The sequence below is a fragment of the Silene latifolia genome, chromosome Y (assembly GCF_048544455.1).
Source record: "Silene latifolia isolate original U9 population chromosome Y, ASM4854445v1, whole genome shotgun sequence".
Classification (NCBI taxonomy): Eukaryota; Viridiplantae; Streptophyta; class Magnoliopsida; order Caryophyllales; family Caryophyllaceae; genus Silene; species Silene latifolia.
Genome location: NC_133538.1, coordinates 472451931 through 472524019, shown reverse-complemented (window position 1 = coordinate 472524019; position 72089 = coordinate 472451931). Strand labels below are relative to the sequence as shown.

At 40.4% G+C, this 72089-nt stretch overlaps 1 non-coding gene across 1 annotated transcript; it reads right to left on the bottom strand.

Annotated features, from left to right (window-relative positions):
* Positions 1-62113: 62113 nt before the first annotated feature.
* On the bottom strand, positions 62114-62219 carry LOC141636369 (small nucleolar RNA R71). Its single transcript, XR_012540987.1, has one exon. It is a non-coding gene; the product is annotated as a small nucleolar RNA R71 (small nucleolar RNA).
* Positions 62220-72089: the final 9870 nt, after the last annotated feature.

Here is a 72089-nt window from a genome sequence, read left to right as displayed (position 1 = left end):
ATAAATAGGAGTCACATCACCTTGGGCACGCATAATACATAGATATAGTAAAACAAGCCGAGACCCTTTGGAAAACACAACATTGGACAATAATGCCAGATTACCGGGAGAGTGTCATATGAGACTTATAGCAAACTTTGGGATGAAGTTCTGTTTTAGGGGGAGTGAATGTAAAAACTCAGAAATTTAGAAAAAGGAAGAGTACGATATGTGGGAAAGTATTGAGAATGAAAAAAGAAACTTAGGATAGATGAGATATACATGTGTAACAATAAGAGTGATGATGGCAAGAGAGAGAACAATAAATGAGAATGAAAGCTTGAGAGAAGACCGAGGAATAATTGGGAAAGAGGGTGAGTGGCGAACTTCGGGGACGAAGTTCATTTTTAAGGAGGGAAGATTTTAATCCTCGGATAATTTGGGACCCATAAAGACCTAGGGACACGTGACAGAACCCACATGTACTCGGTAGTAAAGGATGACCCCTCCCACGATACCAAGTAAGACCTAAACTAAACCTGGAAGACTTCAAGTGGACCGAGTAGAACTCTAGGTGGACCAAGTGAGCTGGAACTCGGCTGAGTAAGGGTATACTCGACTGAGTGGGTGCTACTCGGTCGAGTGGTGCTGAGCTATACCCGAGGAAGAATATTTCGGAATTTCATTCTATCCCAACCCTATCCCCTTCATTTTTCTTCTTCTCCTTTCTTACTCAAAAACACTCTCCCTTCTCTCTAAAATGCCCCCAATGCCCTCCCCTTAGCCTTCAAGCTTGGATTAATGGTGGAACAACTCTCCTTTTTCCCGATCTACCTTTGCAAGTAGAAATATCACCTTTTCCTCTTTGTCTTATGAGTAATTTCGAGTTAGAGTTTACTGAGAGAGGTTAATTAGTATTTAGTTATGAAAAATGAGTAATTAGTGACTAATAACAAGGGATTTTATGTTATAATATAGTATAGAGTGTTTTGTTATAGTTATTACATGATTTATGTAAGATGAGACGATTTTATGAGATGGATACTTGGTGATTTCGATTAGCCTATGGATTATGCTAAAAGGTAGGTTATCCTACTTGGTTTCAATATTGTGTATGCATATTTGGCTGTCTTTCCTCACTAGTACATTCATGAGTCGGTTATTATGTATGTGGCATATAATTCATGAATTTGGTCATACGTTAAGTGTTGTTCTTCTATTTGTCATGTATGGTTGTGATTGTGTTGTGTTGGATGTCTTTGGTGGTGGTACTTGATTGTTGAGGAGACGTAAGACGGTTGGGAAACCGTCTTGCGCTTGAGTCGCCCCTTTGAGCTTCCCACTCCAAGGGGGATGTGCACATTAATGACTTAAGTCACGGAGGGACTCGTGTGTTTAAGGCACGATGTCTAGTAGGGGATCCGGTTAGCTTCTGGGCTCGGTACGTCGGGGCGTGTCCTTGGTACCTTTGTATGAGATATGTTGTCGTAGGCGTGCCTCTGGCACCAGTGGTTGTGGGTACGACTAGGAGTGTCTCGGTACCGGTATGGTGATTGTATAGTCGAGTCTCCTTCACATGATTATGTCGCGTCTACACTTATCGAGTCGTGTTGTATGTTTGTGTATTGAAACTGGCGTTTGTTGTGTCCGTGTAAATGTCACCTATTTCCGGGGTTGCTTGTGTTCATCCATATGATATTTCCGATCATATGGGGAGCAGTTGTTTACAGGTTAGCTTTGGTAGCATGCCGGAGATGGGATGACCCGTGATGACATTCTAGTCAAGCATAGTTGATTAGATTAGTTTAGTAGTCATGAGTTGTATCATTCATTTAATTTATTCACTTATGCACATGTAATCCATTAAATACTCTTTTATATTAATTGTTTCTCAATTGGGACTCCGATTTCACTACCTCGGGTAACCGAGAAGGTAAAATCTCCCAATTACCTTGGTCGGGTAAGAAAGTGGTGCTATAGATCTAACCTATGTTTACTCCCCTAATCCGCCATTAACCCTAGCGAAGAGAGTACTCATACATTATCATGGAAATCATGTCATTAACAGTGTCAAACATCTTAACAAGTATTAACATGATGATTATGTATTGTAATTAACAAAAGCTTAAATGAATGATTAAGTAAAGAGTAAAGAAATTATCCCAAATTAAGCCATGAGAGAGAAATCTAGAGAGACAAAAGCTCTATTTTCTTAAAAAACCAAAAAAAAAAAAACAGTACAACAATGATGCCACTAAAACACACGCAAAATCGATTTTCACCATTGAATTCAGTTACTAAATCTGCATTAATTTCTACCCAAGCTTTTATCTTATGTTCATCTGATGAGAATACCTCTGAAGATGGTGACTTGGTTTCTTCCTCGTCTGATACAGAAAAAACAAAATCGATTAATTCTATTCAAGGTATTCCTGTGTTGAATCTTAGTGAAGGAGAACCGGTTGTGACTGATGGATGGTGTTAGAAATCTATATCTCATTACTTAACATATTCATATATGTGATGATTTAATTTAGTCATAAAATTAAACATTGATCTTATGCATGCAAACAATAATAAAAATAAGGAAGAAATCATCAACCCTTACATTGATATTTCGGATTTTTGGGCACAAGTGAGTTGTCCTACTCACTTGTTCTTGAGCTCTCCAAATATTGGATGAACAAGGATTCAAGTGTAGAATCCCTCCCAAGGATTAATACCCAAGGTAATCTCTTAATAAAATTAATATTATTATTACTAGAACAATATTAGTTTAAATAAAAATGACCCAAAAATATTTATTTGGTTCTCTTAATTTCGGCTAAGAGAAGAAGAAGGAAGAAGAATTTTTATCTCTCTAAAAACTCTATTTTTGATTGTTTAATGAATGAATAATACATTAGTATTCAAGTAGTGTATATTAGGTAAAAATTAGAGGAAAAACCCATGGTTTTTCTCTTCACAAAACCGGGTAGAGGGAGGGGTTTTTAGGGCCAATGCATGAGCAAGGTGCTCTTCACAAGAGGCACTAGGTTTGCATGGCTAGGTTTAGGCAAAAATGATTATGTTTACCACTAAGTTAATTAACATAATACTTTCCTAATACTCCTACTAATTTCGGTCCATATTAAGATAAAATGGATTCCATTTTATCTTTGTCAATTTGTCAATTTGTCACATGTCACATGTCATGTAAAATTGTTATGTATTTTTAACATATTAAAAATCAACGCATTAATAAAAATACGTCATATACAAAATTGACTAAGTAATTCATAATTACTTGTACCAAAATATTTTACCAATTATAAATCACAACATCTTGTATTTACAATAAATTATTCATTGAAATGCAATTGTTTCCTTAAACAATAATTTCATCTAAGTAATAAAACAATTCGATCACTTAGACCGTATCTTATTTAATCAAATTATAATGAGATACGTAAATATTACTTCCAAAATCGTCCGTCAATTTTAAGTAATTTAATCAACCCGTATCGTCATACGATCAATTAAATAATCAATTAAGAGTGTTACCCTTTAGGTATGACCTAAGGGGATCAACTGATCACCACCGTCGCACGACAGTAATGTCAAACTCTAGTCAGCCAATCATTACCGATATGTGTGGACCAGTTGAAAGTAAAATACTACTTCCCAATTGTATTCTTTTGAATGAGACTTAAACATGTGATCATCATGATCAACAGTTGTGATCGCATTATTGTCGGAGGACACATATTCCAACAATCTCCTACTTGTCCTCGATAAGTGTGCGTCACCAATTCTCTTGTCCTATTACTATCTCCCACTCAATGCAAGGTGTCTTTCAGGTCGTACTTGCGAGTGATCATATCGAGAGTGGTTTCCTCGATCTGGAGAATAACTTATTGACCGGATTTATCTACCATAGATATCTTCCGAGCGTGGCCACACATTTCCAGTTCATTACTCCTCGAGTGGCCCTGAGATATTGTTATAACCCTGACTAGGGGTGGACAATTCCTATCGCACTCATTACCTTCGACTAGCCACAACCATCATAACCCAAAATATGCCCATTTGACCCCATTTACGAAGGTCGTAGTAACACAAATCAAAGTTAATCTGAAACTGTGCCATCTTAGGCGAATAGTCTTTAGTCAAAAGAATCGACTCATTAGAATACTATGGTAGCTCTCGCCATGACCAGGCTATATAAATTTGCCAGAACTCTATAATCAGTCATAAGGCCCGACAAAGTGTTCCTAACAGTCTGCCTATGTGATCGACTAGTCATTCTCATATGACTCCATGGCACTTGAACTGGCCATCATTCGCATCACATTCTAGTAACTTCGAGACGTCATCTCATGTAAGTAACTATGGGCGAATACAATGCCAATCCGTGTTCACTTTAACGGGGTTCAATTGTCTCTACAACCCGTTTGGATGTAACAAAGTATACGGTGAGTTAATAATAACTCAAACGACAAATGTGGACATCACATTCGGGTAGTCAATACCGTATTACAACCTTGTGATGCATATCGTAAGTGTGTAAACACCAGACGATTGCAATGGAAGTTTAACATATCATGTGTCCATGTGTTCAAACTTCTTTAATCGCATTTTCCTTTACATTCATGTTATCTCTCATAGCATGAACCTTACCAAGTACACATATAGGTTCCCAACCTCGGTTTGGGTTCTTTATCTTGAAAGAACTTCCTGGTTGTTTATCACACAACCAATGGATTTTTGTGGTGGATGATTTGACTTGCACTGGTCAAGTACTCCACCCACTCACAATGCACTAGGTATATGTTTTGTAGAGTCTTGCAAAAATTGTCAAGATGATTAGCCTAGCACTTCTCAGAAGTTCTAGCATATTAGGAGATATTAGTTTTGAGTAACCTCTTACTTCAACTAAGTATCTTTCCAAACTTCTTATTTCTCCTTTTAGCTTGCAAAGCTTAGGATTTTCATAAATCCTTACGCGTGTTCGAACTTTAATATGTGCAACCTCTTGACATATAACAGAGTGTTCTATCCAACACTGAAATCGCTCATCGGTTCTTCTCGAGAATCCATGACGATTCTTCTATGGCTCGCCAATGAATCATCATGCTCTTATGCATATGATTCATTATTGGACATGTGCATGATTATTCTAATGACGGAAACATTAGTAACTTTTTAATCATGACATCAACCATTCTTAGGTTCAATGAATGACCATGACTGCTAATGGCAATTCCATTTTCATTAAAATGAATAACCTACGTTTCTCGTTGATTCGATGTGTATATCTCAATACTAATCCAACATCTAATGATGTGATTGGATTCATCATAGTCCATTTTCATCCAGAATTGAAAACTCAAATACTTCTTTGTGAAAGAATAGTATTAGCTCGTCATTCTCAATGAGTTATAAAATTTTACAAGATGATTGCTCCCGCTAAATTCCATGTCTTCACATGATAATTTCCAACTCCCACTTAATTCCACATGTTTCGCAATTGACTACTCAATCGAAACATTTCAAGAATTGAAATATATTTTGCTTTGCCAAGTTATTAAGATAAACCATATATGTTCCCATCATATCCTTTCAAAATACTTATTTTGAAGAGGTTTCATCTTAACCTTATGGAAAGAGATTTTATTCTCTAACTCATTCATTTTATAATGATGCGTATCAATGTCATTATTTAAATGTGAATTATATCTAATACACGTCCTTCTCAAAATACCCTTTTCGGAAAGAGGTTTAACCATTTCATTATCATAATGAGGTTAAGTAATGGCATTAGCGTGGTTAATACTTAACTCAGCTCTTGTGGATATTGGCATATCAATATTTGCAACTTTTAGTCATAAATCTCATTTATTTTCTAGGATGCAACTTTGATTCATTTAGGCTCTTGAGTAAATATCAATATTGAAATTATTGGTCAAAAATATCATAAACTAGTCAATTTAGACTTTACATTAGTCATTCTTCTTCCAAAACTTTCTTTTGGTCTCCTCGTGTAGTTATCTTGAGAACATATTCTTTTGATTACTTCACTTGGTCTCTTTTGTCATGTAGATCTATTCTAGACCATAGATCTCATCTATTCGTGTATACTATATAAATAGGTATACCTTTATTCAAATCATTCTCCCTTGCGTAGATCTCATTTACACAAGTAGACAAATTTTTCTTGGTGTTCTTTGTGTCTTCATTTTTCTCCCACTCTATCTTTAGAATAAATATACTAGAGATTCAAAGATAGTTTATGAGACACAAATAATGATTTTGAAGTATAAGGAGGACTATCTCATAGGTTGACTAATTGTTTTAAATTTGATAAGTGTACTTGGTGATTGACATTCCTTTAGGAGAGTTCATCAACTCAATATCACTTTATAGTTGATCATACACAAGCCTTAAGCTTGTGGACATATAATGAATCCCATCATTATAGTTGTCTATTAAATCACTTTAAGTGAATGATCATATGTTTCTATGAGCAAGCGGATAAAGACGAATTTTAGAACAAGGATTAAAGGGTGACTTGGGTTGCAAACCAAGCCACCAATATCCAAAATACAACCATTATCCAAAATTCATTTCCATGTCGAACACGGAAATCAAAAGGTTCTAAAATCCGAAACATAAATTAAAATAAGACAATAAAAAGCCAAGCTTCATGGAAGCTACTCCTAGCTTCCATTTGTTATGAGAAATAAAAGGGTGACTTGGCGTGGCGTTGGTGTTTGGAGTGGCCATTTGTTATGAGAAATAAAAGCGGTCTACAATACAAAATAGAAGGAATAAAACATATGTCGTTTTCATAATAATAACACTCGTAAAAATTTAATTTAAACAAGTTTTATTGCATTTATCTAGTGACCTCTACCCAACTTGATAAATGATTCCAAGACCCAAATTCATATTAATTTAGGCATCGGTAAAGCCGAAACGCAACCCTTATCAATATAACTCAGTGGATTAACCTTTTAATCGATTCTACTTTTAGAACTCTTGGTCGATAAATTTACATTAAAATTTATCTTTAGCCCGAAACACATCTGGCAACCGTCGAGAATACTTTCGTTGAGTTCAACCCAAATTTCGAATAAATGTGTCCATGATCCAAATTTACATCAACTTGGGCATCGGTAAAGCCGAAAACAACCCTCATCTTTATAAACTCGGTGCGTAGACATTTATCACCCATCACTTCCCCTACGTAACAAGGTTTGTACCCCGGTAAAGCCGAGTGCACTCCCTCACGAAATAGGTTTTCATGGTTTCTACTTTTTGGTAAGGCTATGTCTCACTTGATTATTTTAGCGAGAGGTCATGTCAATTTATTATGTATCACGTTTTAAGTGAATTAAAGCGGTAAACTACGATAATTATAATTGACACGGTCGATAAACTCGATTAAAATGATGATGCATGTTTTAGTTATGGCGATTTAGCGATGCATGCAACATATAAATAAAATGCAAAGCATAAAATAAATCCTAGTATTGCCTTCATAAAATAGAAAATCTAATTAACTATTACATAATCGGAAACCAACTCCATTGGTCCCTTGAACTTCGGTTTTGGCACGTGGTCGTGTTCCCTCGTGGGGTTTAGTTTTCAGTACTTGTCGTTAGGAGCACCTAGACCAAAACACAATTTATAACTTCACCAACAACTCTACAATTAGTAAAGAGGCAAGTAAAGGTCGGATCCCAAGGGACGGGAATTGAGATGAGATTTCTATTGCAACTAGTGGTGTCTAAGGGTGTCACAATTGGGGTTTGAAGTAGAAGATCACTAAACTAAATAGCAATGAAAGCAAACAAGCAAGATGGATTAAAAGGGATGTAAACAATTGATAAAAGGCACTAGGGTGTCATGGGGTCATAGGGGATTCATGGGAATTGATCATACAAACATATTCTCAAGTTATAAGCAAGCAATTATTATTGTGATGGATCGAGTTGGTTTATATCTTACAACCCTAGGAAAGTTTGGGTCCTGGAGCCGAATCGATTAGATTGTACAACACCTACAAGTCGACTTAATCTTCCCTACTCAACAATATGCATGGTCTAATGAGACTCGAGTTGGTTTATGTCTTACAAGTCTCATTGAAAAGATAGGTGATGGGTAAAAATGCAAGGATTCATAGGCTCACATTTCATCAAACATAACATGTGCATAAGTTGAGATCACAACAAGCAAGAAAATAAACTATGAAAGCATATTAATTTAAGCATGAATCATTCCCCATGTTGGTTTCCCCTAAATACCCATTAACCCTAGTGTTAGGCCCAAATTAGCCTGGTCTGAATCTAACTTGGCCTGACCTTACTAGGCTGGTTAAGACAACCAGAGTCCGGACAAATCTAACTATTATTTGGCAGATGAAGAATACCATAAGATAAGCAAGCTACTAAGTCCTAGAAGAAAAGCCTGATGGAAAGTACAGAATAGCCTGGCAGGACATTCAAACAGGCTGGATTAAGAAGATAAACAAGAAATGCAGTTGTATGATCTAATAATCACGTCCTATTCTCAAGGAAGACCAAGTCTAACTACAAGACCAAATCACTCCCATGAATCAAGACGTGTAAAAGAAGAAGAGCTAAAGATTGGTTAAGAGTAGAACGAGTCAACCGGATTAATAGGGAGTGTGCCCTATTAATCTGGTAATAACTCCGACAATGGAGAGGGACGTTGAGATCAATACAACGTTAGTATTTGTAGAACTATAAATATTGTAATCTGGCATTTGTAAATTCATTCGTTATTCACATTTATCCCTCATCCTTTCCTAAGTATTCAGTCATATACACGAATTTGTACTTAGGATTTTAAAGTAATACGAGCAATATTCATATACATAATTCTTTCTTATCATTTATATTATTATTCTAAACCTATTGAACTAGATACCCTTATTACTCAATAATCAAGCCGGATCCCTTTCAGGGAAAATCCTGCTAAAACAATTGGCGCCAACCGTGGGGCATCTAGTTCTTTAATAAAAAAATTCCTTTTACCATTCTCCATTTAATATTCACATACAAAAATGGTGGAACTCACCTCAGAACAACAATTAGCGGCTGCCCAGGCCAAGATCAAAGAATTGGAGACAATTCAAGAGAAGGCACCAATGCGAAAAACCGCAGGGTCAAGGAATCCGAGTCTAACCGAGGAAAAATTGGAAAATCGGGGCTTGGGCTCCAAGACCAGATTCGAACCAGGAACCCCATTCTCATCCATTATCAAAAACATTGACTTTTCCAATTTTGGAACTCCGGAGAAGGATGCATTATCCGTACCCAAATCATTTCCAATGATGAAACAAACAAAAACCGGCGTGATAATAATGATGGCTATGCTTCAGAAATCCAAAAACTCCACAAAAAAATAGAAAATATACAGAGTACCGGACCACATGTGGGTGAAGTAGAAGTTGACAGCTTTGCATTCACCCTTTGCGGATGAAATTTCAAAGAATGATCTCCCAAGAAATTTACCGTCCCATCCATGAGAACTTATGATGGGACCTCTGATTCACAAAATCACGTTGCCATATTCAAACAAAAGATGTTAGCCGCCTCAATACCCAAAGTGAACTCGGGCGGTCCGCATGTGTAAAGGCTTTGGTACAACCCTGACCGGAGCAAAGATTACGGTGGTTCATCAATCTCCCAAATGGAGGTATCAAGAATTTTGCGAATCGATCAATGCCTTCAATCAACAATTCGCAAGCGAAGAGACATGGCCAAGAGACCCAAGAACTGCCTTCGGGTAAAGCAACTCCCTCGAAGAATCTCTCAAAGAATTCCCGGCAAGATTTGTCAAAGAGAAGGTGACCATTCCCAGTGTGACGAAGAAACAACAAAGTAGAACCCTTCGAGCAAGGAGTCCTTCTTGACAAGAATATCTATGCGATTTTAACCAAAAAAAAGTCGCCCACTTTTGCCACCGTTCAATCCATCACCTTAGAACATGTCAGATTGGAGGAAGATCTCAACTTCAGAACAAACTCGTCGGAGGAAAGCAAGGATATGGACACACTAACAGGAAAAGCTCCTACCAGAAAGGAGGCAACCCCAGATCAACACCCTATTCCAGGCCTGAACGATCCGAAGTCAACATGGCACAAGAACACAAAGGTAACCTTTCTAGCCTACCAACTATTCCTGAATATAACTTCTCTATAAATACTGTAGGATTAATCAAACGCCTGGAAAGCTTAGGAGATACGGTCAGATGGCCCAAAAAATCCGACAACCCCAGGAAAGATCCAACGAGATGGTGTGACTTCCATCAGGACATCGGGCACACCACAGAAGAGTGCATCCAACTCAGGAAACAAGTGGCATACCTCCTAAAGAAAGGCTATCTGAAGGACTTAATCTAGCAGCCAAAGAACAAAGATGAAGGACAAAGCAAGAGAGATTCAGGGAACGGCAGAGATCCTCCTCCTCCGCCCCCCATCTATGAAGTCAAGTTCATAAATGGAGGAACAATCGTGGTCCACTCAAATTTCTACGCCAAAAGAATATCCAGGGAGTCTAGACTTCAGCCCCCTCTTAGATCTAAGTCAATGCCTGCTAATACTTTTGATGACTCAGACGTGCATGGAATATCAGATCTACACCATGACAGCTTGGTAATTACCATGCAAATTGGCACAACTTAGGTATCAAGAATCCTGATAGACGGAGGCAGTTCAATCAATTTGGTGATGCTTGACGTCCTCAAAGCTATGAAGATAGATGAAGGAAAGATCATCTTGAAATCCAGCGTATTGGTTGGGTTCAGCGGAGACACAAAGAACACCGTGGGAGAAATTAGCCTGCCAACCTATGTGGAAGGCGTGGCTTCATATGAAAGATTCGGGGTAATGGATTGCCTACCCTCATATAACGTAATCCTGGGCAGACCATGGATCCACAACGTCAAAGCAATCCCATCAACATACCATCAATGTGTGAAAATACCAACCGAATGGGGGATAACCACCATCAGGGGAGAACAAAGGACGGCTCTGGAATGCTACACTCTTGCTTTGAAACCCTCAAAGTCAGGTAAGTCCCTTGCATAGCAATTAAAGTCACCTGTCAGGGAAGAATATATTGCACAATCACAGATGGAAACAGGAGAGATCATTTTGGACCCGCAATTCCTTGACAGAAGGTACTTGTAGGGTCGGATGCACCCCGACTCGGTCGGACCCAATCTGGTCGACTTTCTCAAAACTAAAATTTCCTGTTTTGCTTGGTCACATTTTGATATGACTGGTATAGTTGCTGATATTATAACCCATAAGTTAAATATTGACAAATCATTTAAGCCTGTACAGCAAAAGAGAAGAAAATTTGCTGCAGAGAGGCATGAAATCATCAACCAAGAAGTTGACAAGCTATTGGACATGGGAATGATTAAGGAAGTAATGTACCCTGACTGGCTTGCAAATGTAATAGTCGTCCAAAAGAATAACGGCAAATGGAGAGTCTGTGTAGACTACACCGACCTAAACAAGGCCTGCCCCAAAGATCCATTTCCCCTGCCCCACATCGATGCAATGGTGGATGCCACTACAGGCCACGAGATCTTAAAATTCATGGATGCCTCTCTAGTGGATTCAACCAAATAAAGATGCACCCCGGATCGGAAAGTACACTTTCATCACCGAAAGAGGAATATCTTTATATCTTGTATGCCCTTTGGATTAAAGAATGCAGGTGCAACCTATCAAAAGTTAGTCAACATAATGTTCAAAGACCAAATAGGAGATACCATGGAAGTCTACATAGATGACATGGTAGTCAAGTCAAAAAAGGCAGAAGACCACGTCAAAGACACGGAAGTAGCCTTCCAAATTTTGGAGAAATTCAATATGAAGCTCAATCCACAAAAATGCCATTTTGGAGTCTCATCGGGCAAATTCTTGGGCTATATGGTGAAAAAAGAGAGAATAGAAGCCACCCAACAGATCAAAGCTATCCTGGAGCTAGAACCACCAAAGTCGATCAAAGACATACAAAAGTCGATTTGGAAGAATAGCGGCCCTGAACAGGTTTATTTCAAGATCGTCAGAGAGGTGCAAATCATTCTATAATCTGCTAAGGAAGAACAAAGACTTTCAATGGACCCACGATCATCAGCGCCTTTGAGGACCGAAAACATATCTATCCTCTCCTCCCTTGCTTTGGCAAAACCAGTCAAAGATGAACCCCGACAAGATACATACCGATCCACAAAACTTCTTTGTCGGTGCGAGTCTTGGTCAAAGAAGCGACGGACAATAACACCACCCCCTATTACGTAAGTAAAAGTCTCTTTGGATGCGAGAGATCGGTATGGTCCGCTTGAAAAATATGTTTTAGCTTTAATTATGAGTTGCACAAAATTAAGACCATACTTTGAAAGCCACCCTATAATAGTCGAACCAATCTTCCTATCAAGTCCATACGTAGGAAGCCGTAATTGTCCTGACGAATGTGCAAATGGCCATCCAAATAAGCACATACAACATAACATTTGAGCCAAGGACAACAATTAAGTCACAAGCGAGTAGAGACTTTGTGGTGATTTTAGTCCACCCTAGAACCCGACCTAATAAAAGAAGTAAATAAACCGACCGGCGACTAGACAGGACCTAGAATGGACCCTATTTGTCGATGGTGCAGCCAACATGAGGGTACAGGCACAGGGGGTAGTACTAAAATCGCCACGGGGGATAAGATAGTACAAGCTATAAGCTGTGCATTTGAAGCTACCAACAATGAGGCAGAATATGAAGCCCTAATAGCTGGATTAAAGGTATGTATTGACCTTGGTGTGCAAAACCTAAAGGTACGTACTGATTCCCTTCTTATTTCAAACCAAGTAAATGGATATTGCAAAAGACTCAAAAATGATGCTTTATTTAGAAGCCGTCCAGAATTTAAAATCAAAATTCCGCAATTTTAATATTGACCAAATTCCCAGGGACTTGAATACCCAGGCCGATGCCTTAGCCGGCCTAGGATCCAACTTCAGTCCCCTCGACTTTGACAAAATACCCATCGTACATTTATTAGAACCTGCAATAAATAAGCAAGATGAAAGTTTCCCAATATATGTTGCCAATTCTTGGACAAAACCTTACTACGATTGGCTACAACAGGGAATCCTTCCCCTAAATAAGCAAGATGCTAGGGCACTAAAAATAAAAGCTGTTTTATATACTATTATTAACAACGTGCTTTTTATGAAATCGCAGGCAGGGCCATACCTCAGATGCCTGGAACCACAAGAAGCTGAACAGATATTATCAGAAATACATGAAGGATACTGTGGAAACCATAAAGGCGGAAGGAGCCTGGCAAGCAAGGTACTCAGAATAGGTTATTATTGGCCCACCTTGAGGGCCGATTGCCTGGAATTCAGCTCTAAATGCGAAGCTTGCCAGATTCATGGACCATATATCCATCAGCCATCTGAGGAACTACATTCCATATCCGCACCCTGGCCATTTATGAAGTGGGGCATGGATATAGTAGGGAAACTACCTCAAGCACCCTGGACAAAAGTTTTCATGCTAGCAATGACTACTTCTCCAAGTGGATAGAAGGTGATTCATTCATACAGTAAGTCAAAGAAAAGGATGTCATATCATTCATCAAACACAACATCATATGTAGATATGGCATCCCCTCGAAATAGTATGCGACAATGGCACGCACGTGGGAAAAAGAATAGCGACCTTTTCCGTGCTCAATGGAACATCAACCTGGTAACCTCCACACCAGGATATCCAAAAGCTAACGGCCAGGCGAGAATCCAAAGAATAACAAAGTAATAATCACCGCATAAAGAAGAAGTTAGAAAGAAGGAAAGGTAGATGGGCTGAATAGCTCCCCTTGGTCCTCCTGGCCGATGTGAACCACGCCTAAAACATCCACAGGCCAAACCCCTACTCCTTGGTATATGGATGTGAAGCGGTAATCCCAGTGAGGTCGTCATTCCATCACCGGATGCGATCTAACACAATAACGAGCAATATACCTCTAATGGAGGACAACTTGGACTTAACGGAAGAGCTAAGAGATGCAGCATTGACATTAGATTGGCAAAGATATCAAAAAAGAGTTGCAAAAATCTACAACAAGACCGTCAAAGCTAGAGTATTTAGGGTAGGAGACCTTGTTCTCTGGAAAGTCTTTCAAAACACAAAAGAGAAGAATGCTGGCAAATTGGCCCCAACCTGGGAAGGTCCCAACCTGATTGACTCAATAGTCGGCCAGGGAGCTTATAGATTACAAACCCTGGACGGCGAAATGATCCCAAGAGCTTGGAATATTGCACACTTAAAACTATTTCACATATAAAATATATCTCCCGGTCCAGGTATAATTTTCATCTTCACATTTCTTGCCTGACCTGATATGAAACTAAATGTATGATACTTGCCATTATATGAATAAATGCCTTATATAATTTCTTCTATTATGTGCCCAAGTACTTGTCAATATTCTCATAGTTCCTTTTACCTAATAGAATCTTCAATATTTGTTTTACATACTGCACTTTACTTAAAACAAATCTTAAAGATTGGGGGCCACCCCACTTATATCCAACTGATACCCAACTTTCAGTTGCAAAAAGAGGCCTTAAAATATCGAGCTCAATTTAATATACAAATCTGGAAAACCTTTTCCTGGCTTGTATAACATAGATGGGTCATAAGCCCTCCAGACAGGCAGGGGACATAAGCCCTCCAGACGCATGTGCAATAACCCCACCCATAACACAATGAATCGCGATCCAAGCCACAAAATCGGCGATCCAGTTGAATAACTGGCCAGATCCAGTACACATCCAACATTACAAATATACCTTATCAAAACACAAAAAGAAACCAACAAAGACAAAATATTTATTCATCCAAAATAGCCGGCCTTACCATATACCTAACAAATATTCATTCCAGGAACACCCCCCCTGGATGGGCCAAAACGAAAAAGAAAAACATAAATCTAAGCAGGTTTCGAGCCAGTAACCGACTCACGACCATCCACCATTTCCTGATCACCATATTTTTCTTTGGAAGGAGGAGAATCCACTTCTTCTTCTTGACCCATATTGGCCAAATCAGGATACTGGGTATCCAGAGCTGTCTCATCCCGGTCCGGATCCCAATTAGCCCGGTCAGATTTCGGATCCCTCATAGCATCAACCCGGCCTTTTCCAAAGAAGTACTGAGTAGCATCAACAAGCCGCTCCTCCACTAGCTCCTTTTCAGCACCAAGCTCTTCATTTTTCCTCACCGATCTGCATTGCTCGCTTCTCGCGACCGCTCTTCCTTGACATCTTGACTCCTCCCTTACCTTGAACTCTTGCCGACAACCTTGTCGGCGTTTTTGCAGCCACCTCACAAACTATAGCAGCCCTGGATTCCTCTCTAGCCGTCCCAAGTGAGATTGAAGTACTACCTCATTACCCCCGGATGTGAGCAAACTCACGGTTAACTTTATCCAATTTCTCTTCTAAGCTAGAAACCCTAGCCTGGCATCCCCCGAGCCGACAAGCGTGTGGCCAACCCGGCATCCAATCCCTACAAGAAATAAAAGAAAATCAATCAGCCAAATATCAAGCAACACAAAGAACACATAACAATTAAAATATCCCTTTACAACTAACCTCCTTAGCACGAGAAGCAAGTTCAAAGAACCTTTGTCACAAGAGAAGACAAGATAGAAACCACTTTAGTAGAAGACTCAAGGTTATTAGCAGACAAAAGTCGGCCACTCATACTAGCGAAAAATTCATTTATCCGCGTGCTCCGGCAAAGATCCATATCGTCCATCCTAGCGGATACTTGCCTCGACACTCCTGATTGGTTGAGCCTAAATAGGCTCTTTCTCTCCCCTTCCTCTTCAGAATAACATCTTCCCTCCTCCTTTTGGAAGCTCGAACAACCTCCGTGATACTAGCGTGGGTGGATCCTGGGGAGGCCGGACATCGAAACCAAAATGTCAAGCGTCTTGTCACTCCCACTAGCCTCCTGGCTCTTGGACTGTTCAGCAATTCTAGCCACCCCGACCTTTAAATATTTTGCGGTAAAACGGCAAACCTAGCGAAAGACACGAATCTGAATATATAAAGAATATACATAAATATCAGAAGAAAAGCGATAAGAAGACAACAATCGACATAAAGATATATAGAAGACAAACAGGAAAGAGCAGTGCAGCTAGGCTTGCCTTTGGGTACTTTGACCACACTCAGCTTGGTCTTCATATACCGGGGCAATAAGTCCCCGCCCGACTAGCGAGCCAAGCCCTCTCTTCCTCAGGAATAGAAAGGAAAGCCTCTATCCTTGAAACAGCCTCCTCGTCAAGAGGGTCGAAGTTCCAATCAGGAGCTACAAATATTACCAAAAAATGCACAGGTAAAACTTAAATATCCTAATTTCGTTTAATATAAATTGCAAAATTAAGAGTACAGGAAACCTACCACTATTCAAAGGCGGATATCTCAAGTAATCAAAGCTTGACCCCAGACTTTCAGTCCGGATAAACAGGAAAGTTTTCGCCCAGCTTTTATCATCTCCAGAGTCCAGGTTAGTAATTAATGGAGACATTTTTTACTTAATTCTCAAATTAAAACGACCAGTAGAAGGATTTTTCATATGATATACTGCCTTGATATCATTAATAGTAATTACAAGATTATGCTTAGCACATAAGTTTTTAATAGAATGAACAAGTTTCCAAACCATTGGCATGATCTGGAAAGGTGATACTTCCATAGCACGAATAGTATCAATCATCAAAGGAGTAAAAGGTAACTTACAACCTGCCTTGAACGCCCATTTATAAATACAGAACCAACCAGGTGACACCCAATTAGCTCTGACTGGACAAGACTCAAGGATCCAAACCTCAGTCGAATCAGGAATCAATTTTTTTCTCCCTTAAAACCCTATCATAGTTCGTTTTCAATAAGTTTTCTTCAGGGAAATAAGGATCCAGAGATTGAAGAGCAGAAAAAATAGAGTCTTGATATTTAAAGGCTATAGCACGAGCAGGAGGATCAATTTCAAGCACCTCCTCCTCATGGATATCTTTGGGTTCGAGCTCGGCGCGGCCTTTCAGGGAAGCAGGACGTTTTTTGGCTCCCATATCCTTCGTTGTTTTGTTTATAATGATAAATTTTATGAGAAATTATAAGATTAGCAAACTGGAGTCTCTAGGAAATAGGGAAGAATTTTAGAGAAGATTTAGAAAGGAAAGTGGAAGAAATTTGGTGAAAAATAAACTCATCACAAATACCGTATTTATAGAGGAGGAGCAACGGTGCAAAAACCCTAGAAAATGCAAAACTGTCAGCATGACATCACACAGTTAGCCGTTGCAGTGTTTAACGGTAACTAGGAGTCTAAGAGTCATTGAGCAAAGATAATTCTTTTTATTGTTTAACCCGGTAAAATTGACATCTCACCCCTGGCCTGATCCAGCACGGGTAAAATGTCAAGGGGCAATTGTTAGGCCCAAATTAGCCTGGTCTGAATATAACTTGGCCTGACCTTACTAGGCTGGTTAAGACAACCAGAGTCCGGACAAATCTAACTATTATTTGGCTGATGAAGAATACCATAAGATAAGCAAGCTACTAAGTCCTAGAAGAAAGGCCTGATGGAAAGTACAGAATAGCCTAGCAGGACATTCAAACAGGCTGGATTAAGAAGATAAACAAGAAATGCAGTTGTATGAACTAATAATCACGTCCTATTCTTAAGGAAGACCAAGTCTAACAACAAGAACATATCACTCCCATGAATCAAGACGTGTAAAAAAAGAAGAGCTAAAGATTGGTTAAGAGTAGAACGAGTCAACCGGATTAATAGGGAGTGTGCCCTATTAATCTGGTAACAACTCCGACAATGGAGAGGGACGTTGAGATCAATACAACGTTAGTATTTGTAGAACTATAAATATTGTAATCTGGCATTTGTAAATTCATTCGTTATTCATTAGTTATTCAGATTTTATCCCTCATCCTTTCCTAAGTATTCAGTCATATACACGAATTTGTACTTAGCTTTTTAAAGTAATACGAGCAATATTCCTATAATTAATTTTTTCTTATCATTTATATTATTATTCTAAACCTATTGAACTAGATACCCTTATTACTCAATAATCAAGCCGGATCCTTTTCAGGGAAAATCCTGCTAAAACACCTAGCTAAGGAGACTAGTCACTCATTATCATGTTGAACATGCTAGCAAGGTTGTCAATCATACCAACAAAGTGAAACATGATGAATAAATGAAGATAATTAACAATAATTAAAAAGGGATTAAGAGAATTATACCTACTAATGATTCCAATAATAAAGCAAAGAATAAAAGACGTACTTGATGCTTGATTGGAAGGTTGTCAATCTCCCAATAATAACCCAAATAATCTTCAATTACCCAAAATAAAGGATGAACAAGAGAGAGATTAAGGAAATAAAACTTGTATTAAAACTTGATTAAATGTTGATTACAAGATTAAAGAGAGATTTTATTGATATTAACTACACTAAAGATTGCTAGAAGAACCTCCTCTTCTAATTAGACTAATGGGGTATTTATAGTGGGGATTAGGTACATAAATTAGGGTTTACTAAGGGCTTAAATGACGATTAAGTCCTTGAGGAATCGCCGGTCTCTAGGGAGACTCCGGTCTCTTTTTCGCCGGTCTTAGAAAAAGTTGCGCATCCTTCCTTGAAGCTTGTAGAAGACGAAATGGAACTGTCTGGGAATCCGGGCGTCTTTAGCACGGGACGGGCGGATTTGGGCGTGCCTGGACGGGCGTCCAGAGTGGAAGACGGCGTCTTTGGGAGCTTTTGCCCAAGCGTCTTGTGGAGGAAGACCCTCGGGTTGTGGGTGAGGGACGGGCGTCTTTAGGGGAAGACGCAAGGATTGTCAGGCAGTTTCTTTCCTTCTTCTTTCCTTCCTTTTTCTTCATAAAATCCTTGAGGATTTCCTCGGGGATGCAAGGATCTTTTCTCATCATTGCCCGTCTACTATAGTATGTACAAAGGCCTTCTAATCTTGTCTCTCCTTGATTCTTGGTCATTGAATTCAATCAATTTAGCCTCATTTTGCCATGAAAATGCAAGGTTTGCACTCCTTTCCTACCAAGGACACAAAACCTCAAAGAATATGCAAAACAAAGAACTAAAGACAATAAATTACCCAAATATGCACTAAAAAGCATGGGAACAAGGCTAATTCGGGCACTAAATATGCTTTAATTATGGTCACATCAAATATCCCCAAACCGAACCTTTGCTCGTCCCGAGTAAAGAGGTGACAAAGACTAGGACCATTATTTAAACTAACCTAATTACATAGCCGATATGAGACAATTAGCTGGTCTCATTCCGCCTCTTGAACTCACAACAAGACAACCATGAGGTAGGATGCCTTCTTGCAAGGCAAGGTGGGTCTTGCCAAAATGGCGACACATCCAAACATTAAGCACACAAAACAAGTAATGGATGCATCTACAAAAGAATAGCCTCTTTCCTCATCTAAGTGGCGAAAATTATCTACAAGGGAAGCAATTCAAGGGTACACACTCCTTCATAGATGCAATTTCTTCAAACTAATAAGCCTAGAAGGATACCAATAAATTACCTCAAAGTTGTGTCAAGCTAGTGTACCTTTGTCCTCAATCGTTAAATGCTTTTGTCAAGAGTAGACTCCCTATGGTGTTAGAAACACTGGAGGATCGCGGAATTCCCTCTCTTGCCTAAACAGGAAGAAGGGTCGTCCCCTCTCTACCATGCACAAAAATGGATATGATGGATGAAGGGATCAATAGATATTTGAGTTTCTCTTTGGGAGTTTACTTTTTTTTTTTTCCCCCAATTTCTTGTGGCATATAACATTTGAGAACACTTTCTTTTTGCCATGTCTTTTTGATTTTTGGCATTTCAACACTTGACAACTTTCAAATTTTCTTTACATTTCTTTTGAACATTTTCAAAGTCACCCCATAGGTAGTGAGGGTGGGTTATATTTGAAGCTTTAGGAGTTCTATTTTTGCTCCTCTTTTCATTTGATGCATTTTTGCAAACTTTTCTTTAACTTTTCATTTCATTGAACTCAAATCAATTTCTTTTTGTGCCCATTCCCTTTGATGACAAAAATGTGGTAGAACATGGATGATGGATGCATGGTTTCAAGGGTCACCTTGGAATAAACGGTAGCCAAGGAGTTATCACACCACAAGGTACTCTTGACTAGGCCTTAATCCATGGGTCAAAGGATACAAGCATGACACATCCTAGGGTGTTTTACAAGTATTCTAACAAGCAAAGTCTTAAGAAGAAAAAGCATCTACTAGGGCCTATATACACTTGTCAAGCTTCCCAAGTAGACGGTTTCGCAAAAGTTTTCTAACATGCAAACTACATGCCATGATGCAACTAGCATATAAACATCCTAATGAAAATGATTCTACCAACTAATATGACATATAAACTAAATGCAAGTCCTAAGTTCACATTGTTATACCGCATCAATCAAAATAAAGCCACATAGTCATTAACATAAAGAGGAAAAAGGAGATTGGAAAGATCATACCATGCGGTCTTTAATATCCTCATGTCTCGGATGTGGCGTAGTCGATCAATGTGAACAAGGATAAAACAAACACAGTATATATAACAATACATACATGACTACACTACAAAGGAAATGAACTTCTTTTTGGATTTTCAAATTTTTCAAATTTTTGTGGTTTTTCGAATTTTTTTGATTTTTTTGATTTTTGAATAAAAGCTAAGTTAGAATTCCCCATACCCACACTAATATGGGCATTGTCCTCAATGGCCAAAATGATGGAAAATCATGCAAACATGATGCATGAATTCTACACTAAATGCAAGCTATACTAATCTACACTACATGATGCATGGGTTTTTGTTTATGACGGAGAGCGTAATTTAGATTACCTCCCGTTGCGTATGCATGTACTTCCCCAAACTGAGATAGACATTATTTCTAATGTCCTAAAGTTGGGGTAGTTCATGCACACAAGATGCAATGCATGAAACTAAACTGTCATTTTGGATTTTCAAAGGTGGGAACAATGAAATATGAACACCTCAATGGGGCCGAGGTGTTAGTCCTCTATGTTGCTAGGACTCTCCAACCATGATCAAGGTAAATAATGTACAAGTTAACAAAACATAAACTTCTTTCATGAAAATTGAAACAAAAGAGAGGAGATGAGGAAACTTCACTTAAGCTTGAGATGGGTGCCTCACGCCCGCTCCATCTAGCTATGAAGAGATCCTCTAGAGATCGTCGTCATCTCCCTCTAGATCACTATCCCATATTTCCTTGGATGCATCACTTGTATTCGGGTCCATGAACTCGTCCTCTTAATTTCCAAGCTCCACCGTGTTCCCTCCGCAAGAGTTGTTGCTCCCTTCCTCTTGTCGCCCGTTTGCCCCTTCATTTGCCTTCTCCAAATTGGGGAAGAGTAAATCCATTTGTGCCCAAGAGGGAAATTCTCCCTCCTCACTAATCTTTCCCCTTTGAATCATATCGTGGTATTGAGGATAGAGTGCATAATAATTGTCCACGGTAGCTTCATATTGTCGGAAGTGCAAATCTTGTAGAATTCCCGTTACAAAGTCATCACGGGGAAGGATAAAGGGGTTGGGATGGTTGTACGGTTGGTAAGGAAATGGGTAGGGAGGCACTTTGATTTTCTCATCTTGCGATTGTTGCTCTTGTTGTTGTTGTTGTTGGGGATTTGGAGGTGGTGGTGCTTGCCTTGCTTGGGTTGGGTTTAGAGGGATGAGGTAGGATGGGATTGGTGATAAAGGTCCTCTTCTTGGTGAGATTCTTGGTAGACCGGTCATTGGTAGGTAGATTGGATCACTTCCTTTCGTTATCCACTTGATCCTTTTATCAACCCCTTCAAGGGTTATCCAATGATTATGAATAAGAAGAAGGTCTTCATTTATCCTTGTATTTCCGGAAAGAGGAGCATACTCATTATTCTCATTGAATTTAGGATTGAAATGCTTTGCAATCTTCGTAATGAGCCCTCCATTAACAATGTGTCTCATCCCATCATCATCACCGTTCCTAAACTTTGCCCATTTTTTGAGTAGCACAAGAGGCGCATTGAAGCGATACCCACCCCTTCCTTGGATATTGAGATAAGACTCCATGAACACAAGGTCAAGTTCGTTCACTATTGCCGGATCTCGGCGAGCAAGTAGTGTGCCTGAAAGGAACCGGTAAGTGAGTCTCAAAATAGGATTTTGAATGTGGAAAGCTAGACACTCCTTGATGTACATGAAATCTCGGCCGGTCATGGCCCTCCATAGGGGTGCAACACTATATCTCTTCGGTTTTGATGTCCCGGTAGGCGAGACATCGAGACCAAGCACATTAGCAAATTCCACTAGAGTCATCATTCTTGAAACACTTTCCAACCTAAATTCTATGCATATTGTTCTATTCAAGGTTGTAATCTTCAAGAAGCTCAAAAATTCAAGCACAAGGGATCGGTAAGTTTGCTCATGCATGTGGAAAAGGGTAGAGAGACCAAACAACTCAAAAAGAGCTTCCATTTGATGATAAATCCCAAGTTTCCTTAAAGTATCATGACATAAAAACTTAGTAGGGAGAATGTTCTTACGAAGAAGCCGGTGGAAAACGAGTCTTTGCACATCATTGACGAATTCAACATTTGAGAAATCATCAAGTCTTGTAAGATCCACAATTTCTTCATGCTCCCTTCTTAATGTGTTGATATGGGAGCTAGAAGAGCTTCCTCTTACCCTTGGTCTTCTCCTATCCCTAAAGGAAGATCCCTTTGGTGGCATTGGTTGATTGTTGAGCTGGAATTTTTGATTTCTTAAAGTATAAAGATGCTCCTTGTGGATTGAATGTTGCCTTTGGAACCCTAGAAAATTGGGGCTTTTTGATTTTGTGGGGTAAAAGAGTGATTGGGATATGCTTTGGAGTCATAAGGAGGTGGGTTTTTATAATACAAGTGGAAGGAAGGGTGATGTGTCACAAATTTTGTGGTGGGGTGTAATAAAAATAGGAAAAATCGTGGTTGATTTACCGCAGGAAGACGAGCGGATTCGAGCATAAGACGCTCGGATTCCAGCATTTCGAGACGAGCGGTTTTGAGGGAAAACGCCCGGATTCTGTCACAGTTGATTCTCCAAAAATATGACGCTGCCAAGACGGGCGTCTCGAGCCCAAGACGCTCGGATTTTCTAAAAGGAGACGGGCGTCTTTTTCAAAAGACGGGCGAATTCTGAGACAGTAACCTTTCTTGTTTTTCTCTGGAAAAAAGACGGGCGTCTTTCTGCAGAGACGAGCGGGTTCTTCAGAACGAGCGTCTTCTCTACCAGGACGCTCAGATTCTTCGACAGTCCCAGAATTTCAATTTCACAGCCTAAATGGACGGACGGATTTTTTCGGGTCAGCAAGCTTTGTGCTCCAATTTTTTCGGGTCTTGTTCACAACTTTCTCAAGGATTTGCTTGATCTCTCTATTCGAATCTTCAACTTGACCGCTTGTTTGAGGATGATATCCCAAGCCGGTTCTATGTTGAACACCATATTTGGTCAAAAGAGATGCGAGTTTCTTTTCATGAAAATGCGTTCCTCCATCACTTATGATTGCTCTAGGAACTCCAAATCTTGGGAAGATTATTTTCTTGAAGAGTTTGGTGACCGTTTTTGCATTATCGTTTGGAGTGGCAATTGCCTCCACCCACTTTGAGACGTAGTCTACGGCCACAAGGATATACTTATTCCCATTGGATGTCACAAACGGACCTTGGTAGTCGATCCCCCAAACATCGAAGATATCCACCTCTAGAATGCCCCTTTGTGGCATTTCATTCCTCGAAGAGATATTCCCCGTTCTTTGACAAGCATCACAATGAATGATGAATTCCCTTGTGTCTTGAAATATTGTAGGCCAATAGAAGCCCGATTGAAGAATTTTTGCAATGGTCCTCCTTACTCCATGGTGCCCACCGCAGGGCGATGAGTGACACCCTTCCAAGATTCCTTGGACTTCCCATTGAGGGATGCATCTCCGGTAGAGCCCATCACTACACTCTTTGTAGAGGTTTAGGTCATCCCAAAAGTACCTCTTTACTTCGAATAGGAACCTCTTTCTTTGGTTGTGGTTTAAATTTGGAGGGAGTACTCTTCCAACAATATAGTTGGCATAATCGGCAAACCATGGGGTGATGTGCCTTTCAAGTTGTGTTTGAATGGCCATCAAGATATCGTCGGGAAATGAGTCATTGATCGGTGTTTCTCCTTGTTCATCATGAAACCGGATCCTTGAGAAGTGATCTGCCACTACATTTTCGGCTCCTTTCTTGTCCCTTATTTCTAGGTCAAATTCTTGAAGAAGCAAAATCCATCTCAACAACCTTGGTTTTGCCTCCTTCTTTATCAATAGATGTCGGAGAGCACGGTGATCCGAAAAGACAATCACCTTGGATCCAAGTAAATAGGAACGGAATTTGTCCAAAGCATAGACAATGGCAAGAAGCTCTTTTTTGGTGGTATCGTAGTTCACTTGGGAGGGATCAAGAGTCTTGCTTATATAATAGATGGCATGAAGAGCTCTTCCTACCCGTTGGCCAAGAACCGCTCCAATGGCGTAGTTACTAGCATCACACATAATCTCGAACGGTAGTTCCCAATTTGGAGGTTGAATGATTGGTGTTGAGATTAGTGCTTCCTTGATTCTATTAAAGGCTTCAACACACTCATCAGTGAAATGGAATTGGGCATCTTTAAGTAAGAGTTGAGTGAGGGTTTCGCTATTTTTGAAAAATCTTTTATGAAACGGTGATAGAAACCCGCGTGACCGAGAAAACTTCTCACCCCTCTAACATTCCCGGGAGGTGGGAGTTTCTCTATCACCTCAACCTTAGCTTTATCAACCTCGATGCCCTTTTCCGAAATTAAATGACTCAAAACAATTCCTTCATTGACCATGAAGTGACACTTTTCCCAATTTAAAACAAGACTAACATCTTCACATTTTTGCAATACAAGAGAAAGATTATGCAAACATGAGTCAAAGTCCTTTCCATAAACGCTAAAATCATCCATAAAAACTTCCATTATGGTCTCTAGGTAGTCGGAGAAGACACTCATCGTGCATCTTTGGAAAGTGGCGGGGGCATTACATAAGCCAAAAGGCATCCTCCTATATGCAAAAGTACCATAAGGGCATGTGAAGGTGGTCTTATGTTGGTCATCCGAGTGTATAGGTGATGCGTGTCTATAATATGATGTTTTAAATCTTTATTTCCACGCATTTAATGTCTATTATATGTAGTTTATTCTACTATTTCCCCTATTTCTGTCTACTCTCATATTTTTATGTAATATTGCAGATTATTGCGGAAATGAGTAGAAAATGAACCAAATCTTGACCCCGAAAGCTAAGCTTAGGAAGGACATGAATATTTGACTCGGACTAGAAGTTTAGAATGCATTTCAAGGCCTGGAGATAGCAAGAGCATGGGTGCGTACATGTTACAAGAATTTACCAAGCAAAGATGCACTTCACGATATTGCAGCCTGTTTCAAATAGCTATATCACGAGTTCTAGAGCTGATAATCGAGTGATTCTAATTTTAGGTGAAATCTTATCCTCTTAGCTTTCCAACGCCGCAAGAATCGCTTTATTCCAATAAGTAACGAAGAAATGGCAGCTGTTTTAAGATAGGCGCGCTGCAGAATCCGTCAGAATGCAATTCTGTACAGCGCTCTTGGTCGATCGACTGGTCCAAGTGGTCGATCGACCACTCCACGAGTCTGACGAGAATTTAAAGACGAGATTTAGCTTAAGCCCATTTGTGTAATTAGGTTTAGGAAGTGTTACGTTATTTTCCTATATAACGTAACACTTTCTCTCTGTATTAGCATTCATTATCACCTAGTTCCATTCATTCTTAGTTTAGATCTCACACATTAGTTTAGCTTCGGTACATTAGTTTCTCAATGAAGTTCTTGCTTCCGGATTCAACTCTTGCCTCCTACTTCGGTATTATTTTGCCCTTAATTTCAGTTTCTACTTTCTTTTGTCATTAGCATAGAATTAATAGATTAGAATCCCGAACCATAGCCTCTTTATTGCGTTTTATTGCTTTAATCATTCAAATTATGTTTTCCCATATCGTTTATTTCAATTTCGTTGTTGTTATCAATATTAATATGCGTAGCTAATCACCCTTTGCTAAGATGTGAGGGGATCTGTAGCGTAGACGACGTAGAATAGGTAGACCTGATACGGGTCTTGGTCGATCGACTGATGTCAATAGTTGTTCGACTGAGAACCTGGTCGATCGACTTGCCTAGCTAGTCGATCGACTGCGTCACGTAAGAATCAGCACTGTTCAATTGATTTAATTGTTTTTTTTTAGTAAAAGACCGAGAGGCTGTTTGTTAAATACTTAGGAATTGACCTACCCATTAGATCGAAAGAGAGGGGAGGGCAATGGACTACTAATTGAACGACTAAATTATACTAAGATCGTAAGATAAGTAAAATTTAGGCATTAGGAATCACTTTTCAGGGCGTGAGCTAGTATTAGTGAGACCTAGGGACTAGTAGCTTAGGCTGAGCGGCGCTACTTGTTAAGTTGGACTGAGAGGACTTCTTATTTTCCCATCTTACGTGACTATTTCAGACTTACCTAGGACTTGTGTCGTCGTAGCTACAGTGAACCGATCGTCTTAGCATCCTTTTTATTATTGATTACACCTTTTATTTAAATGCTTTAGTTGTAGCTTTTATTTTTATTGCTATTAGTTAGTTATAGACCAAATCAAACCCCCCCACTTATTCGTTTCTTTAAGACTAAAATTAAGACAACTATAAATTACATTCGCCTCTCTGTGGTTCGACCCTTACTATCACTAGCTATAGTTTTAGTTCAGATTTATAAATTTATCTTTGGTACTAAACGACGGTATCAATAGGGATTTGAAAGAATCCCGAATACCCGTCAAGGTAACAAGAGAATTTGTTGGAGGCTAACCTCTCAAGCATTTGGTCAATGAATGGTAGGGGGAAATGATCCTTTCTTGTTGCAGAATTCAATTTTCAATAGTCAATACACATACGCCAACCGGTGATCTTCCTTGTAGGTATTAGCTCATTCTTTTCATTTGTCACCACCGTGGTACCCCCTTTCTTAGGTACCACTTGAACAGGGCTAACCCACAAAGAATCCGATATGGGATATATGATTCCCACATCAAGTAATTTCTTAACCTCTCCTTTGACAACTTCTTGCATGTGGGGGTTCAATCTTCTTTGAGGTTGAATGGTAGGTCTATGGTCCTCCTCTAGATGAATTTTATGCATGCAAAAGTTGGGACTTAGCCCCTTAAGGTCATCTAGACTATAACCTATAGCCTTCTCATGTTGTTTCAACACATCAAGCAATTTTCCCAATTGGTTCTCATCAAGTCTATCATTAACAATCACGGGTTTGGTCTTTGATTCATCAAGGTAAGCATATTTCGAATTTGGGGGAAGGGGTTTTAAAGTAGGAGTTCGTACCTCACTTTCCTTCTTTGAAGGTTCACTGAGAATTTGCTCCATCTCCATTAGGCATTCCATTCTCATGGCATATTCAACTTGTTCTTCGTTCTCATCAATCTCATCACCTTTGAATTCCATGACGAATTCCTCTTGCTTTTGAGCTTGTAAGATGTCTTATAGGATGGATTGCTCATCTTCTATAGGTTGACATGCTTCCACAAGGATGTTATGCACTAATTCGGATTGTGCATGAGTAAGTTCTTTGTTAGCTAGAGCGGCCTCAAAAAGATCTACCTCCAATTCCTAATACATATTTTTAGCCTCACTTGCTTCCAAGGCTTCCAATGCTTGCATGGGATCTTTGAAGAAAGGTATACTTAAGTGGTCCTCTACAAAACAATCTATAAGGTCTATCTTGCAAAATATCAAACAACTTGAAAATAGTTAGAATAAACCTTGAGGAGTTTTACTTCCCCAAGGCAAAGAAAGACACAACTAATAACAATGTAAGAAAATCTAAATCAAGTTAACACCATCCCCGGCAACGGCGCCATTTTTGGTCGTGTTCCCTCGTGGGGTTTAGTTTTCAGTACTTGTAGTTAGGAGCACCTAGACCAAAACACAATTTATAACTTCACCAACAACTCTACAATTAGTAAAGAGGCAAGTAAAGGTCGGATCGCAAGGGACGGGAATTGAGATGAGATTTCTATTGCAACTAGTGGTGTCTAAGGGTGTCACAATTGGGGTTTGAAGTAGAAGATCACTAAAATAAATAGCAATGAAAGCAAACAAGCAAGATGGATTAAAAGGGATGTAAACAATTGATAAAAGGCACTAGGGTGTCATAGGGTCATAGGGGATTCATGGGAATTTATCATACAAACATATTCTCAAGTTATAAGCAAGCAATTATTGTTGTGATGGATCGAGTTGGTTTATATCTTACAATCCTAGGAAAGTTTGGGTCCCGGAGCCGAAACGATTAGATTGTACAACACCTACAAGTCGACTTAATCTTCCCTACTCAACAATATGCATGGTCTAATGAGACTCGAGTTGGTTTATGTCTTACAAGTCTCATTGAAATGATAGGTGATGGTTAAAAATGCAAGGATTCATAGGCTCACATTTCATCAAACATAAGATGTGCATAGGTTGAGATCACAACAAGCAAGCAAATAAACTATGAAAGCATATTAATTTAAGCATGAATCATTCCCCATGTTGGTTTCCCCTAATTACCCATTAACCTTAGCTAAGGAAACTACTCACTCATTATCATGTTGAACATGCTAGCAAGGTTGTCAATCATACCAACAAAGTGAAACATGATGAATAAATGAAGATAATTAACAATAATTATAAAGGGATTAAGAGAATTATACCTACTAATGATTCCAATAATAAAGCAAAGAATAAAAGAAGTACTTGATGCTTGATTGGAAGGTTGTCAATCTCCCAATAATAACCCAAATAATCTTCAATTACCCAAAATAAAGGATGAACAAGAGAGAGATTAAGGAAATAAAACTTGTATTAAAACTTGATTAAATGTTGATTACAAGATTAAAGAGAGATTTTATTGATATTAACTACACTAAAGATTGCTAAGAAGAACCTCCTCTTCTAATTAGACTAATGTGGTATTTATAGTGGGGATTAGGTACATAAATTACGGTTTACTAAGGGCTTAAATGACGATTAAGTCCTTGAGGAATCGCCGGTCTCTAGGGAGACTCCGGTCTCTTTTTCGCCGGTCTTAGAAAAAGATGCGCATCCTTCCTTGAAGCTTGTAGAAGACGAAATGGAACTGTCTGGGAATCCGGGCGTCTTTAGCACGGGACGGGCGGATTTGGGCGTGCCTGGACGGGTGTCCAGAGGGGAAGACGGGCGTCTTTGGGAGCTTTTGCCTGGGCGTCTTGTGGAGGAAGACGCTCGGGTTGTGGGTGAGGGACGGCGTCTTCAGGGGAAGACACACGGATTGTCTGGCAGTTTCTTTCCTTATTCTTTTCTTCATAAAATCCTTGAGGATTTCCTCGGGGATGCAAGGATCTTTTCTCATCATTGCCCGTCTACTATAGTATGTACAAAGGCCTTCTAATCTTGTCTCTCCTTGATGCTTGGTCATTGAATTCAATCAATTTAGCCTCATTTTGCCATGAAAATGCAAGGTTTGCACTCCTTTCCTACCAAGGACACAAAACCTCAAAGAATATGCAAAACAAAGAACTAAAGACAATAAATGACCCAAATATGCACTAAAAAGCATGGGAACAAGGCTAATTCGGGGACTAAATATGCTCTAATTATGGTCACATCAGCACGCATCTCGAGGTAACACCGTCTTTATGTATCGCCTTCTTGAGTGACACCGTCTTCAAGGAACTCCGGAATAAATAAATTACATAACAAATTACATAATTTCCTATTATACATTTGTAATTAAAATAAAATAAATCTATTAAATTACAAAACGGTGATACGAGATCACAATAAATTACAACCGAATCGATATTCCCATACATTTCGGGTAATACCAATTAAAAACTAAGACCATACTAAGTAAAAATTACATAATTCAAAAATTACATAAAATAAAATTATGACAATCATAAATAAAATGCAGCATTATAATATGTATGAACATGCCCAATTTTATGCTAAATCGCCTTTAAGGAGCCAATATCATATATTAATCGGTCTTTACGGATTTGCGTGATTCAACATTTTAAAATCACAATAAAGTACATAAAATCATATTTATGCACAAGTTAATTACCCTAACCAACTTAGGACTCAAAATTAGTCTCCACTAACTTATGACAATTATTAACTTATATTTCTTAAAATTGTTCATTAATGGACTCAAAATTACAATAAAATGCCATAAACTCCAAATAAATCATAAAAATTCAAATAAATTCAAAATTCAAAATTTAAACTCATGAACATTCTGGAAAAATACCATGGCACTCATAATGTTCAAAAACTTAGGTTAAAATTTCGAAAATTTATCGGAAAAACTATGTTGCGGTTTATCGGATTTATCAAATATTATCATAAAACATGAGGAAAAATTATATTTATCAACTTTTCAATTTTAGATCTGAAAAATATAATAAAATGCAACATGTGACGTTTTTCCTTAGTCATGAAGTATGTTTTAGCAATTATTCACTAATTAAAGTCAATATTTATGTTATTTTTCATCAAAAATTCATAAATCATGCATAAAGTCATCATTATAGCCTATTATTTTACACACATCTTGTAAAATTGCATGTTACAACATACTAAATTTCTATGACCAGATTCGAAATATTTCTCATATTAACCTATTTTTCATTTAAATTTGATTTTTATCATGAAAAATCCATATTTCGAGCATAGAAACTCCAAAAATTCTGAACATTTACAGGTCATCTAAAAATAAAATATGTGAAAACATATCCAAAAACCACTGAAAAATCTGAAGTTTAGCTAATTTTAGTCCGAAAATGACATTTTTATCATAAAATCACATTTTTAATGTCATTATTATATAAGATGAACAATAAAAATCCATAAATTAACCAAAATATCCTAAATACTTTTTAGGATCAGAAACTTTAACATGCATAATTGATTTCGTGATATATCATAATAAACACAAATTTATAAGTTTTATATGTTAATCGTATAACTCGGAAAAACTATAACCCATTTGCATGCAAACAACCAAAGGCTCTTGATACCGCTTGTTAGAAATCTATATCTCATTACTTAACATATTCATATATGTGATGATTTAATTTAGTCATAAACTTAAACATTGATCTTTGTGGACAAGGCCCTCGGGAACTGCGTCCGCGGGATCCACACTAGGCATAATCGACTCGAGGTTCTTTCGAATCGAATTAAGACAAATTAGAGTCGCCACCAAGTTTTTTGGGAACTTGGAACCGTTCAAGTCAACTTTACACCTTTCATCGAAAAGCATAAAGCCAATCGACTACGAGTGATTAAAGATAAAGACTTGTACCCTATATAACTTGATTTGAATGACTCTCGTAATCCAATGGTATTTAGACGGATCCACAAACCATAGATTTTGAGTAAGGGGTGAGGGTACGTGTTAGGAAGCCCATAAGGACACCTAACCCCGCCCGTCAATAACGACCTCTACTAAGTCAAGTGTCGGATTTCAAACAAGGTCATAGCTACTACGATATATGAGATGCAAACATCGTTTTAAAACCCTAACATGTGACAACAATTTCTATGTCGTTTTAGATGCAACTAAACTAACTTTGTCAAAATTGTAATTTAGCATGTGGATTGATTGATCTAACAACATACAAAGCAAACAAGGCTTAAGGGGAATGGGGGAGCCGTTGGGATCTATCCTATTATAACCCAGGCATTTCATGCCGACACAACGATAAATTAAAGATACAACTCGATCTAAATACAATTGCTACATACGATACCATACACGACACATGGCCAATTCGGCCCAGGAAAACGTGCACAAAGGGGCGGCCCACGGCTCACATGACTCACGGCCTTGGGTCACTCCTCGTAATGTGTGCTTTCACTTAATCTTATCGAATTATACATTGGGTCACGCACCAAAGCATGCATTAGCATAAATCGGGCCATGTTGCTTTAAACAACATGCGATTTACTACGCTCTCACTTGCATTGGGGCACAACCGTCTAACCAAACAAGACTAAGGTTTTTGAAAGAGGTTTTGACTCGATAAAAGAAAACTAACTTGAAAATTACAACTCGATGAACAAACGATAAATTACAAGTGATAAAGCAATAAAGAACAAACGATGCAAAACAAACGAAACAAGAAAGATCAAAGGACACGGCCAAATCACGGCCAAACCAAACACGGCTACCCTAGGTCCTAGGTCAGGTTCATTAGTTAGATCAATTGATTGCGAAACGAGCTCGAAACAAATTAGAAAACAAGTTAGAAACGACGTTGATCGATTTGAAAAGATACCTTGCAAACGCACATTCTACACGGCCTAAAGAGGTCATGTTAGGTCAAATTCGCTAATTAATTTAACTCATCGAGTGTTAATAAGAAGGTGCTAATCACGCACTCTTATACTAGCGAGAAATTAGGTGAAAGAGCGAGATGCATTCAATTTAAGTTACAGAATCGTCGATTGATTTTAAAAGCTATATCGAAGCACCCTAACATGTCTAATTAGGTTATTTAAATGATCGAATATCGCCTAAATAAGTCATATGTTAACAATCAGAGGTCATACTAGCATGTAAATGGTCCAGGGGTAGGTCGAATCACACGAGAGAAGAGAGGGGTCAAAAGCGAAGAGCGAAGTCAAAAATCCGTTTTATTTATGCCCTACCTTGAACACGAGGATATGTAAATGAGACGGGGGTGTACGACCGACTGATGTAGCGGTTTCTTTCCCATCTCAAGTCAACGCGGGTGTTCATGGTGGTACTTTAACTCATACTCGGACTAAAATAGTTTCATAGTTAATTATAACAATCGATAAACAAAAACGATAAACAAATAAAAACAAACTAAAAAAAACAAACATAAAAAACGAAATAAAAGGGAGAAAGAGGAGGATTTGATGCACCCTCAACCTACATGTATCGTTGACACCGTCTTGGGTCGTAATCGATGGTAGATTTTATCTCGAGAGGCCGTCGTCGACGAAGAAACAAAGCAAACAACACGTTTTTGGCAAATCTGGACAGCAACTTTCAAACAGCGATTTCTCTCTCGTTTCACGGTGAAAATTCGATTTAAAAGATTTTTTGAAAACTAGAAAGAGAGGAGAACAGAGATCTTAAAACAATCCCTGCTCGTTTTGAGTTATTGGGCACGAAAAACGAGCACAAACAGAATCGACAGACAAAAAGTCACAAAAACAGAGTGTATAACACTGTTTTTCGAGGGAATTCGTGTACTCTCAAGGGCAATTTGGCTCGTAAATATTTGTCTAATGTGTAGATGGATGTTGTATGGTTAATTTGGAACAAGAAACTCGAATTTTGATGGAGGTTTGAAGGAGGAACGAATTGTTTTTCGAAGAGGACACACAAACTGTTCCAGTTTGGATGTCGGTTTTGTGGAGGGTTTTTGAGAGGCAATTAGGGGTTGTTTCTGGAGTTTAAAGCTTGTAAGTGACGGTTGTATGTATGGATAACTTAGAGGAATGAATGTATGGTAAAGGGGGGGTCTTTATAAGGAGTTAAGGTAGAGTTTTTAGAGGGGAGAGGCAGACGGGCTCATTCACGCATAGCTGCTGTCCAGCAGCTTTTGTGAGGTTTTGAGAGCTTTGTGAGGGGTTTTCTTGGTGGTTAAGCTAAGGTAATATGGGTAGGATACTAGGGTATGGGTTAGGGTTAATGGGCACGGGTTTTGGAGGTGTTTGGAGCGGGTTTTGAACTCGGGTTTGAGCTGAACGAAAACAGGGGGCTGTTTGTGTCGTGATGTTTGGGGCCTGTTTTGGAGTGTTGGAGACGGGTTTTGTGGAGGGGTTTCATGGTGGGTTTGGACGTGGGAATGGTGGGTAGTGTGGAGTACGGGTTGGTGGTGATGGGTTGCGGGTTTGGACAAAGTTTGGAGCAAAACAAACGGGCTATGTTGAACACGGGTTGGGAAGGAGTTGGGCTATGTTGGGGGGCTTGGGACGAGATTTGGGATGTGGATAAGGGGAATCGAACTGGGGTTGGATGGGTAGAAGCCTAGTTTGGTTAGTGTACTCGAGATTCGTCCCAATTCGTAAAGAAAACGGGCTCAAAAACCGAGCTATAATCGAGCTCCAAAACACGTGTTTGAAACGAGTTTTTTTCGATTTTTAAATAGATTTTTCAAATCAAATAACACATTAAAATAAATGATTTTTCAAATCAAATATACTCATAAAATGATTTTTCAAATCAAATATTTATTTTATTTTCAATAAAATAAACTTGAGAAAATAAATTCAAAATAAAGCAATAAAATGAATTCACTTTAAAAAACATTTAATTTAAATATCATTTAAATTAATAAAATACTCCGTCGACAACGCTCATTCTACATCGTAAAACGAATCCAAATAATGACAATGACAACTAATAAATACATGTGTCCTATCATCATCGGGTGTTTGTCGGGTTCTCTATAAATTCCAATATCGACGGATACGGGTATCTACAGAGCCCCCACTTTGACTGAGGCTTGGACAAGGCGAAAGTCAAAGTATACCCCAGGTCCCTCTCGACCTGAGGATTCCGCGGGTCGTTTATAGTCCATTAGACTTGCGTATATAAGCTCGCCAGCCATAAGAAGAGATCATACCTGAAACTACGTTGGGGATTGACTCTTGCTTCTGTTGTGTCAAGTTGTCATCGTTGGTCATCGACCCATAAAATTGCATATATGGTGGATTGAGCCTTATCCTTAGGCGCCTATGTATCCGTTTCTGACGGAATCAAACCCGCGTCGTAGTTCGGCCACTGCTGACACATGCCCAAAGTTTATCATCTGCTGGCGTTTGTCCAAAATTCATCATCTGCTGACATTTGCCCAAAATTTATCATCTGCTGGCACTTGTCCGAAATTCATCATTTGCTTTCAGCTACGGAATTCTTCCCTTTCATACTCTTGTATTGAATTGAATTCTGAGTGGATGTCATCCATTTCGTCTTGATAATGGTCTCTGAAGCCAACGGCTTCAGAGCCCCCAGTTTGCAATGGCTCTAAAGTCGAAGACTTTAGAGCCCCCAGTTGAAGCATATCCTGCTACATTTGAAGCGCAAAAACGTACTAGCAATAATCATCACATAAGCACATTTGGATCATCGATCCTAAAATTAGATCATTTGAAAGATTGGGTCATCGACCCGAAAATTGAATTTGAAAATTTTGAATAATTGGGTCATCGACCCGAATTTTGAATCACTTAGAATATTGGGCCATCGACCCGAGGTTTGAAGTTGAAGTGTTGGAATGCTGGGTCGTCGACCTAAAATTAAATTTTGAATGACTGGGTCATCGACCCGAAATTTGAACAAGTTGAAAATTTTGAATAATTGGGCCATCGACCCGAAATTTGAATTTGAAACGAATCATTTTGATTTTGAACTTTGAGGTTTGAACCTTGACTTGGATCATCTATCCATAATTCGCAAAAAGTTTTTGAAATTTCGGAATTCTGAAAAATTTGGCATTTTGAAATCGAACCTTGATGGGTGAGCACGAAAATACGACTCAGACACTCTGTATGACCCGTAAATAACGTGGGCGTAGCCCGCTACCGTAAAACAAAAAAAAGAAAATAAAACCGTAAGTGTGCACGAGTTTTAATTCAATTATTGACTTGTTGGGGGTAGAAAGGTAAATTGGCCAATCCGGCGCACCAAAAGATGGCAAATGGGAATCACAAGGTCGTCAGACTTGGGACGGAGATATCGTATGTCATGGGCGTGCTCCCGAGGGCACATGGGAATCAAGATCACTTGGCATTGACAAGGTGGATTAAACTCACAGAGCAACAACATTGGCTTCGCCCGACACTAAACACAGACTGATCTTATGAAAGCACTTAGACATCACACATGACTTTTGTTGGGAACATTCTGTCACTCTTCTCCTCGCCTCCTTTCTTTTCAGCGAGTTTCATCATTTCTTGCCACCGCCTTCTTTCTTTTCAGCGGGCTTTTACTATTTTTCTTCCACGCCTTCTTTCTTTTTAGCGGGTTTTTCATATTTTCTGTTCCCGACACAAACCCACATCTATGTGACTCAGCATCTTTGCCTAAACCATTAGATAAAGCTCATTCTGAGACTCGATACTATTCATCCGAACCTATATCCTCATCCTAGCCTACATCGAGTGCTAAGACCGACTCAAACAAAGGTGGCTTCATTTGGACTTGGTTAAGACCCGTAAGAAACCAACAAGATGACAACTTGGATGATGGATGGATTGAATCCCTTATTCTGAAGGACTGCCTACGTATTCGCGTGGAGCGAAATCAAATCCGACGTAGTTCGATCATGGTGCATAAACATGGCATATTGATTGTGTGTAGACACTCGAAGGTTTCACCTAAGTTATCATGTCGTATCCCATTCTAGCCTGTAAGGTACCGTTAAATCCCGTGTCTAGGGTTAGGTGTAAAAGGCTTGGATCTTTTGGGATGTGGAGCTTGGTAATAACAAGTTGGAATGGTTAACCATCATTCTGAAGGTTTGTTTTGTGGTGCTAAGGCCAAGGGCTATGGCTGCTGATGTGGTTAGAATGGGTGTCTCGGGTTTGATGAACCACGAGTGCAAATGGGTTGAAATAAGATGTGGGTTCAAATTTCCATGTCTGGACCCTAAAGGTCATGTAACAACACATGCGGAATAATTCTCAAAAATTCCCGACTATCCCCAGAATCGTCTCAGGAAGGACTTAGAGGGTAAAGAGGTTACTACTTAAGCTTTTGGGCTTCACCCATTGAACCTCAACTATGGGTACTTGACTTGAATTCTGGCTTCCGTAACTTCGACATTCAACCAAAAGCGTTCTGCAATGACTTCAACATCTTTTTTCTTCTTTCCTTTTTCTTTCATCTTTTTTTCATTTTTCTTTTTTTTTTTCATTTTTTTTCATCTTTTCATTCCTTTTCATCTTTTTTCTCTCTTTGAAAATGATCTTCTATTCATTCTCTTAATCATAAATGGATACACCTCGAAAACTGGGCTTCGCCAACTAATTTGGGTAAGAACTAACAATTCCTTGTTAGAACGGGTTGATATCTTCTCTCTTCGAGAGAGGATGATTTTGTGGGGATGGGCTTGCCTTCCATCATCGATAAGGAAACCAGGAGCTAGTCCGGGTTCATCATCGAATCATCTAAAGGCTTGTGTTAAGCATTGGTTTTGATGGAGGTTTTCTACCGCCAGACATGGAATAGGTAAAGGAATCAAACACAGGATCCTAGTGTACCTTACATTTTGAAACAGGACATATTTCTACCCCAGGGATTCCTTTGAGTGTGTTGTGCGTTTTATCATATTTCGGAATGATTGAGGATGGGAAACAAGACATATTTGGAAACAAAACTGCAACTTTTTATTGGAAAGGCAATTGCTTAACAGACTCAAAGGAACGATTCCTAGGACACACCCTAGGTCATCGCGGGACAAACGACTGAACTTCAAGAAAAGAAAGTCCTAGACTTGACTCGACTAAGATAAGAAAACATATCCCGACTCATAATTTTCAAATCTAGCTCTGAGCTTTCCCTTGTTCAGCTGTCAGCTTAGATGCCCGGCTCTGATCCTTGATCCCTTTGATGGTCGGCCTCCATCCCGAGGTAGTCCTCTGAGGATCTACGCCAGTGATGAAAGTTGGTGAATCGAATTGTCTTTTATTAACTTCGTTAACGAGAGGAGTACATTCTAGAGCAAGACTCCCGACTTGAATTTCATTCTTCGGGTTTGGCGAGAATTCAAAGCAATCCACAAATATTTTCCCGATAAACACCCCTTTCAAGTGACATGGGCGGATAAGATGGGAATAATCGACATTGTCTTCGACAGAAACAAAGTTGGCGTGATCGCCAAATGGATTGGTGATGTTATTGGGTTTAACAGTTGGGATCGGGAGTGTTCCATTCTCGATCATGTCTTGAATTTCGTGCTTCAGTCGATAGCACCTTTCAGTATCATGGCCTTTCCCTTGATGAAAGGCACAGTAGGCATTTGGTTTATACCATTTACCTTGTTGTTCAGCAGGTGGATCCGGAGTTGGACCAATAGGCTTCAACTTTCCTTGGGCTATGAGCCTTTGGAGAGCATATGTATAAGTGCATCCGATATCGGTGAATGCCCTAGGCGTTTGGCGCTGCGACTTCTTCGATTGCCCTTCTAAGAGATTGATGGCTTCATCAATATGGGCCATTACTGGGGCCTTACCCTTAGACGATGAGACCCCTTGGTACCCTTTCGGCTTTTCAGCCTCTGCCCTTATGACATCATCTTCTACCTTTATCCCGATTCTTATCAATTCTTTGAAAGAGCCAAAATTCTGGTATTTCAGAGCATTGCGGTAAATAGGTCGTAGATTCTTTACAAACTTATCTACCATTTCAACTTCGTCAGGCTTCTTGGCTAATTTCACGCTTTCAGCGCGCCACCTTGCAAGGAATTCAGTAAAACCCTCTTTTTCCTTCTGTGTCATTACTTCCAAAGTCCTTATATTGGTTTGAATCTCAACATTGTCAGCATAGTGCTTACAGAACTCCACCGTAATATCTTCGAAAGTGGGGAAGTTCTTAAGGTCAAGATTATAGAACCACGCCTTCGGGTGTTCATCCAGAGATTGGGCAAAAATTTAAGAGAGCATGTCAAGGCAGTACTCCTTCAGGTGCTAAGTACCCTTTATAGGCCTTAACATGGTGGACTGGATCTTCGGTGCCCTTGAACTTTGGGATGTCAGTGAGTACCATGTTCGTGGGCAACTTATCCTGCACCGGGGCATAGGCCCTAGCATTCTCATAGTGAATGTTCTTCCCCTGGGAGAGTTTCAAACGGTCTTCGATGAACTTGAACCGTTTCTCCGATCGATCGAGGGTGGAGGGGAATCTTCACCCAGCTTAGATTCGATTGCATCCATTCGGGTCATCATGAGGTTCACGGCCTCAGTGAGCTTGTTAACATTATCTTCCATTGCTTGACGTCGGGTTTTTGGCGGCCTTTCTACAAGAAAACCTCGTACTGAGTCAATATTTAAAGTAAGAGCCCCTGCACACTTAAGGACACGACCCCAACTTGACTCAAACAAAGACTCGACTTGAGACTGACTAACCAAAGGTTCGACTCACGGTTGGATTTAGACCTTGGTTCATTTTAGACTCGACAAAACGACATGACTCAACCTGCCATAGCACGATTCTAAACTGGACTCGGTGTGACTAAACCCGTGATTGGACTAACATAGCCCATAGGTTCGGGTGAAACGCCCTAAATGGCCTAGCTTGGGCGTTTCTGTGGACTATCCTAGACCAAAAGGTCGACCAACATGACTCAAGGCCCAAGAGGTGAGCTTGGGTGACCCAACAAGGTCGTGTTCTAGACTCTTAGAACGAAACACACCCGGCCTAACACGGCCATGACCCGGACACGACTCGACGCATTTCATGCTTGGTTGAGGTTCGAGAGGCATTTTGGATTAATTTTGAAAAACGAAGGATTGATTTGAAAATGAGATTTGAAATGGGCAGCATGCCGGCTATAAAAGCTCATTTTGGCCTAAAATTCTAGTCCTATTTGGGCAGCATTCCGCGTTTTGAAAATCATGCTATTTTGAAAGTAAGTTGTTCAAAAGTTCGGTTTTGAAATGGACATGGAATTTTCGAAAAGACTCGGGAAATAACACCTTGCACATTGTCATTCTCATGTTATAAGGATGTATGCTCCTAGACATCTCTAAGTCTCGGCAAGTCTTCTACAAGAAGGTCTATGCCCTCCATCCTTTTGCGGTCTTATAGAGCAAGGGCCTTTAGGTAGAGTACCTAGAAGACAATCCCCACCATCAAGAACCACGCGAGGCGGAGCGGAAGCAAGCAATGTGCGAGTTCCTGGCATAGTGGGACGTCGCCCCTCACGCATCACAAAGAAACGCTGGGACGGCCCGGGAAAGTCCATAAGGGTTTATGCATGAATCGTAGCACTATGAGTAATGTTTTACTTTCCAATACTTTCTTTTCAAGTTTCACCTCGGAGGAAAAGACCCTAGAAACAAAGTGTAACTAGTCCTGTTTTCCCAATGAGTCGCCAAATCAGGACAAGGCCCTCGGGATCTGCGTCCCATGGGATCCACACTAGGCATAATCGACTCGAGGTTATTTCGAATCGAATTAAGACAAATTAGAGTCGCCACCAAGTTTTTTGGGAACTTGGAACCGTTCAAGTCAACTTTACACCTTTCATCGAAAAGCATAAAGCCAATCGACTACGAGTGATTAAAGATAAAGACTTGTACCCTATATCACTCGATTTGAATGACTCTCGTAATCCAATGGTATTTAGACGGATCCACAAACCATAGATCTTGAGTAAGGGGTGAGGGTACGTGTTAGGAAGCCCATAAGAACACCTAACCCCGCCCGTCAATAACGGCCTCTACTAAGTCAAGTGTCGGATTTCAAACAAGGTCATAGCTACTACGATATATGAGATGCATACATCGTTTTAAAACCCTAACATGTGACAACAATTTCTATGTCGTTTTAGATGCAACTAAACTAACTTTGTCAAAATTGTAATTTAGCATGTGGATTGATTGATCTAACAACATACAAAGCAAACAAGGCTTAAGAGGAATGGGGGAGCCGTTGGGATCTATCCTATTACAACCCAGGCATTTCATGCCGACACAACGATAAATTAAAGATACAACTCGATCTAAATACAATTGCTACTTACGATACCATACACGACACATGGCCAATTCGGCCCAGGAAAACGTGCACAAAGGGGTGGCCCACGGCTCACATGACTCACGGCCTTGGGTCACTCCTCGTAATTTGTGCTTTCACTTAATCTTATCGAATTAGACATTGGGTCACGCACCAAAGCATGCATTAGCATAAATCGGGCCATGTTGCTTTAAACAACATGTGATTTACTACGCTCTCACTTGCATTGGGGCACAACCGTCTAACCAAACAAGACTAAGGTTTTTGAAAGAGGTTTTGACTCGATAAAAGAAAACTAACTTGAAAATTACAACTCGATGAACAAACGATAAATTACAAGTGATAAAGCAATAAAGAACAAACGATGCAAAACAAACGAAACAAGAAAGATCAAAGGACACGGCCAAATCACGGCCAAACCAAACACGGCTACCCTAGGTCCTGGGTCAGGTTCATTAGTTAGATCAATTGATTGCGAAACGAGCTCAAAACAAATTAGAAAACAAGTTAGAAACGACGTTGATCGATTTGAAAAGATACCTTGCAAACGCACATTCTACACGGCCTAAGGGGTCAATTAGGTCAAATTCGCTACTTAATTTAACTCATCGAGTGTTAATAAGAAGGTGCTAATCACGCACTCTTATACTAGCGAGAAATTAGGTGAAAGAGCGAGATGCATTCAATTTAAGTTACAGAATCGTCGATTGATTTTAAAAGCTATGTCGAAGCACCCTAACATGTCTAATTAGGTTATTTAAATGATCAAATGTCGCCTAAATAAGTCATATGTTAACAATCAGAGGTCATACTAGCATGTAAATGGTCCAGGGGTAGGTCGAATCACACGAGAGAAGAGAGGGGTCAAAAGCGAAGAGCGAAGTCAAAAATCCGTTTTATTTATGCCCTACCTTGAACACGAGGATATGTAAATGAGACGGGGGTGTACGACCGACTGATGTAGCGGTTTCTTTCCCATCTCAACTCAACGCGGGTGTTCATGGTGGTACTTTAACTCATACTCGGACTAAAATAGTTTCATAGTTAATTATAACAATCGATAAACAAAAACGATAAACAAATAAAAACAAACTATAAAAAACAAAAATAAAAAATGAAATAAAAGGGAGAAAGAGGAGGATTTGATGCACCCTCAACCTACATGTATCGTTGAAACCGTCTTGGGTCGTAATCGATGGTAGATTTTATCTCGAGAGGCCGTCGTCGACGAAGAAACAAAGCAAACAACACGTTTTTGGCAAATCTGGACAGCAACTTTCAAACAGCGATTTCTCTCTCGTTTCACGGTGAAAATTCGATTTAAAAGATGTTTTGAAAACTAGAAAGAGAGGAGAACAGAGATCTTAAAACAATCCCTGCTCGTTTTGAGTTATTGGGCACGAAAAACGAGCACAAACAGAACTGGACAGACAGGAAAAAGCCGCGAAAACAAAGTGTATAACACTCTGTTTTTCGAGGGAATTCGTGTACTTTCAAGGGAAATTTGGCTCGTAAATATTTGTCTAATGTGTAGATGGATGTTGTATGGTTAATTTGGAACAAGAAACTCGAATTTTGATGGAGGTTTGAAGGAGGAACGAATTGTTTTTCGAAGAGGACACACAAACTGTTCCAGTTTGGATGTCGGTTTTGTGGAGGGTTTTTGAGAGGCAATTAGGGTTTGTTTCTGGAGTTTAAAGCTTGTAAGTGACGGTTGTATGTATGGAGAACTTAGAGGAATGAATGTATGGTAAAGGGGGGGTCTTTATAAGGAGTTAAGGTAGAGTTTTTAGAGGGGAGAGGCAGACGGGCTCATTCACGCATAGCTGCTGTCCAGAAGCTTTTGTGAGGGTTTAAGAGGCTTTGTGAGGGGTTTTCTTGGTGGTTAAGCTAAGGTAATATGGGTAGGATACTAGGGTATGGGTTAGGGTTAATGGGCACGGGTTTTGGAGGTGTTTGGAGCAGGTTTTGGACTCGGGTTTGAGCTGAACGAAAACAGGGGGCTGTTTGTGTCGTGTTGTTTGGGGCCTGTTTTGGAGTGTTGGAGACGGGTTTTTGGAGGGGTTTCATGGTGGGTTTGGACGTGGGAATGGTAGGTAGTGTGGAGTACGGGTTGGTGGTGATGGGTTGCGGGTTTGGACCAAGTTTGGAGCAAAACAAACGGGCTATGTTGAACACGGGTTGGGAAGGAGTTGGGCTATGTTGGGGGGCTTGGGACGAGATTTGGGATGTGGATAAGGGGGTTCGAACTGGGGTTGGATGGGTAGAAGCCTAGGTTGGTTAGTGTACTCGAGATTCGTGCCAATTCGTAAAGAAAACGGGCTCAAAAACCGAGCTATAATCGAGCTCCAAAACACGTGTTTGAAACGAGTTTTTTTCGATTTTTAAATCGATTTTTCAAATCAAATAACACATTAAAATAAATGATTTTTCAAATCAAATATACTCATAAAATGATTATTCAAATCAAATATTTATTTTATTTTCAATAAAATAAACTTGAGAAAATAAATTCAAAATAAAGCAATAAAATGAATTCACTTTAAAAAACATTTAATTTAAATATCATTTAAATTAATAAAATACTCCGTCGACAACGCTCATTCTACATCGTAAAACGAATCCAAATAATGACAATGACAACTAATAAATACATGTGTCCTATCATCATCGGGTGTTTGTCGGGTTCTCTATAAATTCCAATATCGACGGATACGGGTATCTACAATCTTATGCATGCAAACAATAATAAAAATAAGGAAGAAATCATCAACCCTCACATTGATATTTCGGATTTTTGGGCACAAGTGAGTTCTCCTACTCACTTGTTCTTGAGCTCTCCAAATATTAGATGAACAAGGATTCAAGTGTAGAATCCCTCCCAAGGATTAATACCCAGTGTAATCTCTTAATAAAATTAATATTATTATTACTAGAACAATATTAATTTAAATAAAAATCACCCAAAAATATTTATTTGGTTCTCTTAATTTCGGCTAAGAGAAGAAGAAGGAAGAAGAATTAGAGGAAAAACCCATGGTTTTTCTCTTCACAAAACCGGGTAGAGGGAGGGGTTTTTAGGGCCAATGCATGAGCAAGGTGCTCTTCACAAGAGGTACTAGGTTTGCATGGCTAGGTTTAGGCAAAAATGATTATGTTTACCACTAAGTTAATTAACATAATATTTTCCTAATACTCCCACTAATTTCGGTCCATATTAAGATAAAATGGATTCCATTTTATCTTTGTCAATTTGTCACATGTCACATGTCATGTAAAATTGTTATGTATTTTTAACATATTAAAAATCAACGCGTTAATAAAAATACGTCATATACAAAATTGACTTAGTAATTCATAATTACTTGTACCAAAATATTTTACCAATTATAAATCACAACATCTTGTATTTATAATAAATTATTCATCCAAATGCAATTGTTTCCTTAAACAATAATTTCATCTAAGTAATAAAACAATTCGATCACTTAGACCGTATCTTATTTAATCAAATTATAATGAGATACGTAAATATTACTTCCAAATTCGTCCGTCAATTTGAAGTAATTTAATCAACTCGTATCGTCATACGATCAATTAAATAATCAATTAAGAGTGTTACCCTTTAGGTATAACCTAAGGGGATCAACTGATCACCACTGTCGCACGACAGTAATGTCAAACTCTAGTCAGCCAATCATTACCGATATGTGTGGACCAGTTAACAGTAAAATATTACTTCCCAATTGTATTCTTTAGAATGAGACTTAAACATGTGATCATCATGATCAACAGTTGTGATCGCATTATTGTCGGAGGACACATATTCCAACAGATGGAAGATGCCCAAGGGAGGGAAAGACATCCCAGTATTGTAAACAATTGATGAAGAGGAGGATGTTTCGGATTTGCTTCAGTTTACACATGACGACATCAAAACTGAGGTAGATATTTCGACTAACTCTTTTATTTGTTACATTCTGGGGCTAACCCTCCATGGGATATTGTTGAGAACTACGTATATCGGGTTTGGGATCGATTTGGGATTGATAAGGTTTCTTTCCTCGATAATGGTGTTTTTATTATTAGATTCACCAAGTCTGGTGGTAAGGAAGCTTTATTGCAATCTGGGTATTATTTGTTCGATAACAAACCAGTTATTATCAAACCATGGGTTGTAGATATGGAATTAGTTAAAGAAAAGGTTGATGTGGTTCCTGTTTGGGTAAAACTTTATGGTATTCCTCTGATGTTTTGAGGAAAATGTTTACCTAAAATTGTGGACCTGGTAGGTAAGTATGTGAAGATGGATATTGATACACATGATACAATTAAACTGAGTTTTGCTAGGGTTATGGTAGAACTGCCTATGGATCAGAGGCTCCCAGAGAAAGTGAAGTTTTTAGATGAATTCGGGCATGTGGTGTATGTGACCATAGAGTATGAATGGCGGCCTATTTCTTGTACTAGTTGTAAAGGAATAGGACATAATTCAACCCAATGCAGAAAACCCAGTAGGAAGGAGAAAATGAATAGTACTTAAGGTCTTGTGCCAAAGTCTAAACCTCAACAGTAAACTGAATGAAGGCCTGTTGTGAAACCTCAGAATTTGTCTGATGGTGTTCTAACTCCTCCTACTCTTACGCCTACCAACTTCCCTCCATCGCATACTGTTAGAACTACTCCTGTTATTAGGTCTACACCAGTTAAGCAAATCATGAGGCTTAATAGACAAGAAGGAATGGTTGGGGTCAGATTATCTGGCAAATTTAGTAACTATACTTTAATGGATGCTCTTAATCGTAATGCAACACCTCAAGAGCAGATGGTTGATAGTGGAAAAGACCCCCCCCCCCCCCCCCTCTACCAATATCCATGCATAGTATATGATTTTGGAATGTTAGTGGTCTAAATGACCTGAATAAGCAGAGAGTGGTGAAATGGTTTACGCACAATAATGGGGTAGGTTTTCTTGGGTTGCTTGAAACTAAGCTGAAACCTGGAACTTTATTGAAAAGGGATACCTCTATTTGTCATGGTTGGAGTGTCTCCAATAATTGCAGTTGGCATAAGGGTGGTAGAATCTGGATCTTGTGGAAGCCTATTTTTTTTGACATTCAGTTTCTTTCTTATAGTGCCCAACATGTCCATATGTTGGTACATTCTCAAACTGACAGGAAGAAATTTTTTCTTACTATGATTTATGCTTTTAATGGCTTGTATAAAAGAGTTAAATTATGGAATATTCTAAAGGGGATTTCTGTTGATTGTAATGAACCTTGGTTATGGCTTGGGGATTTAAATACATCTTATCTCCTGTTGAGAGACTAGGTGGTAATACTTCTTGTCCCGGGTGTAATTCCGGAGCAGGATTTGTTACCACGTAAGCTTGGTGAATGATGTCTTTGCTTGACTCTTCCTTTCGGTCTCTCCTGAAACAATGAACAAACTGAGGGCTCGGCTTGGTACCGAGCGTACTCACTCCGACGCTCAAGTCAGTAAACTTAAAGGGATTAAGTTGTGTGTTACTTGGCAAAGTATATTGTAGAGAGATAAGGGAGTTAATACCAGATGAATAGTTTGTTCATTATTTCAGGAGAGACCGAAAGGAAGAGTCAAGCAAAGACATCATTCACCAAGCTTACGTGGTAACAAATCCTGCTCCGGAATTACACCCGGAACAATTGGCGCCGTCTGTGGGGAAAAGATACTAAAAGCTAGTCACCTCCCTTACAAAAAAAAAACAAAAAACCAAACCCATTCAAAGAGCTAAGAAGATGTCAAAACAACAAGAAGTAGTTGTGAATGACGAAACCGCATTCTACCTAGATGACACATTCCCTAATTCTGAGATTGGGCAGTCCCGTACCGGCCGAGTCTTTCAACCGGCGTACGGGATGCCCATACTACCAGAAACATCGCTGCCCACCGGCCAGGTCACTGTCATGGGACATGTGGTCGATGCAGCCAAATTGAAGCTATTCCTGGACCTGATGGGTAGTACGCCGATCACCCCCGCCGCAACGACGGTGACGGCAGCACACCCACAGGAGACCAGGGCCCATAAAGTGACCCCGAACAACTTGTCCGGGGCGATACAAGGAGCCATGCATACTAGGACGCCGGCGGAGCCCATGCTACCAGTGGCAGACCAAAGTCCTTCCTCCACTCGCGGGAGGACAGCGTCGCCGCGGCAGCAACGAGGCCCGCCCCAAAGAAATGAAGAAAGAAGTCCGACTCTCCAAAGTCGGACAACAAGAAGCCCTTCCCGCTACGAGGAGAGAAGCCGGACTAGGGTTGCGAGGAGCCGATCGCCACGCGTCATTCGACACGTGGTCAGACAGCCCCTCAGTGCCTATGTCCTCGGAGTCTCCGTGCCAACCAAACTAAAGCTGCCGTCCCTATCATACAAAGGGGATAGCGACCCAACCGACCATGCCCAGGCTTTCGAGTCGTACATGTCGGTATGGGAGCAGCCCGATGAGGTATGGTGCTGAGTCTTCCCAACAACCCTGCATGGGATGGCCCAGAGTTGGTACAAGGGGCTACCTAATGGTTCGGTATACTGCTATGCCGACCTAAGAGACAACTTCATAGCCCAGTACGCCTGCAACAAGAGAAGGGCCGTGGAGACATCGGATCTCCTCACTATCCGACAGGGGGAGGACGAGTCTCTACGAAGCTATGTAAAGAGATTCGACGCAAAAGCTCAGCAGATCCGCGAGCTGAACACTGAATTGGCGGCCTTCGCACTGAAGAAGGGCCTCCCGAAAAGCGAGCTGAAAAACGAGCTGATCAAATGCGAGGACCTCAACCTGGACTCCGCCAGAAAGATGGCCGACCGAGCCGTAAAGGTGGAGGATTACCACAAGACCTGGGTAGGCCACAGTGAAGCTGGGCACCCAGAAAGGAGGAGCCGTCGGGAGAATGCTGATGAAGGTCGCCGTGACATGAATCGGTCAAGGCCTGAGAGATTTAACAGGAAGTAGAATTCGGCGGGCGCCGGGGGGAGTTCGGGACCATTCACCCAGAAGCGGTACAACAGTCTCACCCCCTGGTCAAATCACCGGCCGAAGTCTTTGCCTTGAGCAAGAATGAAGGGCAGAAATGGGCGAGGCCCCCCAAGGCGAGGGGGGACGGCGACATGAACCGGTTTTGCGACTACCATGGCCATGTCGGCCATAAGACCGACAACTGTCGGCATCTGAAGAACGCCATCGAGGAGCTGATCCAAAAGGAGGCCCTCAGCAAGTATGTAGCTAGAGGCCCAGAAACAAGCTCCAACGGGGCGAATAGAAAATCAGTATTCCAGCGAATGGGAGTGATCCAGGTTGTAATCGGAGGAAACGAGAACGGTGGGTCAGCTAATGGGCACAAACGGCACCTGAATGAGTTATATCAGGCCATCAACTTTGTGCCCAAAACAGCGATCCCCGCTTCCACCGTCCCCGATATAACCATCGGAAAGAAGGACTACGAAGGAGTCGTTGCCCCGCACAGCAACCCGCTTGTAGTCTACCTAGACATAGCCAACCACTTGGTCAAGAGGTGCCTGATTGACACAGGCGCCTACACAAACATCATGTTAAGGGAGTGCTATCTCAATCTCGGCCTGAAGATTGAAGACCTAAGCCCCTGCACCCACCCGCTATACAGCTTCTCCGGGGCCGGCCTAGTCCCCCTGGGGTGAATCAAACTGCCGGTGATGTTTGGCCAAGCCGATGCGGCCAAGAACGTTTGGTCCGAGTTCGTGGTCATTGATGGTTCGTCTGCCTACAATGTTCTAATAGGCCGAGTCACTTTGAGCGAGGCCGATGCACTGATGTCCATCCGGGCCCTGACATTGATGTATGTCTCGGACCGGGGGGAAGCGCAAAAGCTCGTCTCAACGGACGAAAGAGACGAAATTGTCAACGTCCAAATATCTGCCAGAGGGTGCAACATGCAATCCCTCAAAGTGGCGAAGAAGTCAGAGAAAGGGAAGAGCTCATCCTTATGACAGGAGGGTGATCCGATGAGCACTAACAACGTCAGCATGGTCGAGGGAGCCGAGACCGAGCAAGTTGAAATTGACCCAGGGCGCACCGTAACTATCGGTGTCGGCCTGGAGCCAAAATTCAAAGCCGATCTCGTAAACCTCCTCAGGAAGAACAAAGACGTCTTCGAGTACTCAGCCGCCGAGATGCCAGGCGTGAGCCGGGAGGTGATCGTTCACAAGCTGAACATACTCTCCACCGCTCGCCCTGTCAAGCAGAAGATGAGGAACTCCTCAGCCGAGAAGGATGAGGCCTTCAAGGCCGAGGTAGACAAATTGTTAGAGGCAGGCTTTATCATGCCTTGTACTTACCCTGAGTGGCTAGCAAATGTTGTAATGGTGAGGAAGTCATCAGGGGCATGGAGGATGTGTGTAGATTTTACCAATCTTAATAAAGCGTGCCCTAAAGATTGTTATCCCTTGCCTCGAATAGATAGTTTAATTGATGCAACGGCAGGCTACACCATGCTGAGCCTGCTAGACGCCTTCTCAGGGTATCATCAGGTTTTCATGGCCGAAGAAGACATGCCTAAGAGCGCATTCATCACCGGTAACGGCACATACATGTATAAAATGATGCCGTTCGGTTTGAAAAACGCTGGCGCGACTTACACTAGGCTAGTGGACAAAGTGTTTCAAGATCAGAAAGGGCGAAACATTAAGGCTTACGTCGACGATGCTATTGTAAAAAGCAAGTCTGACAGCGAGCACTTGGCCGACTTGAGCGAAACATTTTGTTCACTAAGGAAATACAAGATGAAACTTTACCCAATGAAATGCAACTTCGGTGTCCGGGCAGGTAAGTTCCTCGGCGTGCTTGTCAGCGCCAGGGGAATTGATGCCAATCCGAGAAAGTCCAAGCAATACGGACCTCACGGAGCCGAGGAATCGAAAATAGGTTATGACGCCGACCGGAGAATGGCGGCTCTTGCCCGCTTCATCTCTCGGTCGGCCAACAAGAGCACTCCGTTCTTTACAGTGCTAAAAGGGAATAAAGACTTTAATTGGGGAGCAACAGAGCACGGCTTTCGTGCAATCAAAGCTCACCTTCTCGACACTCGCCGACCCCGTCCCAGCCGATCTTTGGGAGACGCTATATCTATACTTAGCGATTACCTCGCCACGGTCGGTCTTAGTAATTGTCCGGAAGAAAATAAGCAAAGACAGCACCCAATCTACTTTATCAGCCATACATTGCTGCCCGCCGAAAGAAATTACCTACTGATTGAAAAAGCGGCCTTCGCCGTCGTCGTTGCCGCAAGGAAGTTAAAACCCTACTTCGACGCACATCCCGTGACGGTCTTAACCGACCAGCCATTGGAGAAAGCCTTAGAAAAATTCGAAAAATCAGGCAGACTTATCAAATGGGCAGTGGAGCTATCCGGCTTCGGCATTCAGTACAAACGAAGGCCTTCGATAATGGGGCAAGCACTTGCTGACTTCCTAGCCGAGTGCACATACCAAGAAGAATCAAATCCCGGTGTATGGGAAGTATATTATGACGGGTCCTCCACGGCAAACAGCTCAGGAGCCGGCATCCTTATCACCAGCCCTAACGGGGACGAGTTTGAGTACGCCTTGAAGTTTACCTTCTCGGCCTCAAACAACGAATCCGAATATGAGGCGGTGATAACCGGAGTCGAGTTAGCTAGAGCTGCCGGGGCGGAGCATATCGTGTTGAAGACAGATTCACTCCTAGTGACCAATCAAATCAGAGGAGAGTATGAGGCTCGAGACGACGGGATGGTGAGATACCTGGAAAGGGTAAAAGCCGACACTGCGAAATTGAAATCTTTCCAAATACAAAGGTGCATCCCAGTGTCGAGAACAACCGAGCCGACGCTCTCTCAAAACTTGCCAGTTCGAGCATCAAGAATGTCAGTCGAACCGTGCTGGTGGATATCAGGAATGCTAAAAGCATCACTAAGACCGTCGGCATGGTGGGCGACATCGAAGCCGAGACGACGTGGATGACTCCGATAATGAAATAGAAACTAACAAAAGAGTTACCGGAGGACCGCAGTCTCTCTCAGAAGATAAAGAGGATCGCCGCAAGGTACTTGGTGTTCGAAGGAGAACTATACAGAAGGTCCGTGATAAGACCACTTTTGAAATGTGCCGGCCCAGCCGACGCAGAGCTCATACTGACAGAGATTCACAAAGGCATCTGTGGACATCACATGGGGGCAAGAACGCTAGCCCACAAAGCTCTCCGAGCCGGCTACTTCTGGCCTACCATGCTTGAGGATTCCAGAGCTAAGACCAAGAAGTGCAAGAATTGTCAGATGTATGCTCCGGTTATACACGCCCCTTCCCGAGACTTGCAACCAGTACTTAGCCCCCTACCATTTGCACAGTGGGGGATGGATTTACTAGGGCCATTTCCGACTGCCTCCGGAGGAAGGAAGTACCTAATCGTCGTCGTTGACTACTTCAACAAATGGGTCGAGGCTGTCGCGGTACCTGCCAAGACCACGGCGGCCGTAAGAAAGGTGATTTGGGAGAACATCATAACTCGTTTTGGGTTACCCCAAGTCATGGTATTTGACCACGGCCGAGAGTTTTGGAGTGACATGGTGATGAACTGGCTAGAAGAACTCGGTATCAAGTTTGCATACTCCTCCGTCTGCCACCCTCAAAGCAACGAGCAGGCGGAAGCAGCTAATAAAACAATCCTAATCGAGCTGAAAAAGAAGGTTGAAGATCTAAAGGGAAGGTGGGCTGATGAACTACCCGGTGTCCTGTGGTCCCTTAGAACCACGGAGAAAGAAGCAACGAGGTACAGTCCATTCCACCTTGTCTATGGGTCTGAGGCGGTCCTGCCAATTGAAGCAGCGGTGCCGACATTCAGAACGCAAACCTTTAACCCAGTCGAAAATGAGGAAGGCCTGAAAGCCTCCCTAGACCTGGTCGAAGAAAGCCGAGACACGGCACGGCTTCACTTGGCAGTATATCAAAACCGGATGAGAAGAGCATACAACCGTAGGGTCCACAAAAGAGACTTAAGAGTAGGAGATCTAGTCCTAAGAAAGTCAGCCGCAACCAACAAAGGAAACATCCATGGTAAAAGGACGGCCAACTGGGAAGGACCCTACAAAGTGGTTGAAGAAATGAGGCCGGGGACATACCGGCTGACAGACATGGAGGGAGTGCCTTTGATGAGCCACTGGAACACGGACAACTTAAGGAAATATTTGTATAACGGCGGAGGTGTCCGAGACCGTTGTGGACACCCCAACGCATGATTACACCTTATGAAGAATAATCCAAGTTTTTCGTCAAAATATTAGTCCCCTCCATAGTCATGCCAGAATAGACGTCGCGGCCAAAGCCGGGCAGTCACTACCGAAGTATAAAAGCGTATTAGCACTTGTTGACGCAACTGACCGCCCCGCCAATCCGGGAGTGGCGAGGAAGCGATCAATATGTCTATAGATACGGAAAGCGATCAAACGTAAACTCGGTTGCCTCGGCCAAAGCCGGGAGTGACGAGGGAAACGCGATTTGCCAACAGCAGTTGATACTCGCGAAAGCGACCAACATGCTTAGGAACGTATAAGTACGGTTGAGAAACGCAAATCTGACGCCTCGGCCAGACCGAGAGTGAAAGAGGAAGCGATCAACATGTCTACAAATACGAACGCTGTCGAGCCGTAACTTTGATTGCCTCGGCCAAAGCCGGGAGTGACGGGGACACAACGACTGATACGCTAACATGTTCACAACGGCTGTTGGGAAGCGCAAATCTGACGCCTCGGCTAAGACCGGGAGTGAAGGAGGAAGCGACCGACATGCCAACATGTTTAAAAAAAACGTTAAGTACAGTTGAGATACGCATTCTAACTGCCTCGGCCAAGCCGAAGGTAAAAACGAAAAAAAAGCGCTCAATTAATAACGAAAGAAGACAACTGAATGAAGGATTGTGATCAAAGCCCCGGCCAAGCCGAGGGCAAATAAACAAACTTTATTAAACATGTTTATAGGTGATACAAAACGAAGTCGACGGCCGTCCCAATAAGGATAGCCTAAACTCAACCTACCAAAGTTCTACAAAAAAAAAAAAAGAAGAAGGAACAACAAAAAATATCACATTGAGACAATGAAGCGCCAAAAGGATGGCAGGGAGAGTTGGCTCAAAAGTTGGCCCCCGAACAGCTGAAGCTATCCGAAGGGCCAGGTGAGTCTGGTGACGACCGCCCGTCTCCCTATGCTTGTTTCTGCTCGCCACCGGCAGCAGTAACAGCATCACCATCAGTGGGCGACCCAGAAGCCGACTTGGCAGCTTCACTTGCCTTTGCCCTCTCAGCTTCCTCCCTGGCCGCCTTCACCTTTTCAGCATGGGCCGCCTTCTCCGCAACCTCCTCAGCGGCCTTCGCAGCCTTTGCCTCCTCCGCAGCCTTAGCCTCCGTAGCAGTCGCCTTCTCATCAAGAAGCCGGTCAAAATCTTTCCACGGGAAGGAGCCGTCTGGAAAGAGCTCTTTAATTACCTCCCGAGTAGCATCTTCGGCCTGGTCCCGGTACCGGGCACACATCTCAGGGATAATGGAGTCAACCAGGTCCGCCGGCCTGCCATGGGTCCCTCGGCCGAGGGTAGAACAGTCTTTCCACCTGCCCTGCCACTTGGCCACTTGGCCAATACGTGACAAAAGGTGAAAGTTTATAAATACTCCTCAATCCTCATTGAGAAAACGATCCAATAATCCAAAATTCACCCATAAACTCACTATTCATCTGGTATTAACTCCCTTATCTCTCTACAATATACTTTGCCAAGTAACACACAACTTAATCCCTTTAAGTTTACTGCCAAGTCACTTTATGGGCCCTGGTCTCCTGTGGGTGTGCTGCCGTCACCGTCGTTGCGGCGGGGGTGATCGGCGTACTACCCATCAGGTCCAGGAATAGCTTCAATTTGGCTGCATCGACCACATGTCCCATGACAGTGACCTGGCCGGTGGGCAGCGATGTTTCTGGTAGTATGGGCATCCCGTACGCCGGTTGAAAGACTCGGCCGTACGGACGCCCAATCTCGAATTAGGGAATGTGTCATCTAGGTAGAATGCGGTTTCGTCATTCACAACTACTTCTTGTTGTTTTGACATCTTCTTAGCTCTTTGAATGGGTTTGGTTTTTTGTTTTTTTTTTGTAAGGGAGGTGACTAGCTTTTAGTATCTTTTCCCCACAGACGGCGCCAATTGTTCCGGGTGTAATTCCGGAGCAGGATTTGTTACCACGTAAGCTTGGTGAATGATGTCTTTGCTTGACTCTTCCTTTCGGTCTCTCCTGAAATAATGAACAAACTATTCATCCGGTATTAACTCCTTATCTCTCTACAATATACTTTGCCAAGTAACACACAACTTAATCCCTTTAAGTTTACTGACTTGAGCGTCGGAGTGAGTACGCTCGGTACCAAGCCGAGCCCTCAGTTTGTTCATTGTTTCAGGAGAGACCGAAAGGAAGAGTCAAGCAAAGACATCATTCACCAAGCTTACGTGGTAACAAATTCTGCTCCGGAATTACACCCGGAACACTTCTGATGCAGAGATGGAACACTTTTAGGATTATGTCTCTATTTGTGGGATGGAGGACATTCCTGCCACTAGAGCTCTATTTATTTGTATAAATAAACAGGAACCTTGTGATATGGTGTATAATAGGTTGGATAGAGTAATGGGAAATCAGGAGTGGTTGGACATGTTTGGTACTAGTCTTGCTCATTTTCACCCTGAGGGGCTTTTTGACCACTGTCCATGTACCATTATGGATAAGAGTGCTAAAATTGGAGGGAAAAAGAGTTTTTAATATTTTAATATGTGGGGTACTGCACTAACTTTTAAGGAATCTGTTGCCATGATTTGGACTACTAGATACAGAGGCACCAAAATGTTTTCTGTAGTTAAAAAACTCAAAGCTCTAAAGCCTGTTCTGAAGAATTTAAATAAGATTGTTTTTCTGATATTGAGAATAATACCAATATTGCAAGTATGGCCTTGGAAAATATTCAAAAGGCTTTAGTGGGCAACCCTGATGATGCTGAGTTACTGCAACAAGAAGTGGATCTGGCTCATGATCTGAAGGATTTAATTACTGCCAAGGACAGTTTTCTAATTCAAAAGGCCAAAGTGCAGTGGTCTTTAAAAGGGGATCTCAACACATTTTATTTTCATCATATAATCAAGAAAAGGATGATTCTTAATAAGGTGTTCCAAATAGAGGATACGGATGGGATGCTATGTACTGCAGGTGACACTATCCAAGAAGCTTTCTTGGGTTACTATAATGAGCTCCTAGGCTCTCACACACTCACTGATGAGGTTAATGTGAATGTGGTAAGGAAATGGGTCTATTGTAATGAGAATCATTGGAATATTTTAGCTAAGCCTGTTACAGTTGAGGAGGTCAAAAATAGTATTTTTAGCATCCCAAAAAACAAGTCACATGGGCCAGATGGCTATGGAAGCCAGTTCTTTAGGGATACTTGGGATGTTATTGGGGATGATGTGTGTGCTGCTGTGATTAATTTCTTTGCTACTGGGAAGTTGTTGACTCAAATCAATGCTACAATTATTACCTTAATCCCTAAACTGGATAGACCAACTAGTGTAAAGCATTTAAGGCCAATTTCATGTTGTAATGTCTTTTATAAGGCCATTTCAAAAATTCTCTACAATAGATTGGCAGTGGTTTTACCTGATCTCATTAGTAAGAATCAGGGTGCTTTTGTGAAGGGAAGGAGTATTCTTGAAAATATTTGATCTGCCAAGACTTAGTTAGGTTGTATCACAGGGGTAGAGCCTCTCCTAGATGCATGTTTAAGCTTGATTTGCAAAAGCTTATGATTCTATAGAGTGGCAATTTGTGGATCAGATGTTAGAGGCTCTTATGTTTCCAGAGAAATTTAGACAGCTGATAATGACATGCATCTCTACTCCATCTTATACTCTTAATTTAAATGGAGCCCAGTTTGGTTATTTCAAGGGTAGAAGGGGGCTAAGACAAGGATACCCTATTTCCCCTCTTCTTTTCTGCATTTGTATGGAGTATTTGATAAGAGTCATGGATTTTGCAACTAAGAAATGGTTCTTCAGGTATCACCCACTCTGCAAGAGCTTAAAGCTTACTCACTTATTATTTGCTGATGATCTTCTTATGTTCATTAAAGGGGATGTGAAATCTATCATGTTAATTCTTCGGGTTCTTGTAACTTTCTCTGCTACTTCTGGTCTTAAAGTTAATGCTTCTAAATCTGAGGTGGTTTTCAGTAGAGTAGCCGATAGTTTGAAGCAAGACATAACTCAAATATCAGGCTACCAGGAAGGTAAGCTACCTTTCAAATACTTGGGTATTCCTATCCAACCTGGTAAATTAAGAAGATCTGATTGCAATGTGTTAATAAAGAAGATTGTGACTAAAGTAAGAGGAATAGAGGCAAGGAAGCTCAGTTATGCAGGCAGACTTGTTCTTATTAACTCTGTTTTCAATACACTACACAATTACTGGGCATTTATATTCTTGATCCCAAAAGGGGTTATCAAAAGGGTAGAAGCTATTTGTAGAAATTTTTTGTGGTGTGGAGACTCTGAATATAGCAGAGCACCTTTGGTTTCTTGGCATGGCATCTATTGCAGCAAATAAAGCGGGTGGTCTAGTTATAAAGGAAGCTGGGGTATGGAATGCAGCAAGTGTAGGTAAACTAGTTCACTGGTTGTATACTAAGGCTGATAAATTTTGGGTTCTGTGGATTGATCATGTTTATTTAAAAGGTGCAAATTGGGATTCTTATCAACCTCCTCTTGATTCCAATTGGAATTGGAGGAATATATGTCGAGTTAATGGTCTGTTGGAGGGTGGTTATCAGAGTAATTCCTGGATAGCTTCCACCGGTGGTTACTCTATAGGAGCTGGATACCAATGGATGCAGGGATAACACCCCCCTATCCATTGGTATAAGGATGTTTGGGATAATTGGATTTTGCCAAAGTACTCTTTTGTTGGCTGGTTAATTCAGAAAAGAGCATTAAATACCAGACTTAAACTTCATAAGCTGGGATTGTGTTTGACTGATAGATGTATATTATTTGAAGTTGGGGAGGAAACTCATGAACATCTTTTTAGTGATTATGCTTATAGTTCTATTGTTATAGCAGGTATTGAGCAATAGCTTTGTCTTAGCCTTGTTGGAACTCTTACTCCTTACTCGAAGTTGCAGAATAAGACATGTAGAACGGCAAGGATGGCTATATACTACATGATTTGGAATGAAAGACACAAATGCAGGCTTGATTTTCAACTGAGAAGACCTGAGCAGCTGATATCAACACTTACACAGCAGTTACATAGCAGGATAGTGCAAAAGATGGCCACTGTTGCACAACAACATGACTGTTCTTGGCTAAGTATGATTCATATTCGATGTAATTTTTGTATTTAGCCTTTGATGATGAATGTACATGAGTTAAAGTTATCATATAATACAAAAGCTCATATGTTACCAAAAAAAAGATGAACAAAGGAAAAAGAAGAATAATAGAAGAAAGCCTTAATTAAGGATGGAGATATGTGAATTCTCTAATACAAACCCAAGAATTCTTCAATTACCAAGTTAGATCTAAAATTGTTTATACAAAAATTAAGGAAGGATTAATAATAATTAAACTAATTAGGGTAGTCTAATTAAGCTAATCTAATGTGTCCTTTCCTCTAAGTACATGAGGTATATAGTAAGTACAAGCATTAGGTTAACTAAGGGCATAAATGATGATTAAGCCCCTTAAGGAAGTTGTTCGCGTTGCTAGAGATGGGCTAGTTCCCTCGGGTTCCTCTTTGTCGTCGTTCATCCCGTTAGCTAGCTTGTGGGAGCTGGGTAGCTACTCGCCCGAGATCAGGCTGGGCTCGTGGGATCTTCAGTGATCTCCATGAGCTCATTCTCATTTATTTCTTTTTTCGGCGTGGTTGCCTTTCAGCTCGTGGGAGCTGGCTAGGACTTGTGGGGGTTCCTCTCCATTGCCCGAATGCTTGTTTTATTGACTAAGGCCTTTAGTCTTGGTCTCTTCTTTGATGCTTGGTCGTTACATGCGGTCAATTTAGCTCTATAATGAACCATTTAAGCAAGGCTAATTGTAACACCCATATTTACTCAGGAGCCTTTAACAAGACATTCCCAAATAAATAGGACTGTTACCATCTCGGTTTCCTGAGGCAATGAATAATAAAGATAACAAACCAAAGTATTTTATATAAAATTTAGCGATTAAAGTTTTTATTAAAAATTAACCAATACTAAATAAACTTAAAATAAAACTTAATTACAACTCGCAGCGGAATTAAATAAACTGAGAAATAAAAACTATGTGATCTAGACTTTTAGGTAGACTGGCCGAAATCCTCACGAATTCCCACGAGCTCCTAAGTCAGCTAATATCAAGTACCTGTCAGTCAATCTGCTCCCCAATAATTGGTTCATCACAGGTGTTTAACGAATACACCATCAACCAAACATTTGAGTAGAAAACTAAACAATGAATAAGAATAACGCAACCTGTAATAACACTGTTACACAAACAAATTCCACAATCACCATTCCGTCCACCTCACACCACGACACACAACCACTTCTAGACACACAGTCATACTCCACTTCCAGACACACAGTCAAACTCCACTTCTAGACACACAGTCATACTCTAGGACACACATAGTCCACTGGACACATGATGGTGAGCGAGTCGTTGTTCACTCAATAAAACACATTTATATTCTCAACAAACAAATACTAAGTGGTTAAGTAGAGGTCGATCCATGGGACGGTGTGTTTTGGATTCTAAGTCTATCTATCTCAATTTATACTAGTGTCACAATTATTGAGGTTTGAGGTTGATGGTTCTAATCTAATGAAAGTAATAAATAGCAATTAAAGGTAAAACAAGCAACAAAGGAAAGGATGTAAACAATTGGTAAAAGATACTAGGATGTCAATGTATCATAAGGGAATCATGGTAAGATAGCATAAATGAGTTATAAAGATGCAAGCAATTATTATTGTTGAAATCAAGTTAGTTTGTATCTTACAATTCCTAGGGAAACTTAGGTCTCGGAGCCGAGTAAGTCAAGACTTTACATCACCTACAAGTCGACTTGGTTTTCTCTACTCAACTATATGCATGGTCTAACAAGGCTTGAGTTAGTTAATGTCTTACAAGTCTTGTTGAAAGGATAAGAGAATCATGCTAGGTTGTCAATCAAGCATTTCATGAAACATAACATGTGCATAAGTTAAAATTACAATAAGCAAGTGATACGTGCATATTCTATACACTTTATTTGCAGTTTTGGCACGTATTTCCATGCGTATTTGTTAGCTTTAAGCTATTATTTCTCCCGAAACGGTTTACTTTGCGATTTCTATGACTTATTGTAGGAATGAGTAGAAGTAGGCTAAATAAAGCCTAAATCATCCTCCGGAAGCTGCTTTAGAGGAACTTGGAAGATGGGAGCTCGGACTTGTCCACCTCGGGAAAGAAAGAAAGAAAGAAAAAAAAAAAAATTTGAAAAAAATAATAAGAAAAAAATTTCGGCTGAGTTGAGAACACACCTCATGTGCTTATTTTATGATTTGGAGGTGTCGCTTTTGGGAGGGTATTTGCCTAGACATTTGGAGGCGATGGTTACTTTTCGAGTTAGAGGATTGGGATGCGGTTTCTGATGGTTTGTTAGGTACTAGCTTGGCTCTTACCCTCACATTTCCATACTTGTTTTGCCCTTTCTTTCCCACTTAGCCGTACATATCCAAAACTTGCAATAGTTCGGCATGTAATAGTCCTTGACGGTGGTTATGCGTGTGTACGGTAGCTAGAATCATTATTCATACTAGTCAAGCATACATGTTTTGTCGGTCGCAGTCTAGGTGAGAGTCTGTATTTTCTTCCCCCTCTTTTACATATTTTCTTACCATTTGCCTTGCTGAGAGAAGAGTGACCCGGGAGAGTCCAAATTTATGAGTCTTGCAAGGTCGAACGCCCGATTTAATTCCATGATATGCATAAATTTGTTCACTTGATTTGAGCTTTGCAGTAGTTGGTTATGTGCATTAAACGGTTTGGCATTGACTTGTAGCTAGCTCTGAGATATTTTCCTTTCCATTAGGATTTTATTTGGGTCATAGTGCTTGCTTGGGGACAAGCGAGGTTTGGTTTGGGGAGATTTAATACGTGCATATTCTATACACTTTATTTGCAGTTTTGGCACGTATTTCCATGCGTATTTGTTAGCTTTAAGCTACTATTTCTCCTGAAACGGTTTACTTTGCAATTTCTATGACTTATTGTAGGAATGAGTAGAAGTAGGCTAAATCAAGCCTAAATCGTCCTCCGGAAGCTGCTTTAGGGGAACTTGGAAGATGGGAGCTCGGACTTGTCCACCTCGGGATGCGTGCATTGGAGTGAAGTGGCTGCTTTGAAGAGAGGAAGACTTACTGCACAGCTCAGTTGGTCGATCGACCAACCTCTTCAGCCGATCGACCGTGGAACTTCAGCGAATGCTATTGTACTGCACTCACCAGTCGATCGACCATGCTACTCAGTCGATCGACCAGGTTTCGAGGCTGAGATTTATTTTTCGTGTTAGACTTTTAAAAGCCCAATTGTAATTTACTCTTTTGGCATCGTTTATCAGTAGAACGCAGCAATAATTTAGGTATGCTTTTCATTATTGAAGAACTCAGTTTAGATCTAGTTTTGGAGACACGAAAGTGCGAGGACGGATTCCGATTCAATTACTTTGTTCATCATTTAATTAGTAAGCTTTTATGAAATTTCCTTCTTCTTTAATTTCTTGTTAATTCAATTCTTGTTGTTACCAATTTAGTTTCAGCAATTCAGTTCTTGTCTTTTGTCTTTAATTCAATTCAATCACGTCAAACTTATTCTTTGCTGTCAATTTTGCAATTGTTATAGTTTTAATTATGCATAGCTAATTTTATTGATTGGGAACGAGGTGAGCCATGGCATAAATTAGGGTTGTTTTGTTAGTATGAATTCTTTCGTATCGATCTTATTACCTTTTGATAAACCCGTCTTGCTAGATTGAAAGATTAGTAGGTTAGGTTTTCATTGGGTTTGGAATTTCCTTTGAGCGAAGGCTTTGAGAAATTCTTGGGAATTAGAAGACCGTAAGGTTATTGAGCATTGATCGAAGGACTTGCTCGTGTTCCCCGAGACCATTTTACAAGACCTCTATTACCTTTTTGACCCGACCTTACCCATGGTGAACCGAAGTTCCTAATCTCTTTTTTATCTTATTTGTGAATTCTCTTATTTTGTCAATTAGTTTTTTAGAATCAAACAATTTCAAAACCCCACTTAATTGTTACTTTTTATATACTGGAAATAGCAAATAGAATTGACCTTGTCTCTCTGTGGTTCGACCCTTACTATCACTAGCTATAGTTTTAGTTTGGAATTATAAATTTAATTTTGATACAAAACGACGGTATCAAATTTTGGCGCCGTTGCCGGGGAGACGGTGTAATTCTGTTTGCTTTATTTTTAGTTAATTTCTCTTTTCTCAAGGAAATTTGGTTCCTTGAGGCCGTTGCTTACTCTTGCTTCTAGTTTTGCTTTTGCACAGTTAGAAGACAGGTTTTTGAGAGGAAGACTTGAGTACTCTCAATTTTACGAACATGACTACAATATATGACAATCTTTAGCCAAAAGAGCAGCACCTTCCAAAAGGGCACGTGTTACCTACCCCTACTACCGGTCACTTTGAATTTCGTTCCTCTTATATTGATTTAGTGGAGCGAAATCAGTTTGCTGGTCTACCAGACGAGGATCCTTTGAAGCACATGGAAATTTTCACAGACTACTGCTGTTCCATACCTTTACCGGCTGGGGTGACCCAGGATGAAGTAAAGGGGATAATGTTCTTATACTCCTTGAAGGATTCGGCGCGAGATTAGTACCGCTATCTTGATAGGGAAGCAGCGGGAGTCACAGATTGGACATCTCTAGCGTTAGCCTTCTACAAGAAATACTTCCCACTTGCAAAGACAGGTGCCTTAAGAAGTAAAATCACAAATTTTCCGTAAGGACCTGATGAGGGTTTTGTGAAGCATGGGGACGTTTCAAGAGATTGGTTAGGGCTGTCCCTCACCATGGTTTCCAGCAGTGGTACCTTTGCAACTTATTCTATAATGCTTTATATGATGATTACAAGGTCATCCTGGATGCAGCTGCGAATGGTAGATTCCAAAATAATACCGGTCAGAATAAAGGTTGGAACACTATTGAGGAGATGGCAGTCCATAGAGCCTAGTTTGGAAGTTCGCGTGGAAAGTCGCGAAAGCAAATTGGTGAAATGAGTGACGTTGTGACACTCATAACTTCTATTACTGCCCATCTCGAGAAGCTCGAGACCTCTGAAACTTCCAAGGAGAGAGTTGAAATTCATGTCCATAATTCAGATGAGACCGCGAAATTGTGATAAATGCTCCGAACTATTTTGGTTCAAGTCGCGAAAATAGAAGCAGCTGGAATTGAATCTACAAAGAATTTTGTGAAGCAGTTGGAGAATATAGAGGCTAAGCAAGTCGCCAATTCTTCAAGCAAATGTGAGGGGCCAATTGAAATGATTAATGCCATTAATCTCATAAGTGGCCTTTCTTATGAAGGTCCCGATAAGCCAAAAGGAGACTCGGGAAATGATGAAGAGGCTAGTTTAAATTCTGGTGCGAAAACGAACTATATTGCCAGTACCGGCGGTCGATCGACCAACAACAATAGTCGATCGACCGGAATTCCTGAGGAAAAGGTTTCTGATGAGAAACTATTCATGCCCAGCACAAGTGGTCGATCGACCACCAATAGGAGTCGATCGACTGAGGTTCCTGAAGAAACAGTTTCTGACCAAAAACTGTTCACGCCCAGCATGATTGGTCGATCGACCGAGTCCAATGGTCGATCGACCGGGTCTCCAGTGCAGGACGCAAATCCGTCAACTAGTTTGCATGATTGTACACTTATTGATGATTTGACGGAGGTTTTAAACTTACGGAAGCCAAAGGTCACTGATCCTACGGCCAGTGTTCCAGTCCCGTATCCGGAGCGTTTAAAGAATACTAAGCTGGAGCGCAAGTTTGGTAAGTTTTTGGAAATGGTCAAGAATCTCGAGGTAACAATTCCTTTCACCGACCTAATTACCCAGGTACCCTCTTACGCTAAATTTATGAAAGACATTTTGAATCGTAAGAGAAATTTTCATGATGATGGTAATGTTGCTTTCGTGGAAGAATGCAATGCTCTTTCGCAAATTAATATACCACCTAATTTAAAGGACCCGGGTAGTTTTTTAATTCCCTGCACTATAGTTAATCACGAAATTGGAAAGGCCCTTTGCGATTTAGGGGCCAGTGTCAGTGTCATACCATAATCTGTTTGCGAAAGGCTAAATATTGGTAGACTTAAGGTGACCGATATTACCCTTCAGATGGCAAATAGATCGACTCAGAGACCTTTAAGAGTCTTAGAGGATGTACCCGTTCGAGTGGGTATGTTTTTTATTCCTGTCGATTTCGTTGTTTTGGATATTGCAGAGGACAGTCAGATACCTATTATTTTAGGTAGACCATTTTTACATACAACTGGAGCTGTAATAGATGTCAAACTCAGAATCATTACCTTAGAGGTAGGGGATGACACCATTGAGTTTAGTCTTGCTCGTAAGGCTACTGAACCTGCTGATGATGACACATGTTATTCCATTGATATTGTTGACAAGGCTGTTAATTAGAATTGGAGGGAATCCTTAGCCAAGGATCCCTTAGCTGATCTAACCAGTTTAGATGAGTGTGCAGGTAATACAGCGGAGAATGCTGAGGAGCCAGATTCTTTGGTAGCCTCAATGGAAAGCTACGAGCTCACAGAGGAAGAAGATGAGATGCTCTTGAGCCTAGCCAACGAGAATTTGGTAAACACTTGCTATACCATTGAAGCTGATTCTGTCTGTGCTGTAGAGGTAAAGGTGCCTGAGCGTAAGCCACTTCCTCTTAATCTTAAGTATGTTTTTCTAGATGATACAGAGCAGTACCCAGCTATTGTTAGTGCTAAGCTTAATGATGACTAGCTGTCTGCTTTGATGTGTGTGCTTAAGAAAAACAGGATGGCTTTAGGTTACTCTTTGGATGATATTAAGGGCATCAGCCCTGATATTTGTATGCACAGGATATAGCTGGAGGAGGGCCACAAGCCTTACAGACATGGTCAACGCAAGTTGAACCCGAAGATGCAGGAAGTTGTTATGGCCGAGGTGATGAAACTACTCGATGCAGGTATTATTTATACAGTTGGCAACTCCAAGTGGGTTAGCCCAGTTCAGGTAGTTCCGAAGAAAGGAGGGACTACCGTGGTAAAGAATGAGAAAAATGAATTAATACCAACACGAGTTGTGACAGGGTGGCGGATGTGCATTGATTATAGACAGTTGAATGCCGCCACCAAGAAAGACCACTTCCCCCTCCCTTTTGTTGACCAAATGACTGAAAGACTTGTTTCTAACAAATTTTTCAGTTTTCTAGACGGATATTCAGGGTTCTTTCAGATCCCTATTCATCCGGATGATCAGAGTAAGACCACTTTTACCTGTCCACAGGGTGTTTTTGCGTACCGCAGGATGCCCTTCGGATTGTGTAACGCCCCAGCTACCTTTCAGAGGTGCATGATGGGGATTTTTTCTGATTATATAGAGAACATTATGGAGGTATTTATGGATGATTTCTCATTTTATGGTAATGACTTTGATCGTTGTTTAGCCAATCTTGATAAAGTCATGCAGCGTTGTATCGATGTTAATCTTATTTTAAACTGGGAAAAGTGTCAGTTTATGGTCAATGAGGGAGTTGTGTTAGGGCATCTGATTTCTGATAAGGGTATACATGTTGACAAAGCAAAAGTGCTGGTGATTGAGCAATTGCCTCCTCCCGTGAATGTTAAAGGAGTGAGGAGTTTCCTTGGTAACGCTGGTTTCTATCGGCGTTTCATTAAGGATTTTTCAAAAATTGCTAAACCACTTACACAATTGCTCCTTAAGGATGTTGTCTTTGAGTTTACTGATGAGTGCCTTTTAGGTTTTAACAGGTTGAAGGAGGCTCTAGTTTCTGCACCAATCATTCACCTGATTGGGATCTCCCATTTGAGATTATGTGTGATGTCAGCGATTATGCGATCGGTGCAGTTTTGGGACAGCGGAAGAACAAAGTTTTGAATGCCATATACTATGCGAGCCGAACTCTGGATGAGGCTCAAGTCAATTATTATACCACTGAGAAGGAGTTTTTAGCTGTAGTTTTTGCCTTAGACAAATTTCGGTCTTATTTGTTAGGTTTTAAGGTTGTTTTTTACACTGACCATGCAGCGTTGAAGACTCTCTTTCTTAAGAAGGATGCAAAGCCGAGGCTTTTGAGGTGGATACTCCGTTTGCAGGAGTTTGATTTGGAAATCAGAGAAAAGAAAGGAGCAGAGAATGTGGTGGCTGACCATTTATCTCGTCTGCAGCTGACAGAAAGGGAGGATTCGTTACCTATTAATGATTCTTTTCCTGATGAGAGTCTGTTAGCTATTACTACTTCAGGGTCTTATCCACCTCCGTGGTTAGCTGATTTTGCTAACTTTGCTGTGACAGGTAGGATACCACCTGATGTGACCATAATTAGCGCATATTTAGCCCCCGAATTAGCCTTGTTCCCATGCTTTTTAGTGCATATTTGGGTCATTTATTGTCTTTAGTTCTTTGTTTTGCATATTCTTTGAGATTTTGATCCCTTAGTAGGAAAGGAGTGCAAATCTTGCATTTTCATGGCAAAACGAGACTAAATTGATCGAATTCAATGACCAAGCATCAAGGAGAGACAAGATTAGAAGACCTTTGTACATATTATAGTAGATGAGCAATGTTGAGAAAGGATCCTTGAGTCCGCGAGGAAATCCCTAATGAAATTATGAAGAAAAGGGAAGAAAAGAAGAAGAAATGTTGCTGAGGCACAATCCGTGCGGATTGTGTACAATCCGGCCGTCCTCCACATGCACAATCCGTGCGGTTTCATCCCAAAACGCTCGGGTTTGCAGCCACCAGAATCCGCCCGGATTCACCTGAAGCCGCTCGTGTTCCACCGCCAGAATTTGCCCGTCCCGACTCCAAAACGCACGGATTCCTGTACAGCGCAATTTCGTCTTCTCCAAGCTACAAAGAAAGAAGCCCTTCCTTCGAAAAATATCGGCTTCTCCCTGCTCAATCTAAAAAGTGTAATTACTAGTTTAGCCCTTAGTTAACCCTAATGCATCCCCCTAATTTCCACTATAAATACCCCATTAGTCTAATTAGAAGAGCATGTTCTTTTTATCAATAATTAGAATAGTTAATATCAATCAAATCTCTCTTTAGTATTGTAATCAACAATTAATCAAGTTCTAATACAAGTTTTATTTCCTTAATCTCTCTTTTGTTCATCCTTTATTTTGGGTAATTGAAGATTATTTGGGTTATTATTGGGAGATTGACAACCTCTCAATCAAGCATCAAGTACTTCTTTTATCTTTGCTTTATTATTGGAATCATTAGTAGGTATAATTCTCTTAATCCCTCTTTAATTATTGTTAATTACTTTCATTTATTCATCATGTTTCCTTTTGTTGGTATGATTGACAACCTTGCTTGCATGAACAACATGATAATGAGTGAGTAGTCTCTTAGCTAGGGTTAATGGGTGATTAGGGGAAACCAACATGGGGAATGATTCATGCTTAAATTAATATGCTTTCATGGTTTATTTGCTTGCTTGTTTTGATTTCAACTCATGCACATGTTATGTTTGATGAAATGCTAAACCTATGAATCCTTGCATTTACCACCATCACCTATCTTTTCTATGAGACTTGTAAGACATAACCCAACTCGAGTCTCATTAGACCATGCATGTTGTTGAGTAGGGAAGACTAAGTCGACTTGTAGGTGTTGTACAATCTAATCGATTCGGCTCCGGGACCCAAACTTTCCTCGGATTGTAAGATATAACCCAACTCAATCCATCACAACAATAATTGCTTGCTTATAATTTGAGAACATGTTTGTATGATCAATTCCCATGAATCCCCTATGACCCCATGACACCCTAGTGCTTTTTATCAATTGTTTACAACCCTTTTAATTCATCTTGCTTGTTTATTTCCATTGCTATTTTAGTTTAGTGACCATCTACATTAACCCAAATTGTGACACCCCTAAGACACCACTAGTTTCAATAGAAATCTCATTTCAATTCCCGTCCCTTGGGATCCGACCTTTACATGCCTCTTTACTAATTTTAGAGTTGTTTGTGAAGCTATAAATTGTGTTTTGATTCGGACGTGACCCAACGACCACATATATTTAACTGTGAACACGAAACGGACCGATCAAAAATGGCGCCTTTGCCGGGGACGTTGTTTACTTGATTTAGATTTTCTTCTATTGTTATTAGTTGTGTCTTTCTTCGCCTTGGGGAAGTAAAACTCCTAAAGGTTTGTTCTAATTGTTTTCAAGTTGTTCGATATTTTGCAAGATGGACTTTATAGATTGTTTTGTAGAGGACCACTTAAGTATACCTTTATTCAAAGATCCCATGCAAGCATTGGAAGCCTTGGAAGCAAGTGAGGCTAAAAATATGTATTGGGAATTGGAGGTGGATCTTTTTGAGGCCGCTCTAGCCAACAAAGAACTTACTCATGCACAATCCGTATTGGTGCATAACATCCTTGTGGAAGCATGTCAACCCATAGAAGATGAGCAATCCATCCTAGAAGATATTTTACAAGCTCAAGAGCAAGAGGAACCCATCATGGAATTTGAATATGATGAGGTTGATGAAAATGAAGTTGAGTATGCTATGAGAATGGAATGTCTAATGGAGATGGAGCAAATTCTCAATGAAACTCCAAAGGAGGAAAGTGAGGTACAAACTCCTACTTTAAAACCCCTTCCCCCAAATTTGAAATATGCTTATCTTGATGAATCAAAGACCAAACCCGTGATTGTTAATGATAGACTTGATGATGACCAATTGGGAAAATTGCTTGATGTGTTGAAACAACATGAAAAGGCTATAGGTTATAGTCTAGATGACCTTAAGGGGATAAGTCCCAACTTTTGCATGCATAGAATTCATCTAGAGGAAGACCATAGACCTACCATTCAACCCCAAAGGAGATTGAACCCCCACATGCAAGAAGTTGTCAAAGGAGAAGTCACGAAATTACTTGATGCGGGAATCATATATCCCATATCGGATTCTTTGTGGGTTAGCCCCGTCCAAGTGGTACATAAGAAAGGAGGTATCACGGTAGTGACAAATGAAAAGAATGAACTAATACCCACAAGAATGATCACCGGTTGGCGTATGTGCATTAACTATCGAAAATTAAACTCCGCAACAAGAAAGGATCATTTCCCCCTCCCATTCATTGACCAAATGCTTGAGAGGTTAGCCTCCAACAAATTCTTTTGTTACCTTGACGGGTATTCGGGATTATTCCAAATCCCCATACACCCGAATGACCAACATAAGACCACCTTCACATGCCCTTATGGTACTTTTGCATATAGGAGGATGCCTTTTGGTTTATGTAATGCCATCGCCACTTTCCAAAGATACATGATGAGTGTCTTGATCGAGGCCATTTCGTGTTCACAATTAAGCATATGTGGTCGTTGGTCAATGGTCGATACAAAACACAATTTATACTTCACAAACAACTCTACAATTAGTAAAGAGGCAAGTAAAGGTCGGATCCCAAGGGACGGGTATTGAAATGAGAATTCTATTGCAACTAGTAGTGTCTAGGGGTGTCACAAATTGAGTTGGTGTAGAAGGTCACTAAACTAGAATAACAATGAAAATAAACTAGCAAGATGAATGAAATAAGGGGTGTAAACAATTGATTAAAAGCACTAGGGTGTCATGGGTTCATAGGGGAATCATGGGATATGATCATACAAACATGTTCTCAAATTATAAGCAAGCAATTATTGTTGTGATGGATCGAGTTGGGTTATGTCTTACAATCCTAGGAAAGTTTGGGTCCCGGAGCCGAATCGATTAGATTGTACAACACCTACAAGTCGACTTAATCTTTCCTACTCAACACATGCATGGTCTAACAAGACTCGAGTTGGGTTATGTCTTACAAGTCTCATTGAAAAGATAGAAGATGATAGTAAATGCAAGGATTCATAGGCTTAGCATTTCATCAAATATAACATGTGCATGTATTAAGATCAAAACAAGCAAGCAAATAAGATATGAAAGCATATTGATTTAAGCATGAATCATTCCCCATGTTGGTTTCCCTAATCACCCATTAAACCCTAGCTAAGAGACTACTCACTCATTATCATGTTGATCATGCTAGAAAGGTTGTCAATCATACTAACATAATGAAACATGATGAATAAATGAAAGTAATTAACAATAATTAAAAAGGGATTAAGAGATTATACCTACTAATGATTCCAATAATAAAGCAAGAATAATAGAAGTACTTGAATCCTAGATTGAGAGGTTGTCAATCTCCCAATAATAACCCAAATAATCTTCAATTACCCAAAATAAAGGAAGAACAAGAGAGAGATTAAAGAACTAAAACTTGGATTAAAACTTGATTAATACTTGATTACAATATTGAAGAGAGATTTGATTGATATTAACTACACTAATTATTGATAAGAAGAACATGCTCCTCTAATTAGACTAATGGGGTATTTATAGTGAAAATTAGGGAGGATGCATTAGGGTTAACTAAGGGCTAAACTAGTAATTACACTTTTAAGTTGAGCAAGGAGGAGCCGGTATTTTCCGAGAGAAGGGCTTCTCTTTTCGTAGCTTGAAGAATGAAATCCGTCTTTGTCACGCAGGAACTGCGGATTAGAGTCGGGACGGCCGGATTTGGGCGGTGCAATCCGAGCGGATTCAGGAGAGGGACGCTCGGATTGTTGAGGGGGAATCCGAGCGGATTCCAAGGAGGGACGCTGGGATTGTTGAGGCTGGACGGACGGATTGTCTGCAATCCGTTCGGATTGTTGGTCAGCGTCAATTCTTCTTCTTTTCTTTCCTTTTCTTCATAAATTCCTTGGGGATTTCCTTGGGGACGCAAGGATCCTTTCTCAACATTGCTCTTCTACTATGATATGTACAAAGGCCTTCTAGTCTTGTCTCTTCTTGATGCTTGGTCATTGAATACAATCAATTTAGCCTCGTTTTGCCATGAAAATGCAAGATTCTTACTCCTTTCCTACCAAGGGATCAAAATCTCAAAGAATATGCAAAACAAAGAACTAAAGATACGAAATGACCCAAATAGGCACTAAAAAGCATGGAAACAATGGTAATTCAGGGGCTAAATATGCGCCAATTATGGTCACATCAAATATCCCCAAACCGAACCTTTGCTCGTCCCGAGTAAAGAGGTGACAAAGACTAGGACCAATACTAACCTATCATAATAATAATAGCCGATATGAGACAATTAGCGGGTCTCACTCCGCCCCTTCAACTCACAACAAGACAACCATGAGGTAGGATGCCTTCTTGCAAGGCAAGGTGGGTCTTGCCAAAATGGCGACACATCCAAACATTAAAACACATAAAATCACATAATGGATGCATCTACAAAAAGAATAGCCACTCCCTCATCAAGTGGCGGAAATTATCTACAAGGGAAGCAATTCAAGGGTACACAATCCTTCATAGATGCAATTTGTTCAAACTACTAAGCCTAGAAGGATACCAATAAATCACCTCCAAGTTGTGTCAAGCTAGGGTACCTTTGTCCTCAATCGTTAAATGCTTTCGTCAAGAGTAGATTCCCTATGGTGTTAGAAACACTGGAGGATCGCGGAATTTCCCCTCTTGCCTAGACAAGAAGAAGGGTCGTCCCCTCTCTACCATGCACAAAAATGGATACGATGGATAAAGGGATCAATAGATATTTGAGTTTCACTTTGGGAGTTTGCTTTTGTTTTTGTTTTTCCCCCCAATTTCTTGTGGCATTTGACATTTGAGAACACTTTCTTTGCCATTTCTTTTTGATTTTTGGCATTTCAACACTTGACAACTTTTTTGCATTTCTTTTTGAACATTTTCAAAGTCACGCCAATTAGTAACGAGGGTGCCTTGTATTTGAAGCTTAGGAGTTTTATTTTTTTGCTCCTCTTTTCATTTGATGCATTTTTGCAAACTTTCTTTCATTTTTCATTTCTTTGAACTCAAATTGATTTCTTATTGTTCCCATTCCCTTTGATGACAAAAATGTGGTAGAACATGGATGAATGATGGAAGTATGCATGGTTTCAAGGGTCACCTTGGAATAAACGGTAGCCAAGGAGTTATCACACCACAAGGTACTCTTGACTCGGCCTTAAACCATGGGTCAAAGGATACTAGCATGACACATCCTAGGGTGTTTTACAAGTATTCTAACAAGCAAAGTCTTAAGAACAAAAAGCATCTACTAGGGCCTATGTACACTTGTCAAGCTTCCCAAATAGACGGTTTCACAAAATTTTTCTAACATGCAACTACATGCCATGATGCAACTAACATATAAACATCCTAATGCATATGATTCTACCAACTAATATGCCATATAAAGTAAATGCAATCCTAAGTTCACATTGTTTTTACCGCATCAATCAAAATAAAGCCACATAGTCATTAACATAAAGAGGAAAAAGGAGATTGGAAAGATCATACCATGCGGTCTTCAATATCCTCATGTCTCGGATGTGGCGTAGTCAATCAAAGTGAACAAGGATAAAACAAACACAATCTATACAAGACAATATATACAAAGGAAATGAACTTGTTTTTGGATTTTTCAATTTTCAAATTTTTATGATTTTTGAAATTTTTCAATTTTTATGGTTTTTGAATAAAAGTTAAGTGTTAGAATTCCCATCCCCACACTAATATGGGCATTGTCCTCAATGGCCAAAATGATGGAAATTAT